General features: G+C 44.7%; 1 protein-coding gene across 3 annotated transcripts; it reads left to right on the top strand.

Annotated features, from left to right (window-relative positions):
• Positions 1 to 34,682: 34,682 nt before the first annotated feature.
• LOC147896386 (uncharacterized) lies at positions 34,683 to 60,463 on the top strand. Of its 3 annotated transcripts, none has more exons than XR_015541875.1 (6): positions 34,683 to 35,730; positions 35,890 to 36,914; positions 37,052 to 37,141; positions 58,744 to 59,649; positions 59,811 to 60,114; positions 60,352 to 60,463. XR_015541875.1 is itself a non-coding variant. In XM_087382381.1 (5 exons), the coding sequence occupies exons 1-5, from the start codon at positions 35,631 to 35,633 to the stop codon at positions 59,952 to 59,954; spliced, it is 2,265 nt and encodes a 754-aa protein (XP_087238507.1). In that variant the 5' UTR covers positions 34,683 to 35,630; the 3' UTR covers positions 59,955 to 60,463. The 3 variants fall into 3 exon arrangements, 1 of the variants encoding a protein (XP_087238507.1); XR_015541874.1 differs by having other exon boundaries at positions 60,272 to 60,463; XM_087382381.1 differs by having other exon boundaries at positions 59,811 to 60,463.
• Positions 60,464 to 72,089: the final 11,626 nt, after the last annotated feature.

Below are 72,089 nucleotides of genomic sequence, written 5' to 3'. Positions count from 1 at the left end.
ATGGCTTCTTGGCCTTCTTCCTCGATGAATTCCTTGGGGTATGCTACATGAATTGTTTCAAAATTGCTCACCAAGGACTGAAGTGACTCTTGGAGAGCTTGTAGCACCCTATTAAAGAGGATTATTATGCCGAGGGGGTTGTATGTGGTGGACTGGAATGCTGCAAGGTGCCCTTGAGATTGGATTACGGAGGCTCGGCCATAGGTCATCCAATTAATGTCTGCTGTTAGACTTTCATGGGTGCAAACCCATGATGTGAGTTCCTCAGGCTTTGCAATTTGCATCACTTCATCATCCATTGGATAATTAAGGGACTCTGTGATGATGCGGCACCGGGCTTGGAAATTGAGAAGGATAGGATGGGCGGCTAGAGTCTTGAGGTCGGAGGGGTAGAGGAGAGAGAGACAAGTGGGTTGGAGATGTAATAAAAAATATGACATGGCTAGGATGGGGCAGCAGTAGTTGAGGTTATGGTGGAGGATTGTTTGGAGGGCGTTAGGAGGAAGTGGAGTTGTAAGGTCTAGGTGGAAGATGAGGTTTTGTGCGTGGAGTGCATTGAAGTGCATTTGTAGTGTTTTGGAGATGGTGCATGGTGCGATTGTGTAGGTGGCAAGCTGTGTGGAGACCTCCTTGTACATCCAAAACTCATGTTGCTCCCGGTCTTCCAAACTTGACTCTTCTAATTGTGCTATCATTCATTCTCTTCTTGGAGGGACACTGTCAGTGCCTGTTCTTGTGCTAGAAGATCTTGTAGAGATTGGATCTATTGTTCCTAGTTCTCTTGTGTTCTGGCGTACTGTGCCTCTGCCTACACCTTTTGCTCCAATGTTGTTTGTAGGCTAGACTCCGCCTTGTCGACCTAGTCCATGAGAGTTTGGACCAAGGATTTGCATGTGGCGAGGTCATCTTTGATCTTCGTTAGGGCCAGCTCGAGCTCTTCAAATTTTGCACAGTACTCCTCTGCTCTGTCTATGGCTGCTTGACCCGTGGCTTGGGCGGCAACCATTATGGTGTGACTATCATGCACAAAGAGTTGAGCCTGAAGGAGACTTGCTGAGAGCTATGAGGCTTGTTTCTACCTCCTTTGCAAAATTGTGGGTGCAACCTGTGGAAGCTGTCCTATGGCTTTGAATAAGTGTTGTTCCATCAGGTCCACATGCAAGAGTTGCTCGGTTGACATGTGTTGTAGCCACGTGGTGCCCTATACTAGGACGCATTGCAAAACTGTAGAGCCTCTGCTAGGCTTGGAGGCGTAGGCTTGGAGGCGTCAGTGGTGAAGGATGTGGTCCCTTGGGCTGTTGTGGAGACCAAGACATAGGGTGCAGCAGGAGTAGCCGATGTGGCTTTGGCTCCTGGATGGAGGCCAATGGTGACTGTTTTGTCACCTCGGATGTCTTCGATTAGTATGGGTTCCTACTGAGCCCATTTGCCCTTGTTTTGAGGTTTCACTTGCTAGAGTCGCAATTGTTGGCTCATGAATTCTTGCATCTGGTAGTCCTCATATTGCATGAGCAATTGGCTTGGGTTCGGTTGCACAAGGTGGCCGACCATAGTGGAGCTAGGCACTGTCCTTGCTTGCTTGGACTTGAACTCTATCTCTTCGGCCTCTATTTGAGCTGGCCCTGTGGTGGATTTTTCGGCCAAAACCCATAGCTGACAAGTGGATGCTACTGCAACAAGTAGTATAAAATCAGCATGTAGAGCATTGTGTTTTGCCAATTACTTCCCCGTGCATCTTGAGGTTGTCCCTCATATGGCTGTAGAAATAGTCTACCCAATTTGTAGCCTGGGGCTCCACCAAGCACAGCAAGATATTGGGCATGGCGGATTGATGGTGGTCCATGTGCTTTACTTATGTTCCCATTGCAGACCGTGCTAAGGGTTTCCAACTTCTTCTTTGTGGAGTACTTTTTGCCGATGATCAGCAGACCAAAGGCAGCATGTACCACATCCTGATTAAGGTGGTAGTGGTGGGGATTGCCTGTTGCATCTCACAGGATGCCAATGTTGGTGTTGGTGTTGGTGTTGTTGTTGTACGCCTAGAGGAATTATGCCAAAAGTTTCATGACTAAGTGGCATGGGAGGTGGTCTACCACTCTGCTCATGCCAGCAACTCTGAGTGCATCCTGCACCTCTGGCTCCTTAAGTGCTAGATAGGCTGCCGATGTATGGTAATGGAGGGTGTAGTCGTGACCCTCATAGGTGAAGCGCAAGTGAACGATGCACGCGTCCAATTCCTGGAGCCAGGCTTCTCCAAGTGGTGAGTGCAATTGGGAGCGCACGACCTTGTATTCACCTTCTGTGGGAGTCAGGGTGTGCTTTCTTGATCATGAGGGGGGCATACTAGATGCTATTATACCCTCCTGCGTGGCCTGTCTATTGGATATTTCCTCTTGCCCTTGCAAATCTTCGATGTGGAATTTGGAAGGCATACAGATTGTTGCAGAAGGCATGCTTTGAGAATTTAGGGGCCAGTGGCCTATGGAATAGGGCGGGGGTAGAGTCCCAATTGAGTTTTGAATTCAAAGAATTCATTTTGGGATCCATAGGGAAGAGTGATGGTAGTTGAGGAGTTGGTGGAAGAGGAAGAGTGGGAGGACATAAATAGGTTGTTCTAGATGGCAGTGGAAGAGGGCAGGAGGCTGTGAGAATTCTGTGAAAATTTGGCAAGAGCATGGGGGAAAGTGCTATGGCGAAGACCCTGCGGGATAAGGCCTATTTATATAGATTTTGCATCCCCTCGACTGGCGAGGTCTTCCGATGGTAATGGTCAATGGGGTGAGTCGATGGCAATGGTCAGTGGGGTACCATTTTGCTGACGACTGGCATGATATGAAAAGGGCTGCGACCGGCATGATCCTTGATGGCGACGATTGGCGGGATATTTTGGTGACGATCGATGAGATACAAGATGGTGATGGTCGGTGTGATACGAGATGGTGACGGTTAGCGTGATACAAGATGGCAACAGTCGACATGATACAGGATGGTGAGAGTGGATAATTCTATAGCAACAACCGACGGGATACTGACTCACCTAGACCTCGACTTGATGATTATGAGGAATGCAGTGTGGACGAATGCCGTGCTGCCGCATAGCACATTAAAAGCCACGTAGAGTAAGTGTCCAGCTTGTGTTTTACCTTGGATGCCAGAGGCATGTTGGCATTGGGACTAGTTGTCGCAGCATGGTTCGTTGTCGTGGGGGAAGCGGGTTCATGTGTGACCACCCTTGGCACAAACCTTTGCTTTTGTGAGTAGGATGGTACCGTCAGAGATGGTACAATTACCCTTGAGGGTTTGCCTTCAAATTTGGAGGGAGGCCCCTTGTGTAACACCCTACAGTGGAGGGGTCAGTTCTTATGCTGCTCCCTAGCTACCTTTGGTGATATTTGTGTTGAGTTGGACTATTTGTGGTAATAGAGTGTGTTCGAGACTTTGGGACTGGTCTACTGTGTTCAGTTTGTGAGTAGGTTCTTGTGGTTTTGCATCTCAAGTCAACACAGGTTCTTGTCATGTTGCCTTCGAAACCTTCATGGCTTGTACCATCATTTTTGGCACCCAAGCGACCTTCTTGCCTCAGTCTCCCAAGTGTTTGGTGGGGACATAGCGGTTGGGGGGATGTTGTGGTGGAGGAGGTGGATTGGAGCTTGGAGCTTGAAGCGCCAACTGGCGATGTGTTCTTCTTCTTGCAAACGGATGGTCTTGAAAGAGACATTTCTAGGGCAATTGGTGTCTTCTATGCTACTTGGACTTCCTCTGGGTGTTGGGTCCAATTGAATGGCATTGGGCACAGAGGATAGCCACTTGTACTTGTTGTTCATGAGTTTCCTAAGTGGAGGACGGTAATGGTGGCAAAATGGGCAATGGCACCCATGTACCATTGCGGTTGGCTTTCTTCTCCCTTCGGGGTTGGACTCTTGTTGGGGGGTTAGAGGAGGTGGATGGGGCTTCCGGTCCACCCTCTTATGTAGCTTCGTTGTTGTGGACCGCCGGCAAGGGTGGAACTGAAGGGGCAAGACTTTTGGTCCACACAGCGGGACTACTACCATTCTACCACCATTTATGAGTGAAGCAGTCCGGGCACACCAATTGATTTGATAGTTCATGATGTAGCACTAGGTTCTTCCCAATACACAAAACCCAAGGTTTGCATGAGCTACCGTTGATAGCTCTAACTAAAGCGATTGTGAGGGTTAGGGGTACCTGTAGCTTTTCCCATACCTCGTGAGAGATGAAGTTGTGGCTCACTCCTAGATCTACAAGTGATTTGATGTGCATGTGTGGAACCTACAGTTGAACAAGCAACCTAACTGGTTCTACTATTAGCCTATCTGTTCGTTCCACATGTTCATTCATTGCCTTAAGTAGTGTCATTTGCTTACGCTGTTGGAGCTTAGTGTTATAGTCTTTGGCTTCCTCGATGGCCTATCGTTTCATCTTGGCCACCTCGGCCTTGAGTTCTTTTTCTCTATGCATGGCTTGAAGGGTAGAGAGAGTGAGTGGCCCATAGTATCTTTTTAATTTGCTCCCATTAGGGTAGCCATCCATTTTCATCCGATTAAGGGTGGCTATTCAGCATGACCCTTGGGGAGTGATCTCGACCATGCGGTAGGGACCCATACCATGGTACTTTAGCTTGCGCTTGGTATTACGGACACTATATAGGAGTGCCAAATCTCCCTCTCCCAGGTCCTTGTTCTTGAGGTTGCGATCGAACCACTTTTTACATCGAGCCTTTTCTACCCAGAGAGAGTAGGCTGCATGCAACCTTGTCTCTTCTAACCTTTCAAGGTCAACTAGCCATTCTGCTAATGCATTCTCTATAAGTCTTTCCTTAACAGTAAGATCAAGGCTAGGCACTACATACTCCATTGGCATCATCGCCTCCACCCCAAAGGCTAGGTTGAAGGGGGTACCACTTTGTAGAGGTTTTGTATGCTCATAACACTGCTATGAGCTTATGCTCCCAGTCAGTACGATTGGCTTCTACTGTACAGGTGATGATCTTATGGCACATTTTATTGGGGTGCTTAGCCAAGCCATTTGCCCTAGGGAACTATGGCATTGACTTCTTATGTATGATCATAAAATCACTAGTCAGGATTGCTATCGTTTTGTTGAGGAAATGAGTTCCTCGGTCACTGACTAACTCCAAGGGACATCTGAACCACGTGATGACTTGTTCATATAAGAATTTGGCAATGGATCTCACATCGGCCTTCATGGCTCTCCCTTCAACCCATTTGGTGAAGTAATCGGTGGCCAGGATGATGTATCTAGCCCCAGTTCCCTTAGTTGCTGGGCTAACGGGTCCAATAAAATTGATGCCCCATTTCTCGAAGAGTTGATCGATCAGGATTCCAGTCAAGGGAATCATATCCACCTTGTGTGGGATTTGGATATGCTGGTAGGGGTCACATTGTTTGATGAATTCAGCCACGTCTCCGGAGAAAGTCGGCCACCAAAGACCAGCTTGCAGCACCTTATGTGCTGTAACATCAACGGGGGAAAATGACCCCCTATGATTCCTGTGTGGGCTTCTTCAAGCACATTGATGTATTTGTACTCTCACACACATCTTTGTAGGATGCCATCCTTGCCCTTGCAGTATAGTTGGCCTACTATCAGTTGATATGGCACTGTGTCCTTAATGAGTTTGTGGGCTCTATCCTTCTTAAGTGCCTGGCCCAAGGGTAGTCCATTCGCCAAGTAGTAGCCAATCTCGGCTGCCCATTCCGAGATGATGTCAAGGAAGAAGAGAGAAGCATCAGGGAGGTCATCTTTGACTCCCATTGGGGCTTCACCATTTGGGATCCTCGACAGGTGGTCAGCCAGGACATGGTTTTCCCCCTATGTACAATGACTCTGAAGTCAAACTCCAAAAGGATTAGCATCCACCTAGTGATGCATCTAGTCATGCAGGGCTTGTTGACCAAGTATAACAATGGTTGGTGGTCCACGAAGAAGACAAACTTGTTAGCCAACAAGTAGTGCCTGAACTTCTTGACTGCATAGACCATGGCCAGACCTTCCCTCTCGTTTGTGGTATAGTTAACCTCACCCTCTTTTAGTTGGTGGTTCACAAAGTATACCGGATAATCGAGATTATGCTCCTCAGGTTGGGCTAACACACACCTGATGGCAAAGTTGGAGGCATCGATATGGACGTGAAATATTAGATTACAATCGGGTGATCTCAATATCGGTGCGATGGCTAGAGCTAGTTTGAGGGTTTTGAAGGATTTATGGCATTCCTCAGTCCACTCAAAGGATACTAGCAGTTTGTATAATGGGCGGGCTATGTTCACATAGAACAAGATGAACCTCCTGTAATAGCCTATGTGGCCACTAAATTGTCGGACACTGTTGGTGTTGGTGGGGGGTGGTAACTCCAAGATGAGTTTGATTTTATTGTGGTCTGTAGAGATTCCATTCTGGGACACTATGTGACCAAGAATGACACCATGTTTGACCTAGAATTGGCACTTAAGAGGATTCATGGATATTAGGTATAAGCAGCACTTCTCAAGGACGAGCCTAAGGTATTTTAGGTGGTCATCGCACATCGAGTTCATGCAAATTCCATCCAAGAAGACTTCCACAAAGTCTCTCAGATATTCCTTGAATACCATGATCATCATCCACTGGAATTGGTTTATTCGAATATCATCTAGCCGCATACACACCCCACTCAGTTGTTGTGAAGGTGGCGTTATGTTGATCTTGTGGGGTGATAGACACTTGGTTGTAACTCGAGAATCTGTCTAGAAAGCTATAGGCTTCCTTTCTGGCTACCCTCTCGAGAACATGTTTAGTGAATGGTAAGGGGTAGTGGTCACACCTAGTGGCAGCATTAACTTTTTTCAAATCCATGCATACTCTAATTTTTCCATTCTTCTTTAGGACTATCATGATGGGTGAGACCTAGTCCGTATGCTCAATCTCATAGATGAATCCCACATCTATGATTTTTTAGATTTCCTCCCTCACTATGAGTGTGTATTTGGGATTCATAGGGTACCGGGGGCATTGGCGTACCGGCCTAGCATTGTGTAGCATGGGGATTGTGTAGTGCACTACTTCAGCATGGACCCCTTTCATGTCCGTGTACCTCTAGGCCATGCAGTCTTTGTATTCTTATAGTAGGAGAGCTATTAAAGAGTTCTCCTCATTGGGGGTGAGATCATCGGCAAAACGAATATGGGTTGGGGGTCTTGCCCTTCCGAGGCTAGGTTTACCTCCTTGACTGAGGTTGGCCCATTGTACCCTTGGGAGCACCCATCTTCTCGAGACCTTTTGGCCTATTGATATAAGATCTTGCGATCCTCAATTGTGTAGGCCTTGTAATGGGCTGGTACCTGCCGTAGGTCCTCTTTTTCTTCAGTCTCATCCTTTATTTCTACTAGAGCAGTGGTCCTTTTGGCCTTAGCTGGGCTTTTGGATACAAGGAGTTTTGGACCTGAAGGGGGCTCTTCCATTGTGCTTATAGAGTCGACGGGGGAGGTTATCTTACTCACCCTAGCTCCCCAATTGGAGGAGAACTCATGGTGGGCAGTCGTGGCACCCACGTATGATAGCCAGTGGAAGTCAGATTTTACCCTTACGGTCCCTTTGCTAACCTCTCAGGGGTTGAGCATGTGAAACATTCTTAGGGGAACCATCGGGGTCAGACCTCAAGATCTAGGGTGGTGATCTAAAACCCTATCCTCTCTAGGACATCTATATTGGCTAAGATGTGCATCCAATTTTGAGAGAATTCTGGCTCGAGAAGAGGTGCATACCAAAAATCATCTGACTCCTTTTCATCCTCTTCCCTGTCATAGGGTTGGAATAGCTTCACGGAGGTGGTTCGGGCGATGGTGTTGGATTCTATGGCGAAAAGGTGTCTCAACAATGGGTGGGCCTTGTAGGTGTGCAAGTCGACTCGCATGATTTGCTCCTCATGCCGCAAGTAGATGTTATCCATATGCCAGTCGTGCATGGGGAAAATCTTTTGGCGAGCTTTTTAATGTGAGCTTTTTTACCATTTCCTTTGTTTTTGCGAGCTTTTTTTAGAAATCCATACGTGTTTTTGTTATAGGAAAGATGGGGAGGTTAGAAAGAGGGGGAGAGGATATAGGATATGTTCATTTTCATAGCATATGGGAGGGGTGGAAGAGTGTATACTATGCACAAGGGGGGGGCAGATATGAGTGGCAGTAGGAGGCAAAAAATTATGGAAGATATGTCCATATTCAAAGTAGAAGGGAGGAACTATGGGAGATATGTTCATTTTAAAATTGTATAATTTGAAACTTTTGACCTCATATTTGGACTCCTCGTTGAATTTCGGTCATTTTGAGTACCAACATGATAAAAATTTTTAAAATGGTGTTTTTGTCATTTTGGCCTGTTTTGGGCCTATTTTGAGTCTGCACTAGCGCAGACTCAAAATAGGCCCAAAACAGGCCAAAACTGAATTCATGACAAAAACACCATTTTTTCAATTTTTATCAGGATATGGTCATGTTGGTACTCAAAATGACCGGAATTCGACGAGGAAACCAAATATGAGGCCAAACTTGTCAAATTATACACTTTGAAAATGAACAAATTTCCCACATGCTCTCCCTTCCCCTTTGCATTTAGTAGATGAACATAACTTTCACATTCCTCATCCTTTCTCTCCTCCTTGCACTCCTCTTTGCATACCTTATAAGTTCCCCCTCTACGTTCTCCACTATGATAATGAATATATAGTTCCAACTCCCCTCCCCTCCCTTCCCCATGCCACCTTACCCACGCGCCCGTCCCTCCCCCTTCCCTTTATCTCCCCTCCCCCCCCTCTCTCCTCTTAACTGCGACCACAACCCAAACTTTCAACCCACCCCACTCCATGAACCCCCCCCCTCTCTCTCTCTCTCTCAAGTGAATGAAAAGCTCGCAATATTCATGAAAATTGAAAAAAAGCTCATGACAAAAAGCTCACCAAAAAATCACACCCTGCGTACAAGCTCGGACATTCATAAGAAAGGCCTTCCTAGGATAGCTTCATATCCCAACTACCAAGTGAAGTCCATGACTATGAACCTGACACAGTACATGAATCCAAATACCTTAATGTTTATGCCAGTAAGCACTCCCAAGCGCTCGGCAGCTCCCCCATTGGCTAACTTTACAACCACATGGGTTTGCTCGAGTGCGATTTTTCCCCATTTCACCCAGCATTCCTTGGTACATACACTCACTCCCATTCCCCCATCCAGGATGGCATCGACCCCAAAAGGTTAATGGATTATGGGGATAGTGGCATTCGTGTCATCACCCTTGAAGTACTGGCCTAGCTTGTTGATGGGAACCTCTACCCCTTTTTCGACAACGATTGGTTGGGCTTAGAGCTAGCGGGGCCTGGGGGCAAGAGCGATCTATTCATCCAATTGGATAGATTGCACCATAGGATGGGATTTCCTCTTAGCAGGGAAGCGATCGGCATTTTTACCTTTATCGATAGGAAGGCAACCAACCCAGCACTATCACAAGGTTCTTGTGAAGCTTCTCCTTCCATGGATAATAGGTACTTGAAGCCATATAGGTCTCCTTCCTCCTAGAGGTTTTGCAGCATTGGGTCTTCTTGGAACATTTTCTACATCAAATCCAGAGCCTTTGACTAATCGAAGCTGAGATGTTCCTCTTCCTCCACTCTTTCCGGCACCTTGAGCGATTTCTCCCCTTGGTGTCCCATCAAGTAGGCTGGATGAATAGTATCTGACCCTCTACTTGCTTTGAGTCGATGCTCCAATTTCTCTTGGCAGTCCCGTACCAAGTTCTAGGCATCTTTTATGTATTGCTTTTCTAAGACCGTAGGTCTCCTTATAGTAGGGAGAGGGTGTTAGGCCTTGGGCCTGCACTGGCTTGTTTACCTCTGGACTTGGAGGTACCTCAAGGTCACTCTAGGTGGAAGCACATTCAGAAGAAGAGGAGGTGGCAAGAGTGGCTATCTCCTCATCGAAACCGTCCTAGATAAGCACCTAGTCAGAGCCGTCACCTACCCTTATGGCCTTCTTAGACCGGATTAGGGGATGTTGAGAAATCTCTGGGCCTAGCGATAGGGACCCTTTATCTTTCCTTACCATCTTCCTCATTGCCTTGCCCAATGCCTTGGCTTGCATCCTTGTGTGATGACTTGTAGGGCCACTGTGGCCACCTGGCCTTGTTCGATGCTAAGCAGGTTAAGGCTGGTGCTCTTTGGCGGGATGATTGGGGTTGTTGGTCTTCTCATGGGATAGTCCTGGAATAGATGTCCGGTCCCACACCCTACACATAAGGGTGTGGGGTTGGTCATGGGTGGAGCGGCGGGGGTACAATCCCTATAGGGATAGTCCTTCAAGAAATGTGGCCCTTGGCACTTGAAGTAGGACATGGGAGGGTTTGAAGTACCTCGGTAGGGGCATTCACTTGCTCTATGGGGACCATGGTAGGTGTAACATTGGAGCAAGGGCCATTGAGCAATTGAGTTTAGTGCCCTAGCCCTTGAGTTCATGGGAGCGGTTTGGAACACGGGGACCTACTGATCCTCTGGGATGAGGTAGTGGCTCAAGGTGCCACTTCCTTCCTCGTAGGGGTAGTAATCGTGAGGTCTATGAACTAGGTCCATATCCTCCCAGTCATTGGGCACTTTCTCTACCAACACTTAATTGACTGGGGTTATACGAGGTTGCGAGCCCAATATGGGTGGTGGTAACAGAGCTGGCTAAGCTTTGTACTGGCTTGAACTAGCCACAGGACCAGGATGTGTGTTCAAGGGGTTAGGCAAAGCTGTCAGGGCTAATGGGGGTCTCATTTGATACATAGGTTGGGGAAGGGACCTCAAAAATTGACATTGGGAGGTATCGTGGTTTCCCCACCTATGGGAGTGTGTGTAGTAGAGTATCGGCCTTGCCCTTAGGCACGGACACTCATTGGAGGGGTAGTTGCCATTGCATACCCCACACCAAACGTTGTCTCTCCATGGAGGGTTGCTCGGTGCCTCCTTTGAGGTTCCTTCCCTCCACTGCTGGGGAGGCCATCTCACTCATATCCATGTGAAGAGAGTGGGAGAGAAGTAAGGAGTCTCACTTGCAGCTTTCCCACATACACAATGGGGGAATACACACAAAGGTGGAGGCTAAAAAAAATTTTCCTCTTCTTAGTTGTGAAAGCCAAAAAGAACTCTCTCTAAGTACAAAAGGAATAGATGAACCCTATATGTGGGTCTCAAACCAAACTCAGCTAACCTAGGTGGCATACTAACTGAGCCACTAACTAGAGTACATAAAGATAGCTGTCATCCAACTATTATTCATGGGCGGTGTACCAACCGCATCTGCAGCTATCAAGTCGGTGACATAAATGCACAACAGTCACCCTGGCATATCACGAGTGGAGCTCGATATCTCAACACTCCCCCTCGAGCTCAATCCCAATTCCTGCACACCAAGCAAGTCTCTGAACTTGCGCAGCTTTTCCTCAGCATGAGGATATTTATTTATTTTTGGGCAGAAAAGTAGTGTGTATTTATTGCATTATATCATGTCATACATCAAAAATATAGTACCAGAACTGTCTGTTGTGGCTAAAAGCGCCCTTACATCCTAAAGAACAACAAAAGTATAAACTCCTAAAGAAGTCAAGAGTGACATTTCAAGGATGAAATGAAAAGTTGGAGGTATCTTCCTTGAAATCTGAGGCAGCAGCAATAGAGGTGCTTGAAAGCATCCCTAGGCAATAGTAGTGTCAGTAGAGTGTCCATGAGCAATAGAAAGGCCCTAGAGAGGGTCAATAGACATGGATGATAGTCGGGTGAGATCAGTAGGGATAGTAGTAATCTGAGCAAAAGGGCCAAAGCCATGGCTCTGAGTTTTGACTCCTGGAGAGGCATCTTGAGGCTGTTTGGATGGGTCCACATTCACAGAAGGGGAATTGATGGAGAGGCACTCAAAAGTAGAGCTAGAGTGGATGGGACTAGCAGCAGTAAAAGTAGAGGGAGCTTTGCTTGTAGAGGCATGAGGTGTTGAACCTAGGGAAGAGGGAAGGGGTTCACCAGTTGTGGCAGATCTTCTTTGAAGAAAAGGGGGAAGCTTTACATGATCATCTGAAATAAAACAAAAGAGCTTGTGTCTGGAAATATCTACACTTAACCTTTGATGTTCAAGGTTGTATGCACTAATAATGAAGTCAATTCTCCTTTTTTCATGTTTTACAATGCAACAAACATAGCATCAGTAGAAAGATCTTTATGATTAAATTGGAAGTTATTTCTAGATATCCAAATGAACCAGAGTGCATGGGCCCTGATGATAAACTAAGGCCCATGCCTTACCCTCCCAGCATCTCCTAATGGAATAGCTTTCTAGTTAACAGGTTCACCACATTCCATCTGAATAAATTTTAGTATTTTCTTGGCATGAGGGTAAGCAACAAAAAGGTGGAAGACATCCTCAATAGAGTTTAAACATCTCATACACTTGCCATCCCCTTTACCAATGATGAGTCCTCTTGAATTAGACCAAACAGATTTATGAAGTATTAGCCAGGTAAGACAAGACATTTTCTCAAACACATTCCTAGTCCGAATTCTATGGAATTTGTAGTACCATTTGGCTCTATCATCATTCAACTTCCACCTTATGTTAAGAGTTATAAATAGATCCTCCATATCAGCAGTAGGAGTGGGGATGGGTAATAAAAAGGAGCACCCCACCCAGCTAAAATCCTTATGCATGCATAGTACTGATCCTCCCTTCCAACTCACATCTCCTTGCCATAATTCTAGTCTTTCCATAATTAGTCTTTGCTATTGATTGGTTAAAGAGAACTCTCTTCTAATTTCAAGCCAAGATTTCCATCTGATATGTTCTCTATTCCAAAGTTGCCCCCAATTTTGAAGCCCTTTCTTGAACAACTTAGCTGCAACTGTGAACTGATTGATCATTTGACAGAGTGGCAGATCTAAAAATAGAAGAGACCCAAATAGAATCAATTAACATGAAGTTACCTTTCCCAGTGAAGAGGATATAGGCTTTTATCTCTTCAAAAGCTCCCCAAATAGACTTCCATAGGGGACTCCCCTTGGATTTACAAGGTTTAGGGTTAAAAAGAGCAAAAATAAAGGGATATTTTTTCCAGTTGGATGCCCTTCATGGTCTGATATAATTCATGTTTCTCAAGAGCAGCTGTGCCCAATCCTCCTCAAGATGAAGAGCAACTTTGATGATCCAAGTGGCAGATAGTTTTTTGGTAGCAGAGGAGATGTCAATCACCCCTAACCCCCCTTCCTCTTAGGGTTTGATACAATATTCCCATCTAACCTTAGAGATTTTGTTAGACCCCCCCCATAAAAAGGATCTACATAGTTTGATAAATTTGTCCAGGCCAGTTTTAGATGGAGACCAACAAGATAGATAGAAGATAACAATAGGATAGAGACAATGATTAAGAACCAGTTTCCTACCTACAAGATTGGCTTGGAAGCTTCTCCATTTGTCTAGTTTTTTTTGGAATCTGTCCAATACCCAGTCCCACCTCTGCTTCATTGCGGCATCAAACCCCATTCATATCCTGGAGTCTGAAACTGTACCTTTTTGTATCTTCATGCATCCTAACTGTTGGAGGACCCCTTGATCTACCCCACTGAGAGTAGCATATCCTATTTTGGAGTGATTAATACATGAACCTGAAGCTTGACAAAAAACTTCAAGGTAGTCCATTACACACCTAACATCTTGATCAGTGTTTCTAAGAGTTAGGGTGGTATCATCAGCAAACTATTGGCATAATAATTGTTTACCATGATTGAGTTCTATCCCTTTCAGAGATCCCTCTTGTATCTAACTTCTAAGGAGCCATACTAGAGAATATGCAACAATTACAAATAAAAGAGGAGCTAGAGGGCAGCCTTGTCTAATTGATCTCTTGAGAAAGAAAGGGTCACGCATGATACCATTGACATTGACATTGACTCTAGCAGTAGCATTAGTAACCAAAAACCTTAACACTAGAGACAAAGAAGGGGCCCATACCCATATCCTGTAGAGATTGGATTATAAAGTCCCACTCCAACCTATCATAAGCTTTATCAAAATCCACCTTAGGAAAATAGATATCCTGTTTGGTTTCCTTAGCATACTCACATCCTTCCCAAATGTTGATGATAGCTGCCAGCAGAAGGTGACGTCCGTTGATGAACCCTTTTCGCTTTGGTAGAACCCAATCCTTATTTTTGCTCTGGTAGAACCCAATCCTTCATTTTGCCTTGAATCCTTAGAGCTAAAGCTTTGGCAAATATCTTGTAGCTATAGTTTAACATTGTGAGGGGTCTCCAATTTTTTAATTCATCCTTAGGGCCTTCCTTAGGAATCAATTTTATGATTCCTCCATTTATGTGAAGGGGAAGACAACCTTCCATGACATTTTCCTACCATAGGAGGTCAAAAGATTTAATAGCCAGCTCCTACTGAGCCATCGCGCCCCCCCTGGCTACCCCACTGCCTTGCCCTGTCTGCCTCCCTCTACTCCCCCTTTGCACGCCCTTACCCTCTCAGCCTCCCCGTTTGCTCCCGCCTCTGTCCCCCCTTCAGCTCCCACCTCCTTGCTCCCCGCTCACCCATCCTACATCCTCTACTGCCCCCCCTCTGCCTGCTATGCCCCCTCCGCCTATCGTGCCCTTGCCAACCCCACCTGCTTCCACCACCTCCTTCTCCGCCTCCATCTCCACGACCTTCGCCAGCCTTGCCCGATCCCTCCACCTCCATCTTCGCCTCCATTTCCTCCACCTGTGCCCCCTACCACCTCCGCCTCTTCTACTATCCTACGTCCTCCTCCTCTCCCCCATCGGCTCCCCCCCCTCTCTCGCCTCCTCTTTGCTCTCTTTCCCTCTCATTCCATCATCTCCCTCCTCGCCTTCTCACCCTCCCTCCTCCTCCGCCTCCCGCCCTCCTTCTTTCATTTCTATACTTGCCCCCTACTTCACCCCACCTCGCCTCTGCCTCCCCCTCTGATGCTTTTCTTCCTCACCCTTCTTTTTTCTTCCTCCCTACAGCGGGAGCACTTGTGCTTGTTAAGGCAAAAGAAGAACCTTGGTGGTGACCCTTGGTCTGGCCTAGAGGGGCTCTATGGCAACACCCTCGAATCCCACAGCCGTTAAGGTTCTTCTTTCCCAAGCTGACAAGCAATAGGTACAACAAATAGTTCAGTCCCTTTAGGACAAGGCACTTGTGGGTAGAATTGTGGGCCTCATGTGGGGGTTAAAGGTCACTGTGCCTTAACCCCGGTTATGTACAATACTGAGTCATACAGATAGTCCCAAATCAGATGAGGAGAGGGCCATGATGGCCAAGGTACCTTATGCATCAGCAGTTGGGAGTCTTATGTATGCTATGATAGCTACTAGACCAGACATTGCATTTGCAGTGGGAGTTGTTAGCCGGTATATGGCTAATCCAGGAAAGAGGCATTGGGAGGCAGTTAAGTGCATCATGAGGTACATGAAGGGTACCAAGGAGATGTGCATCTGCTTTGGTAAAGGAGACATGCGTGTACTTGGGTACACAGATTCAGACTATGCAGGGCATGTGGATAGTAGGAGATCCACTTCTGGTTATGTGTTCACCTTTGCAGGTGGTGCAGTGTCGTGGATGTCTCGCACACAGAAGTGCGTTGCTTTGTCTACCACAGAGGCTGAGTATGTTGCAGCCACAGAGGGTTGCAAGGAGGCTATATGGCTTGATTGGCTAGTGGGAGATTTGGGGATTCATACAGGTGTACCGACATTGCATAGTGATTCCATGAGTGCTATTCAGCTAGCACGGAATCCGGTCTTTCATGCAAAGACCAAACACATTGAGGTCAGGTACCATTTCATCAGGGAGGTACTTGAGGACAAGCGCATAGAGCTTGTCAAGGTTCATACAAATGATAACCCTGCAGATATGCTGACGAAGAGTCTACCTAGTCAGCGGTTTGAGTATTGTCGTGTATTGATGGGCATTGGATAGTATGCTCACTAGTTATTCTCCCTTAAAGGCACATTGTCCTTTAAGTGGGAGGTTGTGGGGGTTAAAGGTCACTGTGCCTTAACCCCGGTTATGTACAATACTCAAACACATATATAAATGAATGAAAAAGAAGATTAGGGTGGTTCTGCACCCACCAAACTTGTGTGGCTCTCTGTCTCTCTCTCTCCTTCTTCCGTTCTTGCTTTCGTTGAGAGCACTCTCACCTCATGCCTACACAAAGATAGGTTCAAGAGTGGATCTAGGCAAGCTTGGCATTAGAGGGAGACCACATTTAGGAGGTCACCGTCTATGGACAAGGCATTTTTCTCATCTAGCTGAGCTCCCTCGACACTGCCTTGACACTTGTGGACTTGTGGAGTAGAGCCCCATCCTCCTTGGCCCGCATCTTGTCTACCACTTTTCCTGGTATCATGGGTTCACAGTGGAGGACATGGATACGACACATCATGTTTCACGTTTTTTAGTCACACTCCGTTTCCCAAGGCTCCCCAAGGAGTATCGTGCCATCCTCCCTTCCATTGGTTGGGAATTTGGCACAGTGCTTGAGTCCCCGCTAGAGTCGGCCGCCTCAATTCTAGCAAAGGATTAGGCTGGTGGTTGAGAGCCTAGAGTCCCCGCTAGAGTTGATCCTTCTCGAAACCCTAGAAGGGGACACACTTTGCCAAAGGGTGGAGATCTCCGGGTTACTAGGCCAGTGTCTTCAGTGTAGACAAATGGGTCTCCTCGCCAGAGATTGCCCGTGTGGCCTCCCCTGTGCACCTCCCCCCCTCCTCCGTAGAGTAGGCAGAGATAGCAGGCTCGCATTCAGTGCCCTCTTAAGCAAGAGTAGTAGGGGTCTCAGACCCCATGGGTTACCCCCTCGGTAGGGGACTGGACACAGGTTAAAAAGAAAAAGAAACAAAGTAAGCAGGCTTGCAAACACCGCAGGCAGAGGGCCAATCGCAAAGAGAGAGACATGATTGATTGAGAGGCCTCAAAGGAGGATCAGCAAGAGCCATCTCCTCTGGTGGTAGGGGCCATCGCCCACTCTGCTGATCCTCTAGCTTCAGAGGTTAAGCCTCTGCACCCACCCTTGCAGCAACAGCAAGCCCCAAGAGCTCTAGACCTGGTGATGGTGGAAGCTACAATCGCTAGTTCGATGAGGACTATGGAGGAGCCGATCCATAGCCCTGGCGAGCTAGATCAGTAGGGGGATCTGATGTCGTCCTTATCCCTCCTCCTCCCCCTCCCCCTCCCCCCCAGACCCCTTCTCCTCCTCATCTTCTCTTCCCCCTCCCCCTCTAGGGTTCCCTCTGCCCCCTCCCCCCCCCTCAGCCCCCCCTCATATAGTCACCCTCACCACCCGCCCCCCTCCCTCTATCCCCCGCGTCCCCACTGCTCCCTCTCCTACTGTCCCCCTCTCCACGTCAACAATAGCAGGTTCTTTCGCTTTGACACCCCTACTAGCTGGCAAGGGAATGATGATGCCCCCTTCTTCCTCCTCATCACAACAGCAGGCCCGTTCAGAGAGGGATCCTAAGGGACGAGGGTCGTCTTCCCAGTCAGTGACCCTAACCTCTAGCCTAGGTGTCCCTTATCGTGGGACTTTTGGAGGTTAGTACCTTGGAACTATCTGGAGGTTCTGGACTCTTATCCTCTACCATTGGAGGTAACGCTCATGGTCCTTCAGCCCCGAAAGGGGGGTTTGATGAGTGCAGTGGGATCTTCGACATACCCCATTTGGAGACTTCCGTCTGCCTCCACAAGGGTGGAGAAATGGTCCTTGGAGGTGTTTGATGCTATCTTGGGGAATCATATTACACTCATGATGGATGAGTGGATGGGGCCACATGGACTAAACCGTTCATATGCCCATGGTGCAGAGGTGAACTTCCAGTTGAGCTTCACGCGTGAGGAGCCGGTGTGTGGTTTGGCGACAGGAGTTATCAGATTACTGCTACAGGCAAAGGTGGAGTAGGCACACCTATGGCCCCTCTAGAATTATGCGGAGCTGTTCGGGGTGGAAGCCTCCTTCATGATGAAGTCGGCACGGAAGATCGATACTGAGCTGGTATCCAGACTAGTACGGTGATGCACAGATACTGACTACTCGCCCTCTAAACCCTCAACAAAATCACACAAAGTAGTCTTTCTGGGATAGGCACCCACTCATAGGAGAGCCTCGTTCCCGACTCCCCCATCCTCATGAGCTGGGCCATAGTGAGTTGGAATGTACATGGGCTCCACGACTATGTTTGTAGCCAGCCGCAGTACCTGATACTCTAGCAGGAGTTGCAAAGGGTAGGGTAGGATGCGCAGTGGACATCCTTATGATTCAGGAGCACATGTTTTCAGCTTCAAACATCAGACGATGCCATCACCTTCTCCCAGGGAAAGGTCCAGAGGAGTGGTCCCCTGTGGTAGGACGGAGTGGAGGGGTTTGCATCTCATTCTCACAGACTTTGGCCCCAAAGGTCTACGATCAGGGCGAGCTCTAGGACGGGCAGTTTGGATGGGAGTTCGGATGGGAGAGTCTAAGATCGAGATCCTAAACGTGTATGCCCCAACATGCAGACAGCACTGCTCAGCCTTTTGGAGGAGGCTGTCCGAGTGTCTTTCGGTTGTAGAGTCCTAGATTGTTGGAGGTGACTTCAATAACCTAGAGTTTGGGGAAGACAAGCAGGGCGGGACCTCTTTTTTTGAGATGCCAGTAGCAAAGCGTAGCACCTGGGAGCGGTTCATTTTCATGATTAGTTGCAGAGACTCGTGGAGAGAGCCAAATGTCAGCAGGACACCTGGCAACCTTCTCTTCTGCTTTGGACAGAGAAGACATGATGGATTGCTAGAGAGACTAGACCGTTTCTATGTTGGGGATTGGGCACTACATAGAGGCAGATCTACCGGGATTCTGGCAGGTACCACGATGTCAGACCACTCTCCAATGGTACACTTGGAACATCCTCATTGAGGTCTCCTCCTCCAGAAGGGGGTCTGCATTCTAGAGGACCTCATGTAGGACGAGGAGATTCAGCAGGTCATGGCAAGGATTTGGGAGCAGTCAAAGATGGCACCATGTGAGGGCTGGGCTACGTGGGTGGCCGATGCGATTCAGAGGAGCAGTGAGGAGTTGCAAGCTTACACCCTTCAGTGGAGGAGTACCCTTCAAGTGCGAGAGTAGGCTTTGAGGACAGACCTCACCTCCATCGAGAGGCTCAAGGAGCAGGACTCAGTGGTTGTGACAGATTTGAGAGCACTCGTCTCAAGCTCTAGGACACGAAGGTGCGACGGGCTAAGTTCTCCTATCACTCCTCTTGGGCCTGATGGGTGCATCAGGGGGACAAGATGACGAAGCAGTTCTTTCAGACCACTGGCCCCAATCAATAGGCACACAGCTATAGCATCTCTGAGACTCACAGGGCATCATGCACACTCACCCACAGGAGATTCTGGACATGACCACGAGTTTCTACATCCAGCTCTTTCAGACGGAGAGGATGACCCCAGCTGGTCTTGTGGCTAGAGAGCTAGTTTTGGGATCACATTCTGCCAGTAGTCTTACAGGACTGATGTAGCAGACTTGAGGAGCCTTTCACAAATGAGAAGCTTTGGGAAGCCCTCAAGGCTCTCCCAACCCAGAATTGCTCGGGCGAGGATGGCTTGACTCTGCCGGCCTTCTTCCGAAACTTTTAGGAGATTATCTCCACCCCTTTCCATCTAGCTTGCTAGGAGATTTTTGAACAAGCCTTCTCCCTCAGTCTTTGAGCAGGGGGTGGATTTGTTTGATCCCAAAAGGGGGAGATAGGTCAGACATCTGACACTAGAGGCTGATCACTCTGCTTGATGCTGCATACAAGATCCTCGCCAAGCTCTTGAGTTTGCAGTTATGGCCCCATCTTACCGACATCATCCATGAACACAGACTAGGTTTGTAGCATTCTAGACATCTTCACATTCTGGGAGGCAGTGGATTGGCCTAGAGAGGAGTCACAGCCATTAGCCATCCTTCTCTTGGACTTTGAAAGGCCTACAACAGAGTGGAGTGGTCTTTCTTGGAGGGCACTATGAGGAGATTGGGTTTCTCAGACAGATGGGTCAGAGGAGTTTCAGTGCTATATGCAGGGAGCTCTAGCCAGATGCTTATTAGAGGACACACAGGTGAGGTCTTTCCTCTCTCTTGCTTAGTCTGCCAGGGCTGCCCACTTGCTCCCTTCCTCTTCTTGTTTGTGGCAGAGGCTTTGGGCTACTATTTGAGATCACAGGTGGCGGGTCTCATAGGGTTGAAGCTCCCAATCAGACCTCCCAATCAGACAAGAGAAGGAGCTACTTGACTCGGAGGTTGCAGATGACATGGCCTTGTATGTTGAGGGCACCATAGCAAGTCTGGAGAGAGTCAGAGGTGCCCTGGCTATTTATTGTGAGGCCTCGGGGGCACGAATCAATTGGACAAAATCTATAGGTTTCTTCATAGCCTTTGAAGAGACAGGAGATCCGGGAGTGGAGGAGTGACTTTGGCTTCATATGGATACTGTGGGGCTAGATAGCAAGATACCTTGGACGCCAGGTGGGTATTGACATTACAACAGAGTAGCAGATTATGCCCCGGTCCTTGAGAGTGTTTGGCGCAAGCTTCTCTATTGGAGCTCAGCAGGTCGCGCCTTAGTAACAAACCAAGTCCTTCTTGCCATGGCCTGGTATATCACCTCCTGCTAGTGCTTTCACATAGGTTGCATTGGGCAACTCCAAAGTCAGTATGATACTTCCTTTGGGCAGGTTCAGATGGCACGAGGAACACTAGGGCTCGAGTAGCTTGGCAGACATCATCCCGTAGGCACTGGGAGGCTTGGGTGTCATTGATCCGGAGATGCAGAGCAGGGCCCTTTTGGGCAAGTTGGTGGTTCGTGGCCTCACCCCAGGTGCAGAGCCTTGGAAGCTCCTCTTATAGTAGCAAGGGCTTTTGAGGAACACCCCACGCACTAGGGGACATTGGCAGCCTTCACATCGATGGATCTTCTCAAAGGCCCCCCTTATGGGGAAGGGCTCCCCCCTAATGAGGAGTCTTCACAGGGTATGGCAGAGACTGGCAGGGGGTCTCATCCGTGCTCTGCCCAGATGCAGAGAAGAGTTTGAGTGCTAGCCCCTCATGTGGCACCCAAAGATCAGAGATCAGGAGGGCCGTATGCTTGAGCAACAGACTCACATTGATTGGGCACAATGGGACAGTGGTCCATCAGGGTCCTTTGGCCGTTGAAGCAGACTACCTATGGAGACAGATGCCCTAGCGCATGTGCGAGGGGTAGGATAGTGGATGAGTGAGATTGACTTAGCCATTCCGGAGTCTTGGTGGGAAGGACTTCACGTTTGGAGAGACAACAGATGGTTGGGGTAGTTTTCTCGTACTGGTGTTCCCTTGAGGATGTTGATGCAGTGCGGTAGCACCCACCTTGGCTTCTTCCATGTAGGACCTGGAGGCCTACTTTAGCCACTCACTGAGAGTGACCCCAAGATGACTGGGAGTCTTGATGGGATACACTAGCAGATGATCAGAGTGGTGGGCCGGTTGGGGAAGGAGTGGCACATTGACCCTCCTAGTATTTCAGAGCAGGATGCCTGTAGATGGCGCCTTTGGCTGTGGGAGGGTAGACCCCTGAGGGAGGTCTAGTGGGATCCGGGAGAGTGGTTTTGGCCCTCCAAGGGCAGCCTAGTTGAGCAGTGGATGAGGAGCCCTTCTTTTCCTACACCACATGGATTGGTAAGAGGCTTCAGATGGTGGACTCGTCGAGGGGGACCCCTTCGAGGGAGAGACATTGGGTGACCCAGAGAGTGCCCTAGGATGTGCGCTCCAGGTTGTGGTCCGACCGAGGAAGATCGCTTACTTCTTCTGGTTAGCCACCCATGGAGGCTTGCCCATCGAAATGTGGTTGGAGCAGATGCAAGTGGACGGCAGTGCCATTGTTGCTCCGATAGTGCCCTGGAAACTATTCCACATTGCATGTGGAGCTATCGTAGCATAGCAAGGATCTGGATGGAAGCCCTCAGGATCATGACATGTATGTAGAGTCTTCATAGAGACTACACCTGGGGGATGGTGGCTTGGTTGACAGAGGGGGGACATGCTTTTTAGATTGATGAGATCTCCCTAGCCTACAGGATATAGGGTCAGAGCATCCAAAGGATCGCACTCCATGAGGCAGTCCCCCCTGATAGTCTAGCTCCTCCTCCTAAGGAGGACAGTGTCTGGGAGGTGGTAGCCAGCATCACGGCTTGGAACATTTGGGTGGCTCGCTGCTGCAGTCTTGTGATGGGTGAGCACTCGGTTCCACCTGTGGCTACCCTAGTTGCCATATGGCAGGATATCATTTACACTCTACGGTCCACCTGGGAGCGCAGGACTCCAGAGGCTCCAAGGCAACTATCGAGAGGCATGCTCATTTCTGCAAGGCTTAGCCTGTAGGTGTTTTCTACATCTTCACTCCGTGAGGGATTCGCTGGCTATATTGTCCCCCCACTTGGCTGTTAGCCCTAGTTCTAGAGATCCCCTAAGCAGTGAGCTGGGTTTCTCTAGAATAGGCCGGTTTTTCTTTTAGCCTTTTCCGGTTTTTTTCCATACTCAGCACCTTCAAGGCTGCTGTCTTGTATGAAAATCTTTCAAGCATTAATAGAAGGTTTCTTTCTTTGAAAAAAAATATATTTAATAGCCTTATCCCTTATTATTTGGTAGAGCTGTCTTGCTCTCTAGGTGTCCTCATTAGAGGGGCAAGTGTTGGAGAGTAAATCCTTGAAGTGGTTCTGAATATATTCAATATTCTCCTTAGGATTGCTTAATTGAGAGCCATTTGGTCTTTTAAGAAGAGGAATCTCCTCTTGAGATCTTTTCCTTCTAAAAATTCTAAAGGTTTCCTTAGTGGGCTTGTCAATCTTTATAGCCCACCAGTCTCTATAGTACACTTTGGACTCATTTAGTTTGAGTTGTTCTTGTTTTCTGAGCTCTCTTTTTGCCTTATTTAAGTCTTCATGAGCCTCTTCATCACCCTCTCTGGATTTTTGCTCTAAAGTGATGATATTAACTTGAATGCAATCCATCCTTTGAGCCCTGATTTGTGCCCTTTTTTTTCTAGCTGTTCTTAAGATATTTTGAGTATCCTTAATAGCCATTTCCCATGCAACTGATGCTGATGTGTGCTTAGAGAAAGCTCTATGACAGGCCACCTTTATTAGTGTCTGTACACTCTTAAACTGGAAGAGTTTAGGGTCAATTTTGAACTAGCAGGGGCTCCTCTCCCCAGGGCCAAAATCACATCTCAATAAGATAGGCTTGTGATCTGACAAGCGAGTATGTCACAACTCTTTTGATAAAGTTGCCTGTTCAAGAGGTTTTGGGAAATATAGAATCTATCAAGTCTAGCCTCCCTTCTGTGCTCCCCTATCTGACTGTTGCACCAAGTGAACTCTCTGTTATTACTGACATCAACCATCTGCCAATTCTCTTTCCAATCTTCCCAAGCAAGTAATTCAGATCCTCTGATGCATGTGCCCATCCGCTTCCATCTATCTGTTCAATCATAAATTTGATGAATTGGGGAAGATGATATCAATTCTCATTATACTCCACTTATGGTAACTCCAAGCATGTCAAGCCAAAGTGGGACTAAATCGAATGATGCAATGATTGGTCGAGATGTTGGCATTAACCATGCTAGTTTTTTGGATATGAGAATCTTGCTGTCATGTGAATAGGTTTGCGTGTTTTGAGTCATCCAAGGAATGATGGAACTGATGAACATAGGTTTAAAATTTCAACAACTATCTTGGATGGTAAAGGTTCTAGTTATAGCATGCTCTAACCTCGCAATCTTCAATTGCAGTCACTATGTTATAAGTTGACCAACTATCCAAAATTGTAGGTGGATAAAACCTTAGAACTGGCAAATGAGAGAAAAGCAACAATCTATGGCTTGGTGGAGTACGATCTTCTCTCAGGAAACTCTAGACTACACAATGATGCGAGCCCTGTAGCAAAACACTTCAAAGTTGAAGAAGAAGGCATTGATTTATGTGCTTGCATAGCTATAGTTGTGTCATTGTTGAGCTTGTTGGTACTATAGCATAGGTAGAGGCATACTATAGTTGGCTACTCGTGTTGCTATTGCCATATTGTGTCTGTTGCTTATTATTCTTGTTATGTTTGGATGCGTCCTGCTACTTGTTGTTGCTTGGCTATAGGTTATAGGTTGCTATCTTTTCTTGTGAGCTTTGATGTTGTTGCTTTTTCTTAGTTGCATTACATTGGTGTCTTGTCGCATAGGTTGTGATTAGACATCACTTATGTCTGGCACCTTTTGCTTGCTTCGATTAGGCACTTTTGCATATTGCTCATCGTGATTTATTTTTCGTCACTCGTGTCATTGGCGTGCTACTTTTCCTATACTCCAATACACAAGGCCATTGTCAGTGGATATGCTATTGCTATTAAAGTTCTATTGTAGTATGGCATGAATGTGAATAACGGTGACTCAAATGAATGAACTCCTTACATCAAGTTGGCCATTGTGGATGCAAAGCTTGCATGGAAGCTCTACTCTATGACGAATGGGAGTGAATGTAGATTTAAAAAATGGTAAAGGAAGTACACCTCTACATGTATAACAATTGAAGAGGGGCACATTAGTGTCATTAAATTTACTCATTAGCACTGTGTTCTAAGTATTTTGCAACAAACAAGTTGGGTAGGAAAGATCTCATGGGAATATCAAGGACGTGGCTAAAAAGAGAAGTCAGATACATGTAGCTTGATTCAAAGCTTAGCTTCAAAGAAGAAGGTTGGAGTCCATAAGTAGGATAGCCTGAGTCACATGTTGAGATTTCTCCAATCAGAATCACAAGTTCTATCTCTCTCTTTCCTCTCTAAAAACACTCATCAAAATACACTTTCACTCAATAGAACATAACTCAATCTCTAAAAAAATGAATTGGGAGCTTTCTAAAGCAAAATAAAGACGAGGATGAGCTCTAAAAGATGAAGACTACAAAGGATGAAGATGCCTCAAAAGAAGGGCTTGTACCTTGATAGAATCAAAGGCTTATTCCTTTACAAAGCAAGGGCTTACACTTTCGGTACAATAGATAGAGCACCATTGGCTCTAATACCATGTTTGAGGATCAGATGGAGGGAGAGTGGAGCGCAAAAAAGATGACTAACTCTAAACAAAGTTGTATTCCAAAGAAAATGATATAGATATAGATCCATGCCTTAGCATTAGGGTTAGGGTTTGTTTCTATGCCCTACTTCAATGGTGCAATTTACACCATGCTCAACAAAGGGGGGGAAAGACATCTCAGGGGAAAAGACATCAATGATGACAATGTATTTTTTGAGGTTTCTTTCTAGTTGGACTCTTGAGCGACAACTAGGTTTTGTAAATTGTTGGCAAAATACCTAGGTTTGTTTATGCCTTTAGGGTAGAGCCAAGTCTTTGTTGCATCACATCTTGCCTATGAACTTTGGGTGAGGCTTTCTCAATTTTTTGAGTGGCATACACCTTTGCTATTGTATACATGTGTAATCATGTCTCATCCCAATCCCTAAATAGTAAGGCCAAGCACAAGGCCCTTTCTGAGATGGTGAGTGCCTTTCCCCAGTGTTTTAGGTGGTAACACATTAATTACAATTCCTTGAGTTTTCTCAATCAGGTCTTTGCAAAGGCTCAATTGGCTTGACCCACAATCAAGGCACCATTGATTTAATTTCTAATGTAGGAGACATCAAAGTTGTTTATCCTAGGCAACCTAGTCCCTATTATCCCATCTCCCTCATGAACAAATTCATGTAATTCTATTAGTTGCCTTTGGGTATATGCTACCTTAAGGCACATTCTTTTTGTCACCTACTACGGTTTTGTCACCTTCCTCTATTGTTTTACTTTCCTTCATTATTTTATTATTACTATTATTATCCTTCATTATTTTATGCTCCTTGCACATTCCACCTTTAGTCTACTAGCCACTTCCTCGTAGCAATGCTCCTATTATCATGAGACTATAGCTTGAGATTGATCACCTCATCCTTCATCCTCCTCGTCATGCTCAACACCTCCATCACTTGATTGATTTGGTTACTTGATTCTTGCAAGCTAGCCTTTGCATGTTCTCCATTGCTAGTATGAATCAAACCTATATTATGGGGCATGTAACTCTGATCATGAGGATCAATCTCCAAATGCATAGCTTTGTAGTAATTTTATGAAGCTTCTGCATATTCTCCTTCGGATTGGGCCGACATTCGTCAGGGTCACTCACTCAGCATGAATGAGCTCCGCTTCAAAACCGTACTTGAGATTCTCACCTCATATGGCTCCTCCTGCATGATGCATGGAGAGAGACTAGTATTTGGAATAGTCTAGCAATTCCTACTCTAAACCTATGGATGAACGGGGGCTAGTGTCTATGAAACTACTGGACTAGCCATCCCTTCTGCCAAAAATCTCTTGTTAACATGGTTGTGCCACTCCGACACGCGTCGACCCCAAGAGACTAATGACAATTTCTCTGTTCTTGTTACACTAGTAGATCCCTCGCCCCCCTCTTGGCTACCCAATTGATAGTTGATTCTAGATTGATATTGTAACATCCCCATAAAGAGGGCTCATTAAAGATTCTTCCACCCAGCCATGATTCCAGAGTGCTGACACCTTTCTCTGTACGTGAACTCCCCGAGTTCCCTCCTTTTTCTTCCTTTTCTCAAGCCTATCTCTAGAATCTCCCCTGAACCCAGTGCTTGCCACTTGGAGCCCAATTGAGTGCCACACGTCCATAAAGAATCTTAGAACCTTAGTGCCCTTTAAACCTTAATATTGCACTCCATATTGATGCAAGCACGGTCGAGCCCCCTGGTTTCCCGCTTCACCGTAACCACACTATACAATACTAGGATTATGGCTGACGTAACATTCCCTTCCCCTTAAGAATGGTTTACGTCCTCGAGAACAAAATTGGGAAACCACCTTTGGATATTGCTTACCCTTTCCCATGTTGAACTCTCTTCAGGTCTTTCCACTTAACTAGACATTCTTACCATATTGTGTGTCGTGTTCTTTTTTCTTGTCTATCTAAAATTCTTTCTGGTTCATGTGGTAAAGATGTGGGTTCAATGAGCTCAACAAGGACTTCATTTCCAATGAGATTATCATCATCTTCTAATTTTCTTTTTAGCCTACTAACATGAAAAACTGGATGTCCTCTACATCCCTCAGGTAAGGCTAATTTGTAAGCAAGTTCTCCAATCCTCTTAAGTATAGGTAAGGCTAATTTGTAAGCAAGTTCTCCAATCCTCTTAAGTATTGTGAATGGTCCACAATACCTAGGAGACAACTTCGGATAGTTACCTATCGTTAAAGATTCTGAAGATTTAGGTACCTTAAGGCAGACTTTCTCATTTACTTCAAACTCCAACTTTCTACAGTGGGGGTTTGCATAACTTTGTGCTCTATCTTGAGCTCTTCTTATGCTATCTTTAGCTAACTTAAGCATTTGATTCATATCTTCAAGAAAGTCTTTGGCCGCTTAAACCTTCTCTTTTTCGAGTCCCACTGTCATTGGGGCTCTTGGTTGAAATCCATACATCATCATGAATGGACTAAAACTTGTAGCTGAATGTTTGGCACTATCATATGCAAATTCTAATATGGGCAGATACTCTTCCCAATTAGTTTGCCGTTTACTTCCATATGCTCGAAGCATATCCTCAATGATCTGATTGACCCTTTCAGTTTGACCATCACGCTGTGGATGATCCACAGTGCTCATATTCAATGAAGTTTCCAACCTCTTAAACACAACCCTCCAAAAATGGTTGTTAAATTTGCTATCTCGGTCGCTAACAATACCGGTTGGTAGCCCATACATTCTATAGATATGCTCCACAAATAGCCTAGCTAATTCTGAAGTTTTAATATCTTCACTGATAGGAATAAAATGAGCCATCTTGGTCAACCGATCCACAATTACCCACATAGAGTTGTGCCCCCTCTATGTCCTAGGTAACCCCACAATGAAATCCATGAAGATGCTTTCCCATTTGCCAGATGGAATCTCCAATGGGTGTAGGAGACCTCCTACCTTAAGGCGTTCAACCTTATTGACTTGGCATTTTTGGCACTTCAATACATAATCTTGGATGTCCTTACCTATTCTAGGCCAAAAGAATTGTCTTTTCAAAAGCACATATGCCTTCTGAATTCTCGGGTGTCCAGCACTTGGACTATCATGACATTCAAAAAGGATTTGGTGCCTAATGTTATTATCATCTGGGACACGTACTCTACCCTTGTAGAGCAAGTAGCCATCTTCAATAGTAGATTTTTTCCACTTGAGTCCTTTTTTTACCAACCTGTGGTGTGTCGCCATTTCCATGCGACTCCTCAATGAAAGCCTCTCGATTAGTTGGATCCCTATTTTTAATTGCTTTCCATATTTCAGAGAAGTGAGGATCAAACTCACATTTCCCCTTTAAGGACTCTAGGAGATCATTCTGAAATTGAGTAAAACTTAATTCATTAACAATTGGCATTCGACTAAGAGAGTCTGCTATCACATTGAACTTCCCTTTCCTAAATGTCAAACTCTTGCATTAACTTAGCCCATCTAGCTTTTCTACCTTTAAGCTCTGGCTGATCACAAATCCACTTAATGATCCTGATCGAAGAGATCTCAAATTTTGCACCATATAAATAGTGCCTCCACTTTTTTAAAGCATAGACTATAGCATATAGTTCCTTCTCATATGCCGAGTAATTCCATTGGGCACGATCTAACTTTTTGCTTTCAAAAGCCACTGGTCGACCTTTTTGTATAAGTACTGCCCCAACAGCAAAGTCACTGGCATCTGTCTCAACCATGAATGGTTCATTGGTATCCACTACTTTTAAGACAGGAGTTGTCGCTATAGCTACCTTTAATTTTTCAAAACTTCTCTTTTGAGGTTCATCCCATATGAAGGTACTTCCCTTTCCCTTAAGCTGGTCTGTCATCGAAACAGCAATCCTAGCGTAATCTTGGATGAATCTCCTATATAATCCTAACAAACCTAAGAATATCTGTAATTCTTCTAGATTTGTAGGATGTGACCATTCCAATATGAACCTCACTTTGTCAGGGTCCATACGAACCCCTTCTTGGGATATTATATGTCCCAAGTATTTCACTTCTTTTGCAAAGAATTCACATTTGGATTCTTTAGCAAAGAGTGAATTATCTCTAAGCAGTTGGAACACTTTTCACAAATGTTCCAAATGCTTTTTCCTGGTTTTACTAAAAATAAGGATATCGTCTAGAAATACTACAGCAAATTTCCCTAGATACAGCCTTAAGACACTATTTATAAGTGTCATGGAAGTTGTTGGAGGATTTGTTAATCCAAATGGCATTACTTTAAATTGATAATGCCCATACCTAGTACGAAATGATGTCTTAGGGACATCCTCTCCCCTAATTCGTACTTGGTGATATCCTAATCTTAAATCAATTTTAGTAAAGTATTTTGCCCCTTGCAATTGATCAAATAGCTCATCAATGCGAGGCATAGGATACTTATTTTTTATGGTGATTTTATTTAGTGCTTGGTAATCTATGCATAAACGCATAGTACCATCCTTTTTCTTTACCACAATAAAACTGGTGCAGACCAAGGTGAGCTACTTGTTTGGATTTGGCCCTTCCTAAGATATTCTGTTAATTGTCTTTCGACCTCACGTTCCTCCGTTTGACTAAGCCTATACGGGGGTTTACAAACAGGGGTAGATCCAGGAATTAAATCTATTTTATGATCTACTTCTCTCTCAAGAGGTAAACCATCAGGTAAATCAAACAGAAGAACATCTTTAAATTCAAACATTAAATCATTGAAAGAAGATTTATACTTTTTAACATTATAAAAAACAGCATTACTTCTTTCCGATGCAGAAGACATAAAATCACCAATAAAAGTAAGTTCACAAAGATATACCTTGTATTCTTCTTGGTGTAGTAGTCGTTCCAATTCCATCGAGCAAATAAGAGGAGAGTTAGGCACATCCTGTTCTCCTTGAATCTCGAAGACTCTACCCTCTTTTTCAAACATAATGGAGTTATTAAGATAACTCCTCTGTAAGCTATGCCCAAGACTATACAACCATTCTCGACTAAGCACTACATTTGTTCGATCGAGATGCATGATTTGGAAATCCAAAGCATCCTGATAGCCTTGAATATCCACCTCTACACCATATATCATGGTGGCCCAAGCTTTTTTATCGCTACCCTTTGCCAAAGAGACCACATATTTATGGGCAATGGGACTCTCATGCAATTTTAATTTCTTAACTAAGGAGTAGTTTAAGAAATTATATGTTGCACTATCATCGACCATCACTCTTACTCTTTGCCCCTTAAATTTTCCATGCATCCTCATTAAATCATGAGAACCAAAGGTGGGCTGCCACATTGCCGATGATAGACAGCACATGTGGATGCTATCCTCATGATAGACCTCTACCTCAGTGTACTTTTCAGTACCATTAAGCGACAACACTTGCACCGCATGCACTTGTCTTTGTGGAGGTCTATTTGGGGCTTTAGCTCCTGTTGGTTTATTTTTAGGGCAGTTCCAGGCAGCATGGGCTTTGCCCAAACATTTGAAGCAAAGATTTTCTTGCCTGGCCCTTTCATAATCCTCTTTCTTCAAGAGAGGATAATTTTGTGTTTGAGGTTTCTTAGGTGGTGCATGAGGAACCTCCTTCTTAAAATGCCCCTTCCTTTTCAAATTGGGAAATTTATTGAACTTTGGAACAAAACCTGTTTGCTTTGAGGTTCCCAACTCTGAATTTCCCTGTCATATCATCCTATATTTGGGCATACTTAATGGCTTCCTCAAAGGTCTTAGGAGAATTTATTTTCACCTCAACCTTATAAGTGTCTTTGAGACCTCTCACCAAAGCCCTTATCTTTTGGAATTCATCAATTCCCTTCAACTTAAGGATTGCCTCCCTATAGTTGGCTATGTACTGGACTAGAGTGTTTTTACCCATAGTGCAATTGTCCCAAACCTCCAGCGCTCTTTCTAATTCATTTTCCAGTAAAAACTCTTTTAGGAAGGCTTGTTCAAACTCAGTCCAATACCTAGGAATTATATCACTCTCCCTGAGGCTCATCCACCATTTATAGGCTTTATTTCCAAGGGAAAGACTTGTTTCCACGACTTGATTTTCAGGAGGTGTATTCCTGAGTCGGTGGAAGTCTTGCCATTTTTGCAAGAACATATTAATCGCATCTTTATTACGCTCTTTTTCTTCCCCATTGAAAATTGGCGGTTTTAAGTCCTTAAGGATGTTTGAGGTTTCTCTAAGTCGAGAGGTGGACCTCTTAACTTGATTAGGAGGAATTGGTGATCTTTTAGTAATAGATACCGATTGAGAATCGGCTACTTAGTTATAGCTTCAACTAGGATTTTTAGTGTTTCATTGATAACTCCTAGCTGTGTTTCTATATTTTGCGTTCAAGTTTCAAGTTTAGTGAATTTCGTATACAGAATTCCATAATCACTGTAATCAATATCCTCCATTTCCACATTATCCTCTTGATTTTTAGTTTGTACCTCCTCATGAGTTTCCTCTCCAACTATTGCTTTTCCTTTTCTAGCCCTTTCCTCGGCCTCCCTAATTATATTATCCCTTTCTGGAGTTGTCATTTTGAAGAAGTGCATTTTCCCATAAATTATAAAGCGAAACGCTTTATGTCAAAGAGAAAAATATGATGCCCACTTCCTTGATATTTGTTCGAGGCATTGGATTTGTCTTCAAAGTCCTCTCGCTTTCTTTGATTCACGGACTCGCCTTTGCTTTCCTCGAACTCGATCCCCAAAATCTTCTTTTAACTCTAGCCTCTTCCGCTTTCTTCGATCTCAAAGTCCGCACTTTGATCTTCTTCTTTGAGTTTGGTGAGGCTAAGGAGATTGGGGGAGTTAGGGGCCTTTAGGAAAGATGAAATGGCTTTTTAGTCCTTGGTGGTGGGAAAAAGAACCTTAGAGATGAGAGGGGTAAGAAGAGGGTGCTGATGTGGCTTTTTCTAAAGGTTTTTCAACCTTTGTATGACATGGCTCTCTACTTTATAAAGGTTATGAGAGCTTTGGAGATAAAAGGCGAAATGGCAAATCAGCGAAATGGTGCACAAGCTCTCCTTCAATTCTATGAAATTCTCTATGCAGGTCGAAGGAATCGTTGTCACTTGCAGCTCCTTCATTGCTCTTAGTTTGCCTTCCCTTCCAATATAGTCTCCTTCCCCATCCGATCAAAGTAAATGCACACGGCAAGCTCAGAAGTGCAGGTCCATCGTCGCCTCTAGTGGTGAAGACACTCTGGTTCCTTTTCCAAGAACACCGAATTATTACAACCAAGGGAGCTCTGCCGATTCGCAGGAGGCTGCTGTGGTAGTTAATGAAAAATGAAACCGCCTATTCCACTGCAGATATAGCAGAGCCCATCCTTGGTGAGGCGACTGCACATATTTTGCATCTTCTCAAGGGGTTATATGCCTTGGAATGTATCGACAAGCACATCGCCTTTTACAACAGCCTGCTATTGCCCGGTGCCTAGCATATCTCGAAAGCAAATTCAACTCCCATGCTTCATGTGATCAAATAGCTGATGACCCCCGCACCTACACTCTTTTAGTGGATTCAACCGCTATTGTGTCCATTAACTACTCGTGCAATCCATAGACGCTCAAACGGAATGCCAATGTCGTGAAGCATTAATTCCATGCTGCTAGCCGCCTGCACTTGCATAACTATGTAAGCCTTGTAACGTGTAGAGACGAACTTCAACGAAAGGCAGCAATGGAGGCTCTGATACCAATGTAACATCCCGACAAAGAGGGCTCATTAAAGATTTTTCCACCCAGCCATGATTCCAGAGTGCTCACACCTTGTTCTGTACGTGAACTCCCCGAGTTCCCTCCTTTTCCTTCCTTTTCTAGAGCCTATCTCTAGAATCTCCCCTGAACCCAGTGCTTGCCACTTGGAGCCCAATTGAGTGCCACATGTCTATAAAGAACCTTAGAACCTTAAAGCACTCCATATTGATGCAACCATTGTCGAGCCCCTTGGTTTCCTGCTTCACCGTAACCACACTAGATAATACCGGGATACGGCTGACGTAACAGATATTCACTAGCTAATGTACAGAAATAATCACGCGAAAAGAGCGTGTATATTGAGTAGAGAGATATTAACCTATTTCGTTCATATACCCTAACTAGAGAGTATGTTGAAGATATGTTACCTCCCTCTCTCGATTCATATGAAAAAGTAGGATTTTCACTTCCATCAGTTCTTTCTATAGGCATGCCAATAGAGAGCATGTTAATGTATAAGCCTTTTTCATATGGGAATGTTTCGAGATAACTGAAATGTGCTAGTTAGTAGCCTAATCCACATGATTGTAGTGATGCTTTGTGAAGTTTGAGAATGCTTAGCATTTGTTCAACATGATATGAGAGTGATCTGAGTGTGTTTAGCATTTGTTCAAAATGATATGAGAGCGGTTTGATGTGTAATTGATCCAAAGTGCTCTATTGTGGCCTATGTGATTGTAGTGCCACAACATGATTGTGTTAGGCAGCTAGGCAATCATGATTTGTGAATTGCTGTGTACAAATTAGGTTGGAGACAAGCAAGGAATGCTAGTTAGTGCTCGCTACAGGATGTTACTCCAAAAGTACTTGTATCCCATCAAAGCAAAATGCTAGAATTCAATTATGAAATGTGGATGAATGATAATCTAAATGTTTTTGTGTGAACGATAATCTTTCTAGTATGTATCTTCCTACTCTACTTATGATGGGTAGTCCAATGAGTAGTGATGCTATCGGATCATGGAAGCAACCTCTAACTTTGCCACATGGGCATTCAGTTCTAGCTACAACCTCTAACATGGGGTTCCCTTCTTGGCTAAAGCCATATTTTGCAAGTCTACACATGTAGATTCTCCATCAAGAAATCCACAGAATGCCTACCCACTCTAGTTAGTGATATTGCATTCTACCTAATTGTAGTTAGGAGGACAAGCGACACACGTGTCTAGTGCACTGCCCCTTGAAAAAGATAACCAACCAAGTGGCTGCCTACAAATGCGTGTTGTTCCGATTTCAAAGGGCTCCAAAAAAAGTAACGGGGCAGTGCTAAAAAACTGGTAATGGAAAATCCGATTAAAATAGTTATAGTGGTGACTAGGTTGAAATGCCAAAAAAGAGGGAGAAAGAGAGAGGAAGGTAGCAGTCAATGGAGTGAAAAATCCGATGCGAGGAATAAAGATAGGATATTATGTCCGACTCGACAATAAAATACGAGGGCAAGAAAATACGCGACGGCGTAGATACGGTGGAAGGGAGTAAATACGAGGGTGGATACAACCGCCGGGGGAGGGACCTTCCAAACGACCTGAGGGAAAAGAACACGTGGAGGAGATCGGGAGGGGGGAGGGGGATCGGACGGTGGGCGGAGGGAGGGAAGGGCAGCCGGGGCTTGGAGGTGTGTGGGGGAGTTTAAAAAAATATTAAGGTAGGGAAAATCTAAAAGACAGGTGTAATTAAAAAAAAAGTGTATTTTGGTTTTTTTTTCTCTTTCTTCTCTCCCCAAGACAAACCTTCCTCTGTAGCATTGTCTCGGCAATTTTGGCTTAGTTTTTGTTTTTGCGCCTGCATTTGCCATAGCTCTCCCATCGCCATAGCCATCTTCACCTTCAAGCTTCTCAAGCTTTCCTTGCCCTAACTCCTCCATAGCTTCCCCCCCTCTCCCACATTTGGCTGCACCTTCTCCCTCCCTCCCTCCCTCCCTCCCTCCCTCGCATCGATCGTTGCTCTGCCTCCCTGCCTCGCCGATTTCCCGAAGATTCCTTCCCCCTTCGCAGTCAGATCTTATTTCTTTTTTCACTCCTCGCTTCGAGCTCTTTCGCCCTTGCAGTCTCCCTTTCAGCTCTTTTTCTAGCCCTAGAATATTGGCTGGAACGACTCTCTCCTGGAGCTCGGCCCGCTTCGCTTGCGTTACGCTCCTGCGCATGAGCGCGTCCCCTCCTCAGAGGTCTTCTTGGACTTATTGCGAATTGGGGATTGCATCGTTCTTCAATCGCCCTGGATTGCATTGGCTCGTGGGACCTCGCTTCTTATCTTGATTCCGTCTCGATTCTTTGCAAACCGGGGCAAGGCTTCAGACTTTCGCTCTTTTTTAGGATCATCTTCGAGGGCATATTGCTTTCTGTTGCCAGTTCTTTACCTTTCTTCCGGATGTAAGGGGCCTCTTGAATTCTCCGTTTTCAGCTTCGGTTGCGGGGCTTCTGATTATAAATTTTGGAAGAAATAGTTATCGTCGTTAGCTCTGGTCGAAATCGCAACAAGCGCAGGTATTCTGTGCCTGTGCACAGGAGTTTTGAGTATGAACAGGATCCTGTCGATACTCTATACATCGGTAGCCTTGCAGAAGGTGTTTGGAAGCCCGTTTGTGGTTCTCTTTGGGAGCCCTTGTGTTGGGACCTGGATACGGAAGGCGGATGCAAACATTAGGTCTGCGTGAGTGCACTAAGATGGTACATAACTGTGATGGAGAAAAGTGAACCCTCTTTGATACCAGGATGGCTCAAAGGGGCTTCTGGGGGTGGTGTTGCGGCACCTCATCTCTTACAGCCTGGTCTCTATCAAGGTGTGCCTATTTTCATTTTGTTTTTCAATGTTAAACCGTACTGCTTTGTAGCTTCAAAGTATGCCAATGTATACTTTGGGTTGTTGCACTCACCTGTAATCAGTAGAATGCTCTTTAATCTGGGTCTTAATAGGAGGCAGCTTTTTGGTTGTGCCGCAGATGATGGAGGAAGCTCGATTCTTCCCCGGCACAGGGCATCACAGCAGCAATCGCCTGCAGTTGGAAGTGGTCATGTTGACTATGATTCACCTCGTGGTTCTGCCTCATCTGATCGGATCCATTTCCCATCCTCTCGCAGAGGTTCTGGCAGCAATAGCACTTCAATGGAGAGATTGGGTGCTGATAGAGAGAACTACTCTCAAGGGCGGTCGTACTCTGGTTTCACTCGCAGCTCCTCGGTTCGCAGCCATGATACTTTGGAAAGGGAGCGGGATGGATTTCGGGGGGATGGTGGGCGGAATGACCGAGATTGGGACTGGGAAGGTGATAGAGACCTTTGGTCAAGGGAAAGAGACAGGTCTCTTGGATTTGGGGCAGAGGAGAGAGAGAAGGAGCGGGAGCGCTTAGAGAATGGAATGCTTCGGCTCTCTGTCACAGGAACTTCAGGTAAGTATGATTCAGATGCTTCGTTGAGACGCTCACAGTCCATGACTCTATCCCCCAGGATTCCTGACAATGGTCCACGAAAAATAAACGAGGTTGTTAATCTACAATCACCAATGCCTTCTGCGAGTGGTGGTTTGGCTACAAGCATTCAGAAAGCTGTTTTTGAACGGAACTTTCCTTCCCTCGGGGCTGACGAGAAACTAGGTGGCATGCCAGTGGGTCTTGGAGGTGCTTCTATGGCAAGCCCACGTCCTCTTTGGCAGGGTTCTTCCAGGCCAGATTTAGGTCGAGCTTCATCACCTGGGTTGACTGGAGGCTTCACTAGTTCCATAGCAACCACATCATCCCCTGTCAGTGGAGGAGGTGGAGTGGCTGATTATTGGAGCTCAGCACTTGCAGAAGCACCTTCTTCAAATGGCAGCATGCAGAATGGCCTGGCATTACATGTTGCCCCTGCTAGCACTGTTGGCGGGATGTCTTCCGGTTCGTCAGGGCCTGGCTCTACACCTTCCTCAAATGCCTTGAATATGGCAGAGGCTCTCACTCAAAATCCACCACGAGTGCGGACACCTCCCCAGGTGAATAGTGGCTCATTCATTTGACCCCTTGTTTGCCTTTTTGGGATGTGCATCCAGTTACTGGAGTTGTTGGTTTATAAGAGGCATCATCCAGCTTCTGTTACTCAATTGTTCATGTACTCACTCTGCTGATGCAGCTGTCTATCGATAACCAGCGACTGGAGGAACTTGCATTGAAGCAGTCTCGCCAGCTGATTCCCATGATTCCAACCTTACCCAAGACCATGGTATAGTCCTTAGACTTAGGTGAAGTCTTGTTTTTGCAAGGAATTTGAATTCTTCACAAAATTGAGGTGAGGAAGGCTAAGATCTCATATGAGCAATGCAACAAAAAATATGGTGAAAGTTGAGGAAGTGTGCTTCTTGAAGATAAACAACGTAGCATGATTCAACTAAGTTCAATGGGTTTTATGGTTTTTGCAATTCATATGAAAGATTGTAGCTTGATGCATGGCTTTCCTGTAGCCTCCTTTTTGTTGGCAAAGCAGTTATGCTGTTTATGTTGACGTTTATTGGAAGTGGTATGTTGACATGCAAGCCTTGTATAATCTCTTCAAGTTTTAATAGAGTAACCATATTTTGCTGGCATGTGTCTGCTGTCTTTCCTTAAGTGTTTCCTCAGTTTTTAGTGCTCCTATGTCTGGATTTGTCGAAAGTTTTTTCTTGTTGGTGCTTACTTATGGTGAAAAGCTACCAGATTGAAATTCCAGGCTTGCATTTCTTATACAACCCTCTAATTTCAAGTCATTTGTAGACTTTGTTGTGTAGTTGGGATGATCTCTAAGTAGGGTTTATCTATTTATCCGCCTGAAAACATGAGAGAGAGAGAGAGAGAGAGAGAGAGAGAGAGAGAGAGAGAGCGAGAGCAGTTTATTCAAAGATCTGTCTTCAAGAGTCCTGTTTTAAAATTTGGGAGTTGCTAGTCATTAGAGGCTTTTTGTGCATCAGAGAGATATTAGGAATGGATCATAAGGCTTCTTCAGTAGTGCAAGCCTTTGTCATGGCTGAGTTTGCTCTTCAACTCCGGAGTGCTGACAAGGGACCTTTGTATAAATGGATGCTCAAGTATGTGTGGGTGTGTGGATGTTATACTATGGTCTACACCCACCGTTGGGCTTTGATGACATGGGTGTGTTGGGATAAGTATGATCAAGGGCTTGCTCTATGGTGCATGTGTGCATCTAGGGGAGTCACATGTGTGTTTGTGTGTGTTGTAAAGGCACATCAAGTGCTATGATCTGTCTAGTGTGTGACCTAAGTGATGATGTAAGACAAAGGCAATCCCACTGATGTAGGGATTGATTCCCACTGATGTAGGGGTTGATTGCCACTTATGTAGGGAAGGTATTACCTTCTCCCTCTTTCTATAAGAGAGAGAGAAGACTCTCACAATCATATAGAGATTTCATTGTGCTCTCACACCTCTTTCAAGATGCATCTATTCTATCCTACGGGATTCTACATTTGGTATCAGAGCTTTAGGTTCTAGATCTAGCCTAGCCTAGCATTAGATGCTATCTCAAGCATAAACTACAAGTTTCTTCATCTTCTCCATTTTCCTCCTTCTTCCCAAAATCTTTGAGAGCTCTGTTCTTTGCCTACAAACGACCATTGCCTAAACCTCTAAGCTGCAAACTCCCCTTGTATGGGCGAACTTCCAGCTGCAAGCTTTTGGTGAAATTTCGACTGTACGTGAAACGCCAACACTCACACTCTCTGACAAAATTTCGCGCAATGCTGCGCTTATCCTTCTGTCAATTCCTCTGAGCCCGAGCTGCACGACACTGAACGGAACCTGCTGTTGAAATCTGAGCTCATTTGGATAAGGAATGGAGGCGTAACAGACGAAAAACTAGTCAGTCTTCTCAAGCTTGGCTATGGCGACCTGACGCAACATTGCGCCTCTCCTTGCTGGTAGCCCTTCTCTGGTATAAGGCCCTTCTTCCTGCATAAAAATCCCCTTGAATAGAGCTATGACCTGTGAGAATTGCACCCTCTAAGTTCAGGTCTCTGTTTTGGACAGTTTTGACAATGTTGTGAGTTTGATGTTACATTAGATGCTACTTTAGCATTTCTGATGTTTTAAAGTATTGAATAGCTTCAGTATAGCTATGGCTACAGCTTTGCTTTAAGTTGCTACACCTGGATTTGCTTGGAATGCTTTCATTTAGCCACCTCTATGAAGCATGCAAGTGAAAACATCATTTCCATTATGTTTTGTAGTATGGAATTTGGTTGCTTGTATTTTGAAGCTCTTCAATTTTTTCTAGCCTTGTAAGAGAGTAGACACTGCCCATTCTGGGTTAGACCCTCTCATGGCTACCATCTTGAATATGGATAAGTTCAATGGTAAAGGCTTTCACACATGGCAAATGAAGGTTAAGTTTGCATTGATGAGGGAAAACCTCTGGGGGCTTGTCAAACCTGCTTCAACTACTTCTTCAACAGCCTCTAATGCTGGAGAATACTCAGCTCCGACACATCCGGCAAGAGATCCTGCTAGAGAGGAGAAAGCCTATGGCATCATTGCTCTTGGCTTAGGAGATGACTATATTCATCACATTTCTGATTTAGAGTCTCTTTCTGAAGCTTGGCAGAAGCTTGACATTATTTTTGCTGCTAGCTCTCACATCTCAAAATTGTCACTTAAGATTGCTTTCTTTGAATTGAAGATGGCTAGTGGCACTCCTTTGGTTGCCCATGTCAATTATATGCGGAGTCTCATGACTCAACTTGCTTCTATCAACTCTCCAATCACTACAGATGATGCAATGGCAAATTACACGGCGCAGCGGAACAAAAACTGAATAAAGAATAGAGAGTACACAGCAAACTGAAGCTTGTACTCATCTTTGTTAAAGCATTCTCATATCTTTATATTTGTTGCCAGTTCAATCTTGCTTTATAGTTATGTGCTTCTTTAATAGGAAGATAATTATCCTCTACTTTCTTGTTTGTTTATAGTTACTTACTTTAATCTCACCCTATATTTGTCTATGTCTTTTTTATTCATATTGCTTCTTTTCATCTTCTATTCAGAATGGCCATTTTCTCAATAATAGCAAGGTATCATAGATATATTGGAATGGATTGTTGACTGACAAAGAGCTTGTGAAGAGCACAAGAAAAGACATGAATCGTTGACACAGTATGAGAAATTAAGTTTCTACTTAGAACTACCATGAGAAGGATAGAATAAAAGGTTGCACAAAGAGCTAAACATGTCGAGTGCAAAATAAACAGAGTTTATAAACTTTTTATATATGCTTGAAGATTATGATCATGTTGTTACCACTTTGAAAAATCTTCCTAATCCTACTCTTGAAGGTCTTATTACTGCTCTTCAAGAAGAAGAAAGGCACATGGAACTCCGGAGAGGCAATGACACAGCCTATGCCATAAAAACTCAAAAGGGGAAGTTTTCACCTTGCAAACATTGTGGGAAGACTAATCACCTCTCAAAAGATTGCTTCAAGATCAATCCTTGCAAACATTGTGGCAAAAACAATCACCATGAAAAGTATTGTAAAGCCAAAAGGAAGCAACTACAAAGTCAGAAACTATCAATCTACTTTCAGTTGATGTGCCTCCACAAGATGAGGCCTCCTATGAAGATTGCTTTTTAAGCGCTTTTTTGTTTATCATCACTTGGTCAAATTTTGAGGTTCTCTGCCTGGAGTAGTACTCCAAAAAGAATATGTTATGTAAATCACCTCTGGTCACCATATGATGTAGACCATGTGATATGTGTTTTGTTTATCGTATTTCTGTGAACCTCACACCCTTGGGAACCCTTGCTAGCATGAGATCCTAGCCATAGATTTATCCTTGACCACCATGAGATGGCATGAAAAACTATGAGACTAGATGTATCCTTGACACTGCAAGAGGCAAACCCTTGAGGGAAGGTATGTCGGGATAAGTATGATCAAGGGCTTGCTCTATGGTGCATGTGTGCATCTAGGGGAGTCACATGTGTGTTTGTGTGTGTTGTAAAGGCACATCAAGTGCTATGATGTGTCTAGTGTGTGACCTAAGTGATGATGTAAGACAAAGGCAATCCCACTGATGTAGGGATTGATTCCCACTGATGTAGGGGCTGATTGCCACTTATGTAAGGAAGGTATTACCTTCTCCCTCTTTCTATAAGAGAGAGTCTTCTCTCACAATCACATAGAGATTTCATTGTGCTCTCACACCTCTTTCAAGATGCATCTATTCTATCCTATGGGATTCTACAGGGTGGGGATGTCGTAGTAGCTAGTTCCTGCTATGCGCGATGGAGTTTATGGTTTTCAAACCTTGTGAGTGACCGTCATGAGATTGAAACTGCACTATGTGTTGTCATTTAGAGGATGAGTTTGGGCACGCTCCTTGGATTCATGTAGATATATGGATCATAAGGCTCTCAGAAGTTCATGGCTACAAAACTTTAAAGAAGGTCCCAAGTGGTATGAACATAGTGATTGCATGCAAAATTAGTTGTAACAAATCGATATATTTTTTTGACCTCAAGTTGAATAAAGTGTAACATCAGTCTTAATGGAACATTGGATCCTACATGGAGAGCTATTTATGTATGGGTAACAGTGTCTATTAGTCTAGTTTAAGAATCTTTGGTACATTGGTGTTAGTCATTAGAGATACAGATCTAGCATTTCTTTTTTGTTTCCCCCCCCTTAGATGCTTGTTGGGAGAGACTAAAATGAAATCGTAGTCTTCACAAGCAGTTGGAGCTTGAATGAAGAGAATGTGAATTACTTTTTGATTAGCCTTCTCCTTTAGTGCTAGCCTGTCACGGCTGAGTTTGCCCTTCACCTCTGAAATGCCGACATAAACTCAGCACCAAGACCTTTGTATAAATGGATGCTCAAGTATGTGGGTGTGTAGGTTTGTATGTGTGAGAGCATATGTTTATACTATGGTTGGGCGTTGAAGACGTCGGTGGGGATGTCATAGTAGCTAGTCCTTGCTATGTGATGGAGTTATGGTTTTGAACCTTATGAGTGACTATCATGTGATTGAAACTTCATTATGTGGTGTGTTTTTAAAGGATGACGTTGGGCATGTTCTAGATATACGTATTTTGTAAACGAGAGGGGTATATGCTAAAAGTTTAGGCATGACAACTCATCCTCCCTAGGCCATGCCTGTGTAAGGTTGGTGACATTGTATGCTCAAGGTTGTAGCACAACTACTTGACATTATCATCTTGCCATAATTTAATCTAATTTTAATAAATAAACAAGCAAGTACAAATACTCGTGAGCACTACCTAATGTTTTGCAGAATGCAAATGATCGTGAAGATGAATGGATGATTCCTTTGTAGCACTTGCAATGGAAGCTTGTGTGTAGAACCATTGGAAAGTTTGAGAGTGCTATAATGCAACCGCTTGCAAATGCATAGTATGTTGATGAATTGATTGATTGATTGAGAGAGAGAGAGAGAGAGAGAGAGAGAGAGAGAGAGTTGATTGGGCGAAGTGGAGAGAGGGAGAGAGAGGGGAGGAGAGAGAGACTAGAATAGAAAGTAGTTAACCAAGGCATGAGGTGTACAAAAACTATTGGGAGGACACTTTTTTGCAAAACTCTTAGTAGAGCACTGCCTTTGCAAGGAAGTGCAGATAAACAATAATATAATCTTAGAACATGTAAGGTTTTATTCACCTTACACTTGTTGCATATGTGGGTGTGCATATGCATACAATGCTCGTTGCATCATAAATATCACACAAGCTAACATGCCCAACCAATCTTTAAGGTTCCAACTAGGCATGGCCGGCCTTGGTGAGTTGGCCCCATGTGGCCTTAATGATTGATCATTGATAGTGTACATCATGGTAACATTTTGGGTTTTGCATAGGGGGGGCGGACTATGAGGCATAGGCCTTTACCTCCTTGGTGGTTTGATATGCAAAGGGATGGTATCAAGAGAAGAGGATGCAATGTCCTCAAGAAGGTGTTAATTGACGAGTCTACAAGGCAAGGTTCAAGTAGTCCCATATGCAAAAGTGCATGATGATTTGCCTTACATATCTGAACTCAATAGGCCTAGCCAACCCTTTTGGGAATATGAAGAAACTTGGTGGATAGGGTATGGGTCCCCAACACAGTGCCCAAAGTGTGCCACATGCTTAATGGCCTAACTTTTGCAACAGTTTTGTGAGACAAAAATCTGTTTTTTATTCCTCTGAAAGCATAGTTTTGAAATAACTTTGAGAATTTGTAAGCAAAATGTGAGTCCTTTGAGTTAGGGACTGAATTGCAGCAAATTTCAGCATGATTGTCTTACTATACTCATCATCTTCTTGATCTAGATTAGGTTGTATAATAATCTTATACCAATTCACATATGTGCAAAGAAGCTCGAAAAGGTATAAGAGGGTACCGATCCCATGTGGACTCCACACACTAGCGGTGGGCTGTATGTGATGCCAATCCCTTATGCACATCACCATCGAGCACTTGGTCCCTTTGCGAGTCCTCATGAAAGAGAGCGGGTTATGAGGAGAAGATCTCCATTGGTCATTTTGTGAGTCCTCATGGAAGAGAGCGGGTATGAGGAGAAGATCTCCATTGTTGTTTTGATGACTTCATGAAAGGTTTTGATATGGTTCCTAGGCTCAATTTGTGGAGAAGGATGGAAGTACCTCAACATTACATGGTTGATGTGGCCAAGGATGGAAGCATACATCTAAGGGTCTTCTCACGTGAAATTAGAGTCAAGAAAGGGTGCTCGCTCCTTGCCACTCCATTTGGCATCTACACGAGAATTCTCCGAGAGACTTCAACCAATTACAACCCAATAGGATGTCAATAGGCCCAAGTCAAGGAGAGAATGTGTCATCATCAAAAGTGTGAACATCATGTTGCTCGCCCTTAGCTGATCGGCAACATTTACAATTAGTAGCGCAGTCTCCATTGGGCAGTTCTATGCTCCATATCAATGTTTGACAACTAGAATTGATGAAATTAATACTTTCACAATATACTAGTATGATTCCATTTCTCATATTAACACTCCCTTTTAGCCTAGTTCTTGAGTCTTTTTACCCTTAATGGCATCCTTTGAGATAAATACACTTGTACTTGCATTTCTGATGATTGTTGCTCCTCTTCCAAAGTTGCATTACCATTGCTATCTCCATTTTCACTTCATTAATGCAAGTCTTTTGGTTTTCTCCAAGAATACAAGTCCATCATTTTTGCTTACAAGGGTGATGACTTCCTAGGATTAGACCTAGAGCAATGAAATTCAAACGAATGAGCATAGGTATGTTAGATTAGGGCCTTAGGCTACTAGAACATTGTGCTTGCATATCACAGCTGCATTATTATCGCTTGTTGGAAAATGGAGTGAGGGTTGAAGAGAACACAAAGCAGCAGCAAGCTGTATTGAGAACTCAACAACACCCAATGAATGAATACACTAGGGTAGTAATAGAGACAAACCCTTAGATTGAACCCTAACTAGGGCTAACACACGTGGTGACTAACTCAACCACAAACTCAGCCACTAATTGTAGTTAGGAGAAAAAAACCTTATTTAAAAAAAGTGCCCCTAACCCTAATTACATTGGCATGGTTAGGGATTACCTTCAGACATTGTCACTGCACGGGGAAATATTACAAGGAATAATGTCAATCATACCATCTGCAAATATATTGGTCCCTGGCTAGAGGAGAAATAAAAGTCTGGAACATTTCCTTTTGAAGTCCTTCCTGGTATCACTCACCACACCATCTTGTTGCTAATGCCTCCACCATGTGTGGGCAAAATCCTCAAGATGAAGCATAGCAAATCTCATTTCCTTTAGGATATAATAAAAAAATTCTTCCAGCTTACTGATCCAACCTTATGCTTTCAACCTTATGAGTGACTATTATGAGATTGAAATTGCACACTGTTGTGCTTTTGAAGGATGAGTTTGGGCATGTTCCTGGATTCATCTAGACAGCTGCGATCCACTCTTCCAACTCAACTGGGCGATCCAGTCTCCCCTTTGAACTTGGAAACATCGATTGTATCTTTGACCTCACTGCCCTGTCGTAACCCCCCCTTGGATTCTGAGGGCCTAACAGTCTGAACATATCACTGATTCGTCAGGACTGATCTGAGGTCAGCATGAAGGATCTTGTATTCATTAAATCTCTGGCATAAGACTTCGATTTCTGGGCTGGTACTTTTCTGAGGTGTACCCGGTGAAGGTCTTTTGCTTTGGTTGCTGCCTCTTCATACTTATGGTGAGCTCTTCTAGATGAGGCCATGAACCTGTCAGACTTAGAAGTTAGTCACAGGCTCAAATTCATCATCAGAATTAGGGATTGTTTCAAGGATAGTCTCCATGGGTCTCTTCCCTTCTTGAATCTGTTTTCTCTTGAGATGATCAAAGCCTCCGTTCACAGTTGCAGATAAAATTTGCAGCCTTTGATCCGTTATTTGATTGTTGAACTTGATTTCATTAGTCAATTCCCTAAATTCTTGAATTAGGGGCCCCAAACAACCTTGAATTAGCTGCTTGTGGCTTGATTGCAACTGATCTGGATGGATAGCTTGCATGGCTGTCTGACTATTGCCCTTAGGATCTTTGCTATGAGTTGAAGCTTCAGCCTGCTCTGCTGTTGAACCCAATCCAATATTTGCAATGTCTTCAAGTGCTTCTCCCTCCATCCTAGGGTCTGAATCTAACACTGCTTGAAGGCATTTCAGAAGCAGAAAACTTCAGATTTCAATAATCCCAATGTTCTGTTCCAAAATTCAAAGTTTTCTCCAATCTTAATGCATATACTTGAACATAAGCAAAGGATAGAGTAGAGAGAATCCAAAATTGCAGAAAATCAGTTGGAATTAGGCACGTCTGTCCATTGCGTCTGGCAGGAAGACATCATTAGGGCAAATCACTTCTAATTGCAGAAATACTTTGCACGCCCCTTTTAGCATCAAATACAACTCAGATGGTGCATTTGCAGCAGGATTTCCAGGATTTCGAAGCAAATCTGAGAACTGCCTGCCAGCCATTACGTGCAAAAATACAGCGCCAATCAAAGAATTGCAACGCTCCATAGGGCTTTGATTTGTAGATCACCACGATCATAGCGATGTAGAAATCTGATAACTTTAAATATTCAATCCTCCAGCAGGCTGACACCTGGCAAATCGTTCAAATCTGATAACTTTGAATATTCAATTCTCCAGGCTCCAGCAGGTTGACACGTGGCAACCAGATGGGATTTCTTCCTGCGACTATTATTTTGCATAGAGGTGTGTAACAGGCTCAAGAACACATGCTCCAAGTTATGGACATGGTTTACCCACATTTCCCCATGTTTTTCGTGCTCTGATACACTGAAACAGAATTAGCCCTAATTGTTGCCAATTCGAACTATTTCAGCCTAGTTAGACAGTCCTACACTAGCTCTTCTCAAGTCCTAGAGCAGGAATACGAAATTCAGATAGGAAGTACTTGCTTAGGCTAGAGCATTTCCATTTAGGTCCAGGTAGTACCATGCTAAAGTAGGTACAATGCTAAAGTAGGATGTCATAGTAGCTAGTCCCTGCTATGCATGATGGAGTTTATGGTTTTCAACCTTGTGAGTGACTATCATGAGATTGAAACTGCACTATGTTGTGTTTTTAGAGGATGAGTTTGGGAATGTTCCTGGATTCATCTAGGTATATGCTTCTGCCGTATTAGCGGACATTCAAATTTTACCTTGTGAAGTTTTCGTCCAAGTTGCGGCCTGCTGGTATTGAGATAATTCTTTCTATCTTAAATGGTGCGTTGCCCTATCAGCTAGATTTATATTTAGATGCTCGTTGGGGAGAGACTAAAATGAAAATGTTTAGACTTCACAAGCAGTTGTAGCTTGAATGAAGAGATTTTGGACTACCTTTTGATTAGCCTTCTCCTTTAGTGCTAGCCTTCATCATGGCTGAGTCTGCCCTTCACCTCCGGAGTGCCGACAGAAACTCAGTACGAAGACTTTGTATAAATCTTGCCAACTCGAGCAGATGGCAGCATATCAAGTAAGTCATTATGTGTCTAGATATTCTGCTAGCTTATATAAGCAAAAAACAAATTTTTTAAAGTATACCTGGAGCAATCTTTAAAAAGATATTTGCTAAGGAAGACTTTACAGCAGTCTCTTGTTCATAGGTTGTGGAAGAAAAAGCTAGATTTGGCTATATGACCTCAGTGCCAACTAGTATTAAATTAAAGGAATCACACGAAACGGTGTTTTGGATAGTCTCTGTTGCTTCCCCCAATTTTTCTTGCGCAGCGCCGACAGACCATTTTCCTGGGTCGGCGAATCGCGATTTCTGCACCTGCCCCCTCTCCTTTGCTTCCCGCCCGCTGTCTTTTGCTCCTTCCTCCTCTGCTTATGTTTTTCTTTACCTGCACCACTTCAGGCTTCTCTCCCTGTCCTTTTCCTTCACCTGCATCAAGCTTGGAAGCTGGTCCTTTTCCTTCTAGAATCTCCACCTTCCTTCCAAATTCCTTCACTAACTTGATATGAATTGTTCCATTGCATATGATTTTAAGATGCATCTTTCAAGCTTTTGTAACGTTTTCATTAAATGGTATATGTATGTAAAATATTTATACATTATTAACCTTAAAAACCGAAACTCCGTTTCCACTGTTTCTTCCATGGCTGAAACTAAAAAACACCGTTTCCTGCTTTGCTCCATATCACCGTTTCCGAAACTCTTGGGAACTATGCAAGGAATACCGTTTCCGAAACTCTTGGGAACTATGCAAGGAATGTGTTTTCTCTTTTCCTGGCAAATAGAATTTGAAGTTTTATCTTTTTATTAAAGAAAGCGTGCAAGGTTTCTGTTTGGGGTTTTCCCAAAATTTATTGTCCATAAGAGATTAAGAAGTTAATTTCTTGTGAAAGAAAGAGCACACCAAATTTTTTGACTAAAGTAATAAAATCTTGTGTGAGTATTACAAACCATAGCTAGTTCTAGTGACCTTCAGAGCTACTCAGTGGGCCTTTGACGAGCTTGGTTAGGAGTTTGATGCCTTGCATTAGTAAAGTCAAGTAGGCCTTTTGAAACTAAACTGTGACAAGGATTAACCCTTGAGAATCTCTTCTCAAACTCCCTAGAGTTGCAAGAAGTAGAAGCTGGTCTTTCTTTGGGTGGTAAAGCCTACATAAGTGGTGGATGAATCTCAAAGAGCTGCAAAAGGTATGAAGGCCAAAATCGTTAGATGTGATGTGTTTGACCTAGACCAGCTCTTTGGATCTCATACAAAGAACTAGGCATATAGTGATTGATGCCTTAAACTGTGAGCATGGGTGTCTTATATAGTCCCAGCTCCCATGGATATACTTAGATTATTCGTAAATAAACCCTGACCTTCACATTACACCTACTAACTTCTCCTTGGCCCTTTAGCAGCTAGTACCCATTATCATTTGGAGCTTCCTTACCTTGTTTAGGTATAGACTAATCATAGTCAGCTTGGGATGTGACATTCTTTCCTCAATATATATATTTTTTCTCATAAATGGAAGGTGGAAAATTGCTTTCAAAGACTATAGACTCTCCCAAGAATCATCTTATTAAGATCTATCTTTCGATTCAATTAAATATTCATAATAAACATGATTTGTGAGTTTTCAAGTTCTCCCATCCAACACTAACATATAGTTAAATCATTGATTAAGTACATATTACGGAATATATATTGATAAATCTTCCATCTGGACTAGCTTCCCATATGAGACTAAGCTGCCATTTTCTCACGACTTATATTGGAAAAGAGGATGAACTTTGTTTCTTTTAGGAACGTCTAATTTATAGCATCATTGATTTGCTTGATTATTTCATATGGTTTGTAGTCTTACGTGGCACACATGAGCAGATGGATGATAGAAAACCAAGTCGGAATGACCACAAATAGGGCAGAAGTTGGAATAGAGGCGGGATGAACTGCGCTTGTTTTGGGCAAGTTCAGGACAAAAAGAGGCAGATTTGGTCTGGCCAGATTTTCAACAGACCCAGACATCTTTTTTCAGCCTATAAAAGGGCGGTCATTTTGGCCCTACACTTATGCAAACTGAAGCCTCTCCAAGGCCTTGTGATAGCAGCGAGTGTGGCAGAGATTATGTTGGGTGCGGGAAGTGTACCTCAATGTGCTTCGTATGCACATGAAACAAGGGACTCTAGCTATTAGTGTAGATGATAGTGGAAGTTTTTTGGTTGACGTGAAGATCTGAAAGTAACTTGCGTAGCAAAACACATTCTATGAAACCTGCCCTATACTCAGCTTCACAACTGGAAGTAGCAACTGTAGGTTGCTTTATGCTGAACCAAGAGATGTATGAAGAGCCAAGCATGAAATAGTTGCCATCGTGTGACAGGCGGGTGTCATAACAACGTACCCAATAATTGCCTGTGAATGCATGCAAAACCAGTGAAGATTGATCACCATAGAACAATCCCAAATGCTGAGTGGCCTTCAAGTAACGGAAGTTTCGCTTTACTGCCTGCCAATGTTGTGTACTGGGCTTGTCATAACAACGTACCCAATCATTTTCTGTGAATGCATGCACACTAGTGAAGATTGATCACCATAGAACAGTCCCAAATGCTGAGTGGCCTTCTAGTAACAGAAGACCCGCTTTACTGCCTGCTAATGCTGTGTACTGGGCTTGTGCATGTACCTTCTTATTGGGAAATTGGCATACTGTAGATTAGGTCAAGTATGACATAAGTTAAATAAGGCAGCCAACAGCCTGCTGATAAAGAGTGGCATCAAATGGGGCACTCCCATCCTCGGAGGAAACATGGAAGCCACGTTCCAATAGAGTAGAAACTAGCTTACAATCCTCGAATTGGAAATGCTGCAAGAGTTGTCCAATATATTTGGATTGACTCATTATTATGCCCGCCTTAACATTAGCAAACTGGATGCCCAAATGCGACCTGCCCTTGTCTGACATTGCAAATGATTTATGCAAATCTGCCTTAAAATCTCCAATTTTCTGTATGTCGGGCCCAGTGATAAGCATGTCATCCGCATAAGAATTAAAATCAGAAACTCTGATTCACTCTTTTGGACATAAAGAGTGGCCTCTGTATGGCTGTTCTGAAAGCCAAAGCATAGCAAAAAAGAATGTATCCTGGCATACTATGCATGCGGTGCTTGCTTCAAACCATGGAGAGCCTTTTTCAGCCGGTATACTGATTTTCAGAACCATCAACCTCAAATCTTGGAGATTGGGTGACATAGACCTCTGCCTGTAAATCCCCATGAAGGAAAGAGGCCTTAATGTCTAGGTGGTGTACCTCCCAATGCCTCTGGGGTGCAAGAGCTATGAGGCACCGAATGGTCACGACGCGTGAAGTGAGAGCGAATGTCTCCTCAAAGTCAATGTTGTGTTGTTGGGCATAGCCTTTCGCAACAAGGCGGGCTTCGTAACGGTCAACAGTGCCATCAGCTTTGACTTAGTGCCTATGGCACGCTTGTTGCCAAGCAAGTCACACAGCTCCCGAGTTTCGTTAGCATGAATGGCATCAAGTTCAGCTTTCATGGCTTGCATCCATTGATTGCTTGCAAACTTATCTCGGTGACTGAGAAGTTCCTCGTTAGAGACTGTGGCAATCAATGCAACATCAAGTTCAAGGAAATTGCCATGCATCTATCTTTGTACACCTCTGGTGCAGGCAGCCAAGGGCTCAGCTTGCTTGCTGTCCTGCAAAGAGTCCAAGAGCCACTTTGGCTTTGTGTTTTGCTATCTAATGACAACCCTCGCCTCTTGAACTGCCTGTTCTATTGCAGGTGCATTATGTGGGGGTATGTATAGACGGCCAGAGTAAGAAGGTGAGTGATCCCGATCAAAGCGTATATCGTGGTAGGTGGAGTAAGCACTGAGTGAGGTGGAAGGTGCTATGCGAAGGGAGGTGGAGATGCGAAAGAAAAGGTATGTGTGATCAGCCCCTGGGGGGAGAGGTGCTACAGTGAAGTCAGTAATGCGAGATGTGAAGACAGGGGATCCCATGATGTAATCAACAACACTGGAGGCCCCCCCATGTGGAAAGCATGTGAAACCACCTGAAGCGGGCCATCTGTCAAGACCATTATAGATAATGAGATCATGTATTCTGCCCAGGTCTAATACGGCCTGCCCATAGGATGAAAGTGGACCTCGCATGTCAGCCGAAACCCGTAGCATACCTGCCTCCTCAAGGTCAACATCTGCCAGTAGAGTGGAATCATCTCTGAAATCAAGAAGTGGTACCTGGCGGGTCCTTGTCCTCGCGTTAAAGTCCCCCACTAGAAGGACTTCTCCGCGGCTAGAAAAGTCAACAATGGACTGATAAAGGGCAGCAAATGGGGATGTCTCATCATCATCTCGAATATCTCTGGTAAAGTGGGAGGTCTCCGGGGGGAAGTAGCAAACTGCGACAAACAGATCGTGGCTATCCGTGTGTCATATCCGGATCCAAAGAAATCTGTAATGTGTATCTCTCTGCTCTACTGAAGTGTGGATCTGAAAAGGACTGCAACTCCACCTGAACCTCGAACTCCTCCTGTACCCCTCGTCTCATCTCTGTAGGCAGACTCCCATGTATATCTGCTGACTATTGGGAGAGGGCGCTCTGGACTTTGATGTGTCTCTGTATAGAAGACTATGTTGTGGCCTGTATAGGATTCTGAGAAGTTCCCTGGTTCTGACCATAAGGTACCATTACAGTTCCAAATGGTACAGGACAGGGTCTCGGATATCTGAGTCTCATAGGCCCCGCTTCCCATGTAGGGGAGGGGGCAGGTGTCCTACGGGGGCCTGTAAGAAGTCGTCCCTCTCGTACCACTGCCCACTTCCCCTCCTTTCAGGCCTGATCCCACTACTGCAGCAAAGAGCACCTCTCCTCAACCTATAGAGGTGTGAGATCCTCATCCATAGAGATCGCTGGCTGATCTCGAAGGACTGACGTTCGTCGTAGAGCTGAAAGTCGTGCCTGAGTGTCATGAAATCGTATGATCAGGGGTTGCTCTCGGTTGGGATCTCTCCCCACCCGCCATGCCCTCTCTATCCTGTGCTCAGCCACACCCAGGGTAGCGGTCACGAATGCAATCGCATCTACCATCGGTGTAGCCTCAGTGCATGGGATCCTGCGTACTCTGATGTTGAGAGCCTTACTGGCTCTCTGGTGCTGCTCCATGAGGGTAGCCGAAACGGTGACCCTTGCGGGTTCCCGTTTGGCCACGTCAACCCATCTGGAAGTCTCCTCAATAGCAAATTGCATGCTCGCAATCTGTGCCTCGACCACCGGGGTACTCCCTGGGACGAGCCAGCTCCATCTCACGCTCACGAAAATTATGTATCTCCGTGAGTAGGGTCTCACGGGCCTCTGGTGTGTCAGTCCACCCATGTCCATGCTGAAACTGTGGTGACTGTGGCATGAAAGAGTGGGACTGAGTCCGAAATTTGGACGGTGGCTGAGTGAGGAACGGAGATGACAGTGGAATGGGTGAGGCAGTCCCAACGGGGTGTGGGAGGATGGGCTGATTGAGAGGGAGAGGGGAGAGTGAAGCGTAATGCGGCACAGTGTATGACACCTCGGAAGTAGGTGTCATAAGCTGTGTGAGAGTTGTAACAGGAGAAGAGGGGAAGGGAACAACAACCGGCGCCATGGGCATGAGTATGTCACTGATCGTGGATGTAGATGGAGTTGAGACTGGAACTAGAGCTAGGCCTGAAGTGGGGACTGAAGTCGAAGTAGAGATAGAGATAGAGGGAGCTGAGGTTGGAGCTGAAAACGAAATTGACACTATAGCGGGAGTTGAGGTTGAGGTTGAGGTAGAGATAGATGCTGAAGAAGCTGAGGCGGGTCCTAACTTTGCCTTGCTGTTTACCCTGAGTCCACTTCGGTTGTAACGTGTGTTCACATCCTCCAAATTCAGTTGTGTCGTTTGCTTTTTTGTTGTTGTTGTTATTTTCGTCTTTCTTGGCTTTGTCCCCCATTCTCTTGGGGTGCGGGTGCAGATCGTAGTGTTAATGTTCAACCGGGAGCGGGAGCACAAGTTCCCCCCCCATAATGGGAGGCACGTCCAGTGCGAGGTGGTGGAGAGGTAGTGCGGAAGCCTGAAGTGGAGAGGCAGCCAAGAGGTGGAGAAGGAGGAGAGGCTAGTTTTTTTTTTTTTGGGGCCCCCCACGGAAAAGAGACCCAAAAAAAAAAAAAGGGGGGGGGGGGGAGGGAGGTGGGTAGTGGCTGAGTGAAGGGGTAGCGGGGAGCGAAAGGGGGGGGGGGGGGTGCGGTTAGCTGCAGCAGCGCCTTGGGAGGGCTGAGCGGGGGGTAGCGGAGGGCTGAGTGGGGGGGTAGCGGAGGGTAGCGGGGGGGCTGAGCGAGGGTGGCGGGGGGCTGAGCGGGGGGGGGGGGGGGGTTAGCAGAGGGTAGCGGAGGGCTGAGCGGGGGGTAGCGGGAGGGCTGAGCGAGGGTAGCGGAGGGTAGTGGAGGGCTGAGCGGGGGGTAGCGGGGAGGCTGAGAGCGGGGGGCTAGAGCGGGGGGCTAGAGCTAGAGCGGGGGGGGGGGGGCTGAGCGGGGGGGAGGGTAGTGGAGGGCTGAGCGGGGGGTAGTGTTGGAAAGGTCACCTCCTCATCTGTAAGCCCCCATATGAGGAGAGCATGGGGGAGGGAGACCTAGGGCAGTACCCAACAGGAAATGAGAGAAAGGGGCTGCCACATAGACAGCATCATGGCTGGCATGTGGGCAGCACATCTAGGACTGTTAAGGGCAGGACACAGGGCCAGGAAAGTACGGAGCAGAAGCAAGACAGTCTGGGACAGATTGCGGAGGATCTAGGACATGGAGGCGCACTGTTTGCAGAGGCGCAGACATGGCAGGGAGTGGAGGCTCAGATCTGCAGCAAGGAATGTGACTGGCAGTGGGGAGGTGGCAGGCCTTTTATAGGCTGCATATCTGCCTTGAATGGAGGGCCAAAAGCCCTGGAAGTTTGGGCCATAAAAGGCCTGAATTGTGAGCCCTTTAAAGGGCAGTTTTTCCCAAGCAGACTGGGTCGGTTTTTTGTACAGACTCAGTCGGTTTTTGTACAGACTGAGTCGGTTGGCTGGCCAGGCCCTTGAGGGCTATATAAGGGGGCCATTCAGGTCTCATTTGCACATCATCTGCAGCAGCAATTCCACCAGCAGAAGGAGCAGCAGCAGGGCTATCTTTGGGCCTACAGTCAGGAGGAGAAAGTAGTACCTTGTGCTGCAGACTTAGCTTGCAGGAAGCTGCCCACCTAGACTGGTTTCCAGACAGCAAGGTGGAGAAGATCATTCTAGACGGAAAGTCTACTCACGCTCGAGGTGGAGCACGCGGACTCTAGTCTAGAGATAGCCAGCAGATAGGAGAAGGACTTTTGTGGTAAGATCAGAGGACCACACCATTGGTGGGACTCTGGATCTGTCTCTTTTGTATTGTGTCCATAGTTGTGGACGGAAATATATTATTTGGTGGTTTCTCTATCTGATTGGTTCATTGTCTATTGATGAGTCTGCACACCTATTGTATGCACATAAGTAAAGAAATGATTCCACACCCACACCGCACACTGTGTGAGCTCCTGGGCATTACTATAAGTCTTCCGCTACGTGTACCCTCTGTTGGGTCTTTTCTAACAGGTAGCGGGGGGGCTGAGCGAGGGCGAGAGGATAGATCTATGTGTGTCTGGTGTAGTCATTCACAAATGTGACAATATAATAGAAATCCCTAAGAAAAGCTTTTTGCATCAGACCACATACATCACTGTGCACTAAGTGCAACTTCCTGGATGCACGAGGGGTCCCATCTTTTGGGACTGAGAACCTTACCTTTTTTTCAACAAGAAGCTCTCACAAATGTGCTGTTTAAGTGCATGCATCTTTGAAAGATCCAAAACCATGTCCTGCGAATGCATTTTGACCAGACTTTTAGAATTGAGGTGTCCCAACCTCTCATGCCATACAAATTGTGTCTGAAATTACTGCATTAGCTTCAGTAGCTGGCTGTTTTTCATATGCATCTAGATGATGCAACCCTCTAGAAAGTGTTCCAATAAGCACAATGTAGTTATCGTGCCGATTGTCATAAACAGCACAACGATAACCATCAAGTACAACCATGAAGTAATCTTATTCTTTTCATTTTGTTTAGATAATTTTATTAATGTTTAAGAAATTTGGACTGAGGAACAACAAAAATCTGAATTCGTACGATTGGATATATTTTAGCTTGTCGTACTTGGTGTGCGACTTCTTGGCTAGAATTTTTGGGACATTGTATCTGGATCAGAGACTAAATCTGTCTCTCAGCTGCCACTGCATCCATTACAGGCGGTGCTACTGCTACTACGATCACTTCTGGCTCTACTACCGTTGTTGCACCCAATCCTCCTACACCGAAGCAAACCCTGGTGGGATCAAGGGGATGTGCAGGCATGTGCTGTGATTGCATTTGCATGCAAGAGATTCATTATTCCTCACATCAGACCTTGCAAGACAGCCAATGATGCATGGAAAACTTCGGCCAGTTTGTATTAGGTTCGTAATGAGGCCAGAGTTGACTTTTTGAGGAGGCATATTAACAGTGTACACATGCAGGAAGGGGACATGATATATGCTTATGCCACCAAAGTCAAGTACTTCTGTGAGGAGCTTATTAATGCGGGTGAGATAGTCTCATATGCATAGGTAGTTTCCATGACACTTGATGGGCTCCTTGACTCATACTAGTGGCTTTGGGTAACCCCAACCCCTATTCCTTCAATCAGCTTGTTTCCCTACTTCTGCAGGAGGAGCAGAGTCGTCAAAACCAGGCTGCTTCTATTCATGTTGATTAGGCCTTCGCCACCAATCATAGAGGCAAAGGCAAAGTAGGGGAAAAGTACAGCAAGCCCAAACCTTCATTTGGTTGATGGGAAGAAGAAGAAGCGCTTAACTGTAGGAGACCATGCCATGACATATCTAAGTGCCCGAAGCATATTGCTTTTGATAAGAAAAAGCAACAACATGGATTTGCAGTCACAAATTCACCAACCGCCCATGAGCACACCCTCGAGGCAGCCCATTTTGCTCATGATGAGTTGGCATTGGCTGTGACATGCCATTATAATCCGTTGTTGGATGCTTCAGCCTTATCAATTTCAGATTCTGACTCTGGCTGGTATTTTGATAGTGGTGCTTCAAAGCACATTACATTCTGCAGAAATTTATTTCAGACATTGAGTGATGCTCCCAAGGGAGGCCCTCGTGCAAACAATGCCTCTTATTGTGTCAAAGGAATCGGACAGGTTGAGGTTTTGGGATACAATCACTCTTTATAAGTGTTATTTGTTCCAGGCATCAAGAAAAATCTGATTTCCATTTCAGCTATTTCTACCAATGGCTTCAGGGAACATAAGGTAGTTGGTACCATCAAGTTTGTCCTCAGCTGGGATCATTCCAGAAAAATCCATGTTGGCCATTGCAAACAAAAATACCCAAAAAGAAAATGCTGTGCAAATGTCAAAGCCTCAAGGCTATCAATGCAATGAGCAGGTTGCTCAAAAGTTGACACAATATTTCCAAATGTCAACCAAATAAAAAAGCAAAAGCTCTGCAAATGTGAATGCCCAATGAAGTGCTCAAACATTGAGCTAAATGCAAAAGGCTGTCTTGCAATGTATGACTGCAATAATTTGCAAATGTCAATGCATCAAAACTGCCCTGCAAAAGCTTAAGAAGCTCTTAAATCTGCTCAAAAGTGACGTGAAATTGAACCCCAAAGCAAAGGGGATGACTGCAAGTGTCAATCCTGCAAAAGCTTTCCTTTTCTTCAAAAAGGAAAGTATGCCAAAAAAGAGGGTAAATTGAATTTTCTAGCTAATATCGCTGTATCAGCATGCCGCATTGCAATAAACTATCAGTCGCCTAAAAAAGCCCTAGAATCTACGAATTGAGACTACTAAAAATCACAATGTCTGCAAATCTCACTCACACTGAGTGGAAAGATGCATGAAAACCTGCCAAATGCCTTTTCCACTGCAAAATTGTATCTCAATGCCAAAAACCCCAATTCGTAGAGCAATATTGAGCCAAAAACAGGGCAATCTCAAGAAAATCCCCAAGTTGTTTGCAAAATTGCAATCTGACTGGAATGTCTGTCTTGTACAAAAAATGCCCCAATTTCTTGTGGGAAATTGCACCTACACATGTGAGTTGCAAATTGTACGGTATGTTCGCGCGTGACAGCTTGTTATACAACATGTACAAATCAACACAAGGAGTACAGACTGCAAGTCGTATCTGCTTGCAATGGGTCTGTGTGGAAACTTCTTGAGTAGTTGTACGTGTAGCCTATGGTGGCGGCACCTTGGGTGTACAGTGACTGCAACACACAGTGTACAGTGACGGCACCTTGGGTGTACGGCAACAACAACGAACAGTGGACAACATTCTGAGTGACGGTAACATGCGACAGCTTTGAGTAGGTATGGAAAAAGTTTAGTACGATTGTGTAGACAAATAAGAGCTGGTTCAAGAGCAGGTCTGGTAACTGTACGGAGATGGTGGCACAAGTCTAGCACTACTGTGTGGGAATGGGCTGTATACAGCTTGCAAGTCAATCTATGGCGGTTGGAGCCGTTGAAGAAACTGCACATGTTGGACACATGTGCTAGGTGCTAAGCGCTTTGATACCATTGTTCGGCGCGGTGAGCAATGGAATGGAGGTGGAGAGTCCTATGCTTCTCTGTTTGTTGTCTATACTTTAGTATGTGTTTACTAAGATCACGAGGAAGTTTGAGTGCTTGAGAGTTCAGTGGAACACTATTTTTCCTCTCCGGAGGCTGTCACAGCAGATGTGTGTGAAGCTCAATTGGCTACGTGTGGATCTTGGCATAGCACAAATGTTGGTTATGATATATTGCGTTGGCCAAGAAGTATTAGATCGTTCCAGGTTCAAGCACATTGATATGAAGTATGACTGTACTCACGGCAAAGTGGAATCTGCTCAGGGTCCAACTGATCTACTGATAGCTTCACTAATGTACTTTGACTCTTCGTCCCGTGAGGCCTCCCGAAGACGTTAATACATCTTTCGTTCTTTCTTTCTTTCTTTCTCTCCCCCCCTGTGCCCCCCCTGCGCTCTTCCTTTTTGTCTTACCTTTATATAAGATTGAGATTCTAGTCTATGAAGGTCTATGCACATAGTTAGTTTTTTTGCTGTTGGCCAGCGTGGTTTCTAATTCTTCTTTGAGAGGAGGGGCTGAACTGGTGTGCTACATGATTTGACCAAGCAGGGGCAATTGAGATGTGCCATGTTCTTGTGATTGAGGAGCCATGCCTCTCAGACAGTCATGGAAATTTGGTAGTGAAAATGAATAAGTAATCAAACAATTGGATGACGTGTAAATGAAGGAGAATATTTGCTTGTCCAATGGTAGTGACTAATTAGGTTGAATTTCTTAATGTCCTCCCTAGTACTGGCCTTTGTCATAGTCTATAGATTGGTTCACGGTTATGTAGGCATATTATTCATGTGGATTCTGTTTAAGTTTATAAATACCAAATTTGGGACATTTTTATGTATGTCACCTGCACCTTGTTTTTGGGGGGATTGATGAGTTAGTCCACACTATGCATAGCGAACTCCATGTTTTGAAGTTGACTGTTGTGAAAGTGAGTTTCTAAACATATTATTGATTGTAAGCTAAGGATTAGACTTGCGTTTTACCAGTTTAAAGACTTTTCTCTTTGGGTCTTATACTGATCGGTGCATCGTATGGAAGAAAAGTGTCTAGCTATTACTATGGGCTTGAATTTTGTTTTCCCTTTTTCCTTTTGGGCAGAGTTTGGCAGATAAGACAAAACCGAAGCCGTTACGGTCAATTGATGGTATGGCTACAAGTTCCTCAAAGGGGAGCCAGCCATCAAGTTCCTTGCAAATAAACTCTCCGCACAGGTCATTGGCACCTGCCAGACCGGATACACCAAAGGCCTCACAAGGGAAATTACTTGTTTTGAAGCCCAGCAAAGATGGCAGTACAATTTCTCTCAAATCGGAAGGCAGTAATGCACATCAAGTAACTTCTCATGGAAATCTTAACCTAACTGCATCAGCAATGAGCATAACAGGTGCTTCTGTCCCAGCCTCTGGGGTCATTGGCCAGCGTAAGCAGCCTTTTGATCGTAGAGCTGCTCTCCTGTCTGGGAGTGCTGGTCCTGATGCTTTAGCTGGGTTGCGCGCAAGGGAGTCTGCTCATATGGCAGAAGATAAGCGGCCTTCTCTACAAGCTCAAAATCGAAGTGACTTCTTTAATGCACTCAGAAAGAAGGCGGCAAGCAATGGGAGTGTTCCCTTCAATTCAAATAAGTCTGATTCATCACTGCAGCCAAAGAGTGATCTAAGTGAAGCTGAGATGCGCGAGGAGATAGTTGTTTCTGTGGGCCACTCCTCTGCACCAAAACCAAAAGAGGACAGTGTAGGTCAGAATTCTGAATCCATTTCAAATCTATCTGAGATTCTCAGTAATGGAGACGTGGAAAGTAGTCCAGGAAATGGCTCGATTCTGGATGAGGTAGTGAGCTTGGGCAAGGAGTCTTCAGCTGTTGATAGTTCAGAAGAGATCAATGTATGCGTTCCCTTGCCGGGAGACTCCGAGGAAGAGGAAGCAGCTTTCATGCGCTCTCTTGGTTGGGAAGAGAATGCTGAGGGTAGTGAACTCACAGAAGAGGAAATCAATGCCTTCTATCAGGTCAGAATGTACACCTAATATATGCTCTTCATATCTGATTAGCTTATTTGCTTGACTTTGCTACAGTCAGTTGTGTGTTTGTTATTCTCGAACACTGCAGATGTTCGGATGAGTTCTGTTGATCTCACTGGTGCTGTTGTTTTCCCTGTCTTTTATTACAGATGCGAGAAAGGAAAAAGCTTTTGAACAGCAGAAGCCACTACACATTCAGAAGTCACTGTGCCGAGCATCCTGTTGGCAGTTTAAGAAGTGTATCTTCAGGCCTTTCATCTGATTCGGAGTCTGATGATGAGCTGCATGTATGAAAAGACTAATCCCAAGCAAACTGGCAATGTAAGGACCGAATTTCTGAAAGGCAAATTCGTCTGCAGGAGGCTTGGAAGCTGCACCTATCATAACTGTGATACGTTGGCAGGATTCATATTTTGTTTCACACTATTTGAAGATTGATCCTTCTACCTGAAGGTAAGGTTGCTGGATGGTAACTCTTGAAGTTGTTATGGTTTTCTGGTGTCCGCTCTTTTACTGTACACACGCTCAAAAGTGCAAAGCTAGGGAACAGGTGCAACCCAGTACCCTTGAATGGTGAGCATCTGTTTTGTTTTGGGTGCTTGCAAAGCAGGTCTGTGAGATTATGTTTTTTTGTTAAGACGAGAGCCTGAGAGGTATGCACATATTCTAAACTGCTGCTGTGCTCTGCAGCAAAGTCTGACTCGGAAATTTTAATCGACAGTTAAGTACCTCTTTTTCTTCCAAAGGATACACATTTTAAGTGGGTGGCATTTGGTAAATATGAGACTGAATGCTTCTAATATACTTGAGCAACTTGCTAGCCAATTTGGTACTGGGCCTTGCCTTGTTTGGCATCGTGGATGCATTTCTTGTGAATTACAAGTTTTTTGGCTGTAGATATTGAACTCGTTGGACTTACGGTTGCTTCTTGTTTTTACGATGGGCAGGGATGCCATAAGCAGATATCATAGTTTTTCCTTTGTAAGCTGTTTAGTCTCCGGTCTTTTTCATCAAACCTTGCATGAAAACTACTGGTATAGCTTGCTTAACTTTCAAGTTAATAATGATAGTTTCGAGTGAATGTTTGCTTTAGCGATAGTTTAGTGATGCATTTTTTGATGCTACAGGTTGTTGTGGTGGGGTGTGTATATATGGCAGTAAGATTTTGATGTTTGAATGTGATATTGATATGAATCTTTGATCATGAGGTTATGTATGACTTTTGGGTAGGCATTTTGGTTCTTGTTAATGGTAGATTCTATTTGGCTTGCAAGAATGTTATTTTGTTGGGTCTTGGCTTTATTGCGCAGTTGGTAAAAAAAGGGAAGAAGATGGAGGGGATTGTTCACACTAAGGAAGTAGCATTCATCGTTCTGGGTTTCTTTTCCCCTGGCTACAGTCAGAAAGTTGGAAATTTTTTAAGAGGACCTCATGAGGATATCCTCTTAAGCTTCAAATTTTTGCAGTAAGAGCTAGTCCTTAAACTGAGTAATAATTAATCAGTGCTTCCAGTTCTCATCTGCAATTTGTTTATGGATCTTTGTTCGGTGCTTCTTGAGTTCATTGAGGATATGAAAGAGGGAGTAACACATTCAGGAAATGGTTGGTAGTCTCCAGGAAATGGTCAGGTCCACCATGGCTGTCACAATACACATTGTTCTGGTTGTCCTTAATGCAAGGTTGTGCTTTTTTTAAATCGAGAATTTTTACCATGTGATTGTTTTTGGCATGTAATTGTGCATTGATTGACATGAATGCTAGCATGGTTTCTTGGTAAAATATACAGATAACAATACGATAATCATGGGCAAATAGAGATGCCTACTGGGTAGTGTTGGTATTTGTTTGTACACTTGAATGATAATTTGATTAAGCTGTTATCAAAAGATCTCTTTTCTCAAGTGATTTGAATACATCTTGTATAAATAAGATTGGTGTGGTAATTGGTTTGGTAGCTTCCAAGTTTTGCGTACAACAATGTTATTCTAGATAACAAGGCTTTTCTCTCGGAAAGTATGCCCACTCATGGTCAGATTCTTGATTTGGAGGGACTTTTTTGACTTGTTAGTTGTGATGGTATATTCTACACACAACTTGATTTGGGGTTCATTTTCCTTTCTTGCAAGTATCTAGTTCCTTGTGAAGGCTTGGAATATATACTGGAGTCATGTGTCTGTGATTTCTCAAATCACGTTTTGATTTGATAGCATTGCATGTGCTGACTAGCATAGCTTTACTTTCCCATGTGTTCAGTTACCTCTCCACTAGATTATCATGTTGTAGACCATGTTGTTGGAAGGTCATCACTAATTATGTATAACTGAATCATTATGGCTACTTGGGTCTTGAGCAAGAGAGGAAAAAAATTTTTCATTAGGGGAAGTGCATTTACTTATTTTGTTCTTTGCAAGACTGATGCTTCGATCCAAGTACCAGGTCTATTCAGATTGGATGTTATGAAAAATTGGTGATAAATTTTGCATGAAAACTACATCTCAAAGGATTTTGTAGGCTCTGAGTGCATTTTGAGTGGCGGGTCTAAATTCTATGTTTTAGTGTCCTGTGTTTCAAACTTAAAACACTAAAAAATGTAGCTCAAAGGCATTTTTGATTTTGCAAGGAATTTTAAAATATTATTTTTTGATAAAATTCAAAGGAAAAAATGTTGGTTTTTGGGTTATTTTAAAGGTAGGGTTTAACAAAATGTCACATGTTATATATGCTACTTGTTGGCTATTTTTGTGCAAACTCCTAGAGTGGAAAATGATTGTCATAAAATCATGTGTTTGTTAAATGTCACATGTTACATACACTAAAATTTAGTGCGATATATGTCGATGAATTGTAGACATGAATATGGGTTGTAACCAAGTGGCTTCTTAAGCACTATAATCAACTTTTTACACAAGAGCTTGCTCGAACAATGGCAATGCTCAAGGTTCACATTTCACCATATACACTTCCAACACTTGGTGATCAATTGCACTTACTCTTGAAGTTTAAGCCACATGACCTAAGGCTCACATGAGGAGCTAAAGAATCGACGCCAAAAGACCAACAAATAGTGTCACATACAAGGTGACAAGGAGACTCACCTCTTGGAGTTGAGCTTGCAAACTTGTCCCAATTTTAATTGGAGAGGAGTTGCTAGATGGTGAGTTTTGGAACTCTTGTCTAGAGGAATCTATTGTGAGAGGGAATAGAAGTTGTAGGAGAGGTTGGAAGCTTGAATGCAAGGGCGTGTAACTAGAAGGGAGTGTGCTTGGGGCCCTTTCAAAGAACCCAAAGACCTCAACCAAGCTTTTGCCCCAATTGTATGATCCCATATCGTCCCCTCAATTGTCGCATCCAACACCCCCTGCGCTAATAGGCAAACCACCCTTGATTCAGATCAATGGGTATAGTAACATGAAAACGAATTTCAAGTCCATGTTGGCCTCACTCTCAAAGGCATCAATGAATATGCATTGCTTTCACAAGGTAATCAAAGGTCATTTCTATAAAAAAAGGGGAAGGGGTTTGGATCACAACTTAGTTTCAATTTGTGATCTTGTGGCTTGCAAGGGGCATCATAATTTGATGAATATCATGTGTGTTTACTCATCAATCTTTTAGTATCCACATGGTTACGAAGTGTTGTAATTTTAAAGCCTTTAATTCTAGTTGTAATCACGCAAATGGATTGTTTAGCATGGGTGATGGTGTTAATGAATTAAAGTTTTGACATGATTATCCACTAGTTTGATGGTGAACATGTATCCCACAAGGGCTATAAGAAACATAAGAGGCCTTCTTATGAATGTATGGCCTATTTATAATGGCTTTGTATAAGGTCCATGAATGGTTAAACATCAATGGTCGAAGGTTCATTGCCACTAATATGTGGCATTTCTCATAAGTCGGTGCACTTTTGTACATAGATGTGCTCACACACTTTATGGAGCATGTCACATGATGATGAAGTGTTCTGTGCTTAACAAGGTCATTGTCGGCATACGATATTTTTCTTGGGGAGATTCAATCTACATGTTTGCAAACATCTGCCCGCCATCACGAGGCATACGCTTGTCTTCTTATGGACATATCTACCAACAGCCTCCATGTGTCAAGCATCTCACCTTTAGATCTTGGCCTTGATATTTTGGTCAAGTCTTTGAAGTATGTTAGTAGAGCACACTTAAGTCATGGAGGCGTGGAGATCTTTCACACAGTATTGTTGCTAGTTTGTTGGCTCACCTCTCTTTGGAAGTAAGATTGAAAGTAGATTTGTTATGTGTGAACTCTTCAACACATCTTGCTTGCATTTATTGGCAGTCTCTGCTTCCAAAACTCATATGGTTTCGTTTGTCCTACTTGAATTCGAATGATGGTGAATAGACCAACCAAATGGCTGTATTTGTGGAGGCTTAGCCTTGAAGATAGCATAACTTGGCTCTTTGTTTGAACCTAGGCCGTATTTGTGGAGGCTAGCCTTGAAGATAGCATAACTTGTCTCTTTGTTTGAACCTAGGCCATACCACTCATAGTGCTCACCTCAGTTTGCTATGTAGACTTGAACACCTTAAAATATTCAATGGAGCAAGAATCTTTTTGTTTGTAGACGACCAAAGTTGGTGAGTATTGATGTTTTCCTCGCAAGCTTGTCTTCCAACATGCAAGCATAAATGTTAGGTGAGGAGGACAAGGTAGTAGAGCTTGCCTCTTGTGCATACTTGTTGAATTCATGGGTTTTAAGGGGTCAAATCAAGTACTTGCCAACGAGGTGGCTAGAAGGCATTTATCAATCCTATAGAAGTCAGAGCTAGTATATATCTTGTGATAACTATTTAGTGGATAGAGCCCCCTCCAACTCTTCAATCTCTTATCAACACGAATCACCCTTGAATGCAAGTGGCAAAAATTCGTCTCTAATGGCCTCTAAGGGGAATGTGATTAGGCTCTCAAACCCCCCCCCTTCCTAGCCACCTAGCTTGCCTCGGTTTTCTTCTCGACTAGTGCTTTCAAAAATGCATCACAAATAAAGGTTCAAGTGGTTGTAAATCTATTGGGAAACTTACACAAACTAGCATAGGGTTGTCAATACAAAACTTATGAAGCTTTCTGAAGTCGTATTTTGGCTCCTAGTGCTTGTGCAAGGATAGGTGAGTTGGGTAGGTGAAGGGCCTCTCCCACAATGCATGCATGTATTTGATTGTAAAAGGGATATTGTGGTGCGTAAGGTACGAATTTTGTTGTAATGGTATGGTTATTTTTTTGTGAATGAAAAACAAGGTCAAAACACCCTCTACGGAGAGAAAGAAAGAAAGAAAGATACATTAACGTCTGCAGAAGACCTCATGGGTTATGAGACAAGGTTTCGGCACCAAAAGGTGACTTACTACATATGGATAGCCATAGAATTGAGGGAGTGGACAAGGCCGATTTCTCCCGAGTTTTTATAGAGCATAGCTACATTCTAACACTATCATAAAGTGGTCTTTATAACATCGATTTAAGACTGAGAGTCTTTGGGTTTGGATTTGGGGTCCCTAATCAATGCTTGCCCATCTCAATAAACCACCCATTTGCCTGCCTTGTATGCTTCCTTTACCTTGGTGAGTTCTATTAGAGAGAGAGAGAGAGAGAGAGAGAGAGAGAGAGAGAGAGAGAGAGAGAGAGAGAGAGAGAGAGAGAGAGAGAGATTGATCTCACTTGATTGGTGATCATATCCTTAACTGTGAAACAAGTATTGGCGCCGATGGAGAAGCATTACATTTATGTATGATCTGTGCAATAATTTGTGTAACTATGAGTACCCTAATGTTATAATTAAACCCCAAGTTGGGCCAGCGGGTTTAGACCAACCCCAGGTGGGGATGGAAACTTTAGTAAATTTGAGCTTTGTAGAGCTGAAACAAAAAAAAGCTCATGGGCTACGATATGGAAAAGTGGTTTGCAAACTGAACTAGAGGACTTGGAGGATTTGAAATAGATTTGTCTCATTGTTACTCGCTTGCTGGAGCTTACTGTTGGTGCTTTCTTTTTTGGCTGATGACCTGTTTTGTTGTTGTTGGCAACTTTTTGCGCTATTACTACTAGTTGGTGCCACTGGGAGAGAGGTGGAGGGTTGAGGGGGCTAGGGTGAGATGCTAAGGGCTGAGAGAGAGGCGGCTGAGGGTGGAGAGAGAGAGAGAGAGAGAGAGAGAGAGAGAGAGAGAGAGAGAGAGAGAGAGAGAGAGGCGGGGTGAAAGAAACAAAGAAACTTTATTAAAGTCTTCGGAAGACCGATGGGTCTATGAGACTGTGAAAAACCTGGTACAAACGAGTTGTGTTAGTGGAGCTACTAAACGAGCATCCACACCAATGCAAAATGCAAGAATGCATAATGGTAGTAATAAGTCCTAAGTACAACATAGTCATGTCAATGGTCGACTATAAATCAATGTCAACATCATCATCAACAACATCATTAGCAGCAGCAATAGGACATCAGGGTGGATGAGGCAATGGGGGCATGAAATTGGTAATAGAGTGCTGTCAGCCACGCAAAGGTGCAGTCCTGGCACGTCTCCTGGTGGTAGCTCTAGGTCTAACCACGGCTACTGTGACCCTCGCAGTCGGGCCCTAACTCTAAATAGGGAGGGGATGTCCCCAACTGTGATTTGTGTGTCAACCCTCTATCTGAGCTATCGAGTCATAGGCTCCGGGTCAAGGTCATGTCGAGGCCTCATCTCATGGGGGTCCATGTGATCTCGCTGAAAGAACTTTGTGATAGAGCTGTGAGAGGGATCAGCCGAGGAAAAAGTATGCTCCCATCTCCATGCTCAGAGTATCCTCTCGCGGTGTCTAAGTACCTCATGAATGAATCTTGCCAAACACCGTTGGTCTGGGTAGGAGAGGAATCAGGCCAAAAACCCATAGGTATCCCTAAAGAGGCAGTAGAAACGCCCTCAGATCTCATAGTAAGTAGGACACCGAAAGATGAAGTGCTCCTGTCTCAACCTCATGCATGTCACACAATGTGCATATGCGTCTCTCCATGGGTAGTCGCTCTGCTTTGCTGCTCTCGATACGAAGTCTGTGTGAAGATACTCGGAACTGCTGCCCAAGAGAGATCCTCAGTGAGTGGTGGGTCAATGAAACCCTCCGCTATGATATGTAAGAAGTGATCTCTGTAGTAGCTAAGCTTCACTGGGGAGTTCACTTGATCCCCCAACTAGGTCCGAAGTGTGTGTAGTTGTAATAGATCCTCACGGATAACCTGGTTGACCTCGTGTGATAGGAGGGGAGAAATGGATCAGACGCCATGATAGAGGGCCAAACCCACTCCCCTCTAGGTAAAGACAATTGTAACACCCCTGGATCTCATAATAGGCTGGGCAAAAACAAAGAAAGTACTACTCTATCTCAAGTGCCCCCATCGTACCTAGCATGTAGAGTCACTGCTCTCTAGGTATACCTGTGGCTCTCCTTGACTCAATCCTCAACTGATGGGATGAAACCCGTATCTAACCAATGGCAATCCTCAGTGCATGGGAGACTCCTTTATCCTCAAGATACTGGGGTATGAAGATGAATCCCTCCTCCGATACGCTCAAGAAGTGGTCACAGTAGAATTGGGTCTTGGTGGAGAGCTCTTGGTCCCACCCGAAGTCCGAGATGTATGAACCTGGAGGTCTAACCATATGATACGGTTGATCTCATCTCGTGGGATTGACTCAAATACACGCGTCCATCTTGTACTGAAAAGGGGAAAGCCTATCAATCTAGATACCGTGCCTCGCAAGCCAAGCAGATATGTGTGCATACCATGTGTCATCCCCGTTCTCTGCCAGTTGTCTAGATGACTCCAAGGCCAGCCTCAAAAGTCTCCAGTGAGGTAAGTCCCAGACTTTGTGGATGAAAGTCATGGTTTGAAAGATGTCATCAACCTAGAGAGGTGTCATGGCGAACTCTGCCTGCACTACCTCATGGGGGATTGAGGCTTACATCGAATCATCTTGGACCCCATCATCACCTGTAGTCACTCCAAACTCCTCCATTCTGTCCTCAAAAGATCGCATCCCCAGAGAGGTGCTCCATACATAGCAATCGGTCGCACCAGTGTGTCAAAAAGCCAAACATTCATAGGTGGATCCTAGAATGCCCTTGGAAGCACTGTCGCTCTAATTGTGCCAAAGCACTATGTCCCTGTATGAGCCGTGCTTGGGCTGCATGGGTCATTGTGAAAATGGGTCTTGTGGAGACTGCTCCCAAATATGTGTAGGACTACACTATCTCCACTAGCTCTCCATGATACCTAAGCTAAGTTGGTGAAGCACTGCTCATATGTGTGTGTGTGTGTGTGTGAGAGAGAGAGAGAGAGAGAGAGAGAGAGAGAGAGAGAGAGAGAGAGAGAGAGAGAGAGAGAGAGAGAGAGAGAGAATTTATTAAAGTCTTCGGAAGAACGATGGGTCTATGAGACTGTGAAAAACCTGATACAATGAGCTGTGGTAGTGGAGCTACTAAACGAGTATCCACACCAATGTAGAATGCAAAAAGTGAAAAATGGTAGTACTAAGTCCTAAGTACGTCCTAAGTACAACAGTCATATCCCGACTATATATATCAATCTCAGCATCATCATCGACATCATCATAACCATCATCATCATCATCATCGTCATCAACAGGACATCAGGATGGATGAGGCTGTGGAAATGGAGGCATGAGATCAACAATAGAACGCTATCGCCTCCTCAAGGGTGCAGTCTTGATACGTCTCCTAATCGTAGCTCTGCGTCTAACCTAAGGCCATTGTGACCCCCGTTGGTCGGGCTCCGACACTAAACAAGGAGGGGATGTCCCCAAGTGTGATCTGTGAGTCAACCCTCTGTTTGAGTTGTTGGGTCACAGGCTCCGGGTCATAATCATGTCGAGGTCTCGCCTCGTGGGGGTCTATGTGATTTGGCTGGAAGAACTCCGTGATAGAGCCCTGAAAGGTATCAGTCAAGGGAGAAGTCTGCTCATGTCTCTGTGCTCGGAGTATCCTATCGCGGTGTCTGAGCATCTCATGAATGAAACCAGCCAAGCATTGCTGGCCTGGGTAGGAGAGGACACGGGCCAACATCCCATAACTATCTCTGAAGTGGCAGTAGAAACACCCTCGGATCTCATAATAAATAGGGCACCTGAAGATGAAATGCTCCTCTGTCTCAACCTATCACACAGTGTGCATATGCGCCTCTCTTTGGGTAACTGCTCTGCTTGGCTGCTTTCGATACGAAGTCTATGTGAAGAGACCCAAAGTTGCCCAAGGGAGATCCTCATCGAGTGGGGTAGGTAAATCTGCGTGTATCCTGGTGGATCAATGAAACCCTCCGCTATGATATGAAGTGATCTTTGTAGAAGCCCAGCTTCATTGGAAGATCACTCAGGCCCAACCAAGTCCAGAATGTGTGTAGTTATAGTAGATCCTCACGGATAACCTAGTTGACCTCGTGTGATAGGAGGCGAGAGAAAGGAGCATCCATGTTGTACTGGAAAGGAGATAGTCTGTCCATGTGGAACCCTAGTCCTGCAAACCATCTCTTTGTGCGTGCATACCAACACCTCTGATCTCCCCCTGTTGCAAGTGCCATAGAAGAGGACAGTGCTAGCCATGGTACCGTGCTATGCCCGGATGTGTAATCCCCATACAACTTGACTCGGTACAGATATGTAATGACCTGAAATGCAGCATCTAGTTGTAATGGGGGTGACCCAAACTCTGCCGGAATGATCTAGTGAGGGAAGATGGCTTACCATGGATCATCTGTGATAATATGAGAACCTGTAGCTGCTCCACCTTGGCCCACTCTGTATGCGACAAATCTGGTCCCCAACATGGGCTGCCATACATCCCTGCAGGGCAGACCAAGGAGTCAAAAAGCAACCCTTTGGTCCGTGGATCCTAAAAATGAGAGCGGAAGCACTGTCTCTCTAGTCTAGCCAATGAAGCATATCCTCTACTTAGGTGCGCCTGCATCGCAGGTCAAATGGTGAAGGTGGGTCCGAAAAAAGACGACCCCCAGATAAGTGTATGATGAAAGTACCTCAACAAGGGACCCATCAAATATGAAGTGCTCATCACGCATGATGACTCGAGATGTATTGAAGATCATAACCTTGGTTTTACCCAAGTTGACCTTCAAATCATGAGACTCACAAAAGAGCTATAGTGCATCCAGGTGTCTTTGGAGCCCCTATGCTGAGGAAGACAAGAGAGCCACATCATCTACATAAAGTAATATCTAGATCAGCGTGCCCGCGACAGAGCAACCTACCCCACCTTGTGCCTGTATCACTGTCTTGAGCTTGTCGATGTAGAGGCCAAACGAGGTAGGTGATAATGGGCACCCTTGGTGGTAATGGGCACCCTTGTTTGACCCCGATAGTGCTCATGATCTCGTCTGTCCGTCTAGATCGTGTCCGGACTCTGCCTGAAACTTGCTCATAAAGTGTCATGATAGCCCAAATGATCTCCTGGTCGTAACCCAGATCTTGTAGGCGTCGTATGAGGCGAGCTCTCGGAACAGTGTCAAATGCCTTGCGAAAATCCACAAAGCAATAGTAAACCCTCTGCTTCCGTGCCCTCGCCTCCTCGATGATACATCTGAGTGCGAGAATGTGGTCCGTGGTCCCATGATCCCACCTGAAACCGGCCTGTCTTGCTGCTCTGAGTCCTCGACACTCCGTAAATTTGTTGTCCTTAGAATCAAGTACTGATGCATAAATCTTGGACATGACATGTCCAATCATAATGGTCCTGTAGTTCTCTGGGTTCATGGGATCCCCTGCCTTGTGGATGGCTAAGATCAGGGCTAGGAGGACAATCCCATATGCAATGAACTCAAGGTGCATGGAAATCCCAAGCAAACGGCTTCATTAAATAGCTTGGCTAAGATCGGGGCTAGGAGGTTAATCCCATATCCATAGTCCCTCATGATCCTTCACTCGGCCATTATGAAGTTTCATTATGGCATCCTTTACCCCCCCTAGTGAAGAGGGTGCAAGATGTGGGGTGTGGCATATGTGATAGGTTAGGGGTTGGCTGATTTGCGATATCATAGAGCATGCGTGCATAATCAGACCACACCTGAGTGTTAGTGAGTGGTGGGGGGGACCATCCCTCTAGAAATCTCCGCTAGAAGTCCTTAGAGTTGTTACTGAACAGAATGTTCAGTAGCTCCTCATTCTGACACATGAAGTCAAGTTTCTTCCTACGTACCAGACACAGTGGTACTCGCGTAGCATCTTTGGTTCACTCGGAAGGCTATTTTTTGTTTCGAATTTGAACTGACGGTGTAAATCCTTACACTCATCATCATATCAATTATTACAGGGTATGGTCCCAAGAGGTGGTGGGCGGGTGGTGTGGGGAAAGGTGTGAAGAGCGGCATCATGTAGTGAGCGAGTGACTAGGGCAACACGGTCTTCTAGTAAGGGTATAAAGTCAATGTATGCAAGAAGTATGTACAGACGACCAGACTAGGTATGTGAGTGATCATGAACAAAGCGTATATCATGGTAAGTGGAGTAAGAGCTCAACGGGGTAGAAAGTGCTATGCAGCGGGGGGTAGAAATGCTAAAGAAAAGATAGGTATGGTTAGCCCCTGGAGGGAGAGGTGCTACGGTAAAGTCAGTGATGTGAGAGGTGAAGGCAGGGGATCCCATGATGTAGTCCAAAACAGTGAAGCCTCCCCCACATGGAAAGCAAGTGAAGCCACTTGATGCGGGCCATCTGTCAAGATCATTATAGATAATGAGATCAGGCATCCTGCTGAGGTCTAATAGGGCCTTCTCATAGGATGTGAATGGTCCTCATCTGTCAGCTGAAACCTGTAGCATACTTGCCTCCTCAAGGTCAGTGTCTAGCAGTAGAGTGGAATCATCCTTGAAGTCGAGGAGTGGTGCTTGACGAGCGCCTGTTCTCGCATTGAAGTCCCCAACTAGGAGGACTTCCCCGTGGCTAGAGAAGTCAATGATGGATTGATAAAGGGCAGCAAATGGGAATGTCTCATCCTCCCCTCGAATATCTCTGGCAAAGCGAAGGTCTCGGGGGAAAAGTAGCAAACTGCGATAAACAAATCTCGGCTATCCAGGTGTTGGATCGGAATCCAGAGAAACCTAGACTGTGGATCTCTTTGCTCCATTGAGATGGTCCCCAAAAGTGCAGATCTGTAAAGGACTGTGACTCCTGATCCTCGAACCCCTCGTGTATCCCTCGTCTCATCTCTGTACGCAGACTCCCATGTATACCCACTGATTGTTGGTAGTGGGCGCTCTGGACTCTGATGTGTCTCTGTGTAAAAAACTATGTCGTGACCTGTATAGGATTTTGAGAAGTTCCCTTGTTCTAACCATAAGGTACCATTATAGTTCCAGATGGTACAAGATAGGGTCTCGGATGTCTGGGTCTCATAAACCCCG

The sequence above is a fragment of the Dipteris shenzhenensis genome, chromosome 12 (genome assembly GCF_047967505.1).
Source record: "Dipteris shenzhenensis isolate YYH24624 ecotype China chromosome 12, Dip_SZ_1.0, whole genome shotgun sequence".
Taxonomy (NCBI): domain Eukaryota; kingdom Viridiplantae; phylum Streptophyta; class Polypodiopsida; order Gleicheniales; family Dipteridaceae; genus Dipteris; species Dipteris shenzhenensis.
The sequence above is the reverse complement of the archived record's forward strand: the minus strand, read 5'-3'. Positions and strand labels throughout refer to the sequence as shown.

What these genes read in the sequence shown, in the direction of transcription:
- LOC147896386 (XM_087382381.1), top strand. Translation starts at nt 35,631, where the DNA reads ATGGAGAAAAGTGAACCCTCTTTGATACCAGGATGGCTCAAAGGGGCT. An exon ending in GAGTGCGGACACCTCCCCAG is followed by an intron (nt 36,915 to 37,051) that starts GTGAATAGTGGC and finishes CTGCTGATGCAG; the next exon opens with CTGTCTATCGATAACCAGCG. An exon ending in CAACCTTACCCAAGACCATG is followed by an intron (nt 37,142 to 58,743) that starts GTATAGTCCTTA and finishes CCTTTTGGGCAG; the next exon opens with AGTTTGGCAGATAAGACAAA.